Here is a 72,089-nt window from a genome sequence, read left to right as displayed (position 1 = left end):
TCTGCTGCTTCCGCGGCGCGGCCAGACCAGTCTGCTGCATCGACGGTGCGGCGGGACCTCCGTGCTACTTCAGCGGCGCGGCGGGACCTCTGTGCTGCTACTTCCGCGCGGCGGCACATGTCGGCTGCTCTCGCAGCGAGGCGGGACATCTCTCGTGCTTCCGCTTCCATGCTCGCCTCTCCCTGGTGGCAATCTCTCGACGCAGAACTCACGCTGGCCATGGCAGACGCAAGGGAAGGATGATGAATGACTTGTTTGTTTTTGTGGATGAGGAGTTGAGGAGGAATGTGCACTCATCTTGGCATACTAGTATTTATAACCGAGTACTAATACGCTCCTAAGTGGGAAACCGTTTAGGTTGTGATCGGTGTGAACAGGTTTGCAATTCAATATAGCGTGGTACTAATACGCTCCTAAGTGGGAAACCGTTTAGGTTGTGATCGGTGTGAACAGGTTTGCAATTCAATATAGCGTGGAGTAATTTGGAATGTGACGAGACGCAAGCTCAAAATTTATTGACGGTTCTAGTTTCGAAGTGCGGCACTATTCCCGGATGGAGTACTTCTTTTTCTACTCCCTCCTTTCCGGTTTTATAGGGCTTATCTCAAAATTTTAGTTTTTCCATTTTATAAGGCTCAATTTGGTTGTTCCCGAACACATGTTCAGATTCCAAGGTGCATTAAATCATTGCATGGAAGTATTAAGAGAAAATTGACCAATGCATGTACTTTATGCATGCATGCATTGCAATTAATGCATTGATAAACATAATTTTTTGAGAAAAACAAGAGCATTAATTAGGTGCTTTTGCAAACTACAAAAAATATTCCACCACTCACCATCTTGGTTGGTGAGATTTTTGAATTAAGCCCTATAAACCGGAAAGGAGGGAGTACTGTTGTGTACGTGCAATAATTGGCACCGTCGTATACATATCTTACGGTTAATGGGGCGTTCGACAGGAATAGCCGCGTGGCGAGCTCTCACACACACGTCTGTTTTTTCTCGAAAAGGAGGATGATGACCCCCGGCCTCTGCATCTGGGAGTCACACACGCATCTGTAGCTACGAATTGTAGTGTTCTCAACCATCCGATTGGCTCTATCATGGATGTACCTATATACTGAAACATGTCTAGATACATCTATATTTTGATAAATGGAAGGCATGTATTGTGGAACGGAGGGAGTGCTTGTCATCAAAATGGATAAAAAGGGACGTATCTAGAACTAAAATACGTCTACATACATCTCCTTTTATCCATTTTGATGACAAGTAGTACTTCTTACCCAAAGGAAATTTATATCCAACAGACACAAAATATCCGTTCGACTGTTGGAAATTACTGATCTGATGTCGAAGTAATTGCTGCATCGCCACCAAAACCCACCATTTCTTAAGCTAAAGTAGACCAAGGTAATCCCTATATTAGCATATTACTAAGATAAACAGAAGGCACTGTAGAAACATTTAGGACGTGAGCTTGTCAATCTGAATGTGGAGGGACACAAGCTTAACCCCGGCCAGCAGCTTGGGCGGAACTGTCAAGAAGGTCAGCTCCTGCACGTCGACGTCGCCGGGATCCTTGCTGCTTGTCACCTCCATTTCCACCTTGACGGCGTCGGTCGTGCCTTTGGGCTCCCCCGGCGGGCCGTTCGCCCACAGCTTGGCCTCGTAGTGCGGCAGTGGGGACGCCCCCGCTCTGATGCAGACGAGCGACACGATGATAGGCGCGCCGATGTCGAGCACGCCCCCGACCAAGAAAAACGCGCGGCGGTCCTCCTCCGCGAACAGCAAGAGTCGTGGCTCCGACAGTGGCACTTGCAGCTGGAGCACCTTGCCGTACTGGATCCTGTGCACGGGTATGGGATGCGCGGTGCTGATGTGGTGGTAGAGCGCCGGCGGCGGGCCTTCGTAGCCGCAGACGAGCACGGGGCATTTGCAGGGCGTGAGCGGACACACGCTCTGGTGATCGGCGAGCTTGTGGTAAGTGACGTAGAGCCCACAGCCTTCGTGCGGGCACTCCACCCTCACCGACGAAAGGACGGAGTCCACCGCCGTGTTCCGCACGTCGAAGCCACCGCTGCGCTCGCACTTCTGGCACTGCCGCTGGTTCCCGGGGCGCTCGACGCGGCAGTCCGTGCAGGCCAGGTGCCCTCCCTTGCACTGCAGAAATCAATAAACAACACATCAATCAAGAAACCTGCACCTTGCTCAATCAGCTGAACGGATGAGGTGTATTCGAACCTCATACACTGGAGGCGTCAAGGGGCGGAGGCACAAGGGGCAGTGGAGCACGGTGAGGTCCATCGAGACCTTAGAGAGCTCCATCGTCGGGTCTTGTTCGGTCTGCATGATCTCGCCCTCCTCGTGCACAACCATCTCTCGACTTGGGCCGGGGTATTACAAAGCTTTACCGTCACATATTTTATACTACTTCAAGGTGCATTAAATCAACACATGCAAGTATCAAAAGGAGAGTCACGGCATGCATGCATGCGTTGTAATTAATGCATCGGTAAGCACAAATTATTGAAATATATTGAGTGCAGTGCTTTGATGTGTCGCGTCAACTCGTACATCAATGAGAAGTTTGATTATCCTCTCCCTCGCGGACTTAACTGCACCTGCCTTTGGCTGTATGACAGGTTGGCCACACACCTGTCGGGCCCACCTGTCATACACGCAAAGGCAGGAGCGTCCCTCCCTCGCCCATGAGCGTGGTGGCTGGCAAGACTAGGAGAAGCTTTCGCTACATGCTCTCCCTCCCGCACGCGGTGGACATGCAGCAGTTCAATCGGTGTCAGATGGCCAGAAGCGTACTATAGTACTCCTCCAGTGCAGTAGTACTCAATCATTGTTCGACTTCCCAAAGAGGCGAAGAGCCAAGCACAGCCCGGACGCTCGTGTGGCAGTTTCATGTGTAGAGTAGTCTAGGATAGCGTGTACCGTGCCTGTAAGCTTAAAATCGTTGGGGTCGGCTCCATGCTATGTGGCCGTCTCAAAGTTTAAAAAAAAGTCTTCTATCCCTACCTGACACCCTGGTGATTGTAGTTTGCACGCTCATCTGGTCAAGACAGGAATATATATTTTAATTTGTTTTTCTTTTCGAAAAGGGGGGACTCCCCGGCCTCTGCATCAGAACGATGCATACAGCCACATATATTTTAATTTGTGGTGGGTAAATGTTAGAGGTTGCAGCAAATATATTGTACACTGCGGGTCTTTCAGCCAAGTTTAGAGGCAAGCATGTGGGGCCAGTGCTATGATGTGTCGCGTCAACTCGTACAACGAGGAGAAGCTTGATTTTACTACACGCCTTCTCCCTCACCCATGCGCACGGTTGCTCGCAAACGAGGACAGGCTTTTGCTTAGTAGTACTTCTACAACAAGCTATTCGTCCCGCTCGCGGTGGACGGACATGCAGCAATGGATTCAACACTGTAGAAGCAGTGGTAGTAACATCATTGTTCGTCTTCTAGAAGAGGTGAAGAGGCAAGCGCAAACCGAACATTGCAGTTGCGAACATTGGAGCACGCATATAGCCAGGCTCTTGCATGAGACAAAATTGCTATGTGAGCCCACTATTGTACTAGTACGTACAACTACTTGCTAGTATAGCCCTGTAAACCAGAATGGAGTATTTGCCCTTCTAGAGATTTCAACAAGTGACTAGACTACACCGAGACGGAGTACATATGGAGCAAACTAAGTGAATCTGCACCGTAAATAAATACGTACTAGTTCTATCGTTTTCCTCTCCGAGGTGCACAACATTGAGTATACTGACTAGTCTCTTTTTGACACGCATTTACGTTTTTTTACACAGTACAGACTCAAGCGCTCATATACACGCGCATACACTCACCCCTATGAACACACACACGCACGGCACTATCATCTTGAAATTTACGAAGTCACCATAGGCACCTCATCGTCGACGGGTCCATAGGTGCTTGAATGCCAAGGAGGGAGAGGGTAGCGGTTCCCGAGACGTTGAACGGTCAACGATGCATCCTCAATTACATGCAGAGGGAGTTAATTGGAGAAGCAGAATAGAGCCAGCATGATGTGAATGCAACACAGTTTGGACTCTCATATAATAAAAGAGCCCCACCACTCCAATCCATCTACTCCCAAGTCTCCGTGCAACACTGCTCACTCCAATCCAAGACCAAGTGACCAGAAGCCACAAGCACCTATGGAGGCGATGGACGCGAGCGGCAGTCGGCTGTGCCAAATCATCCAAGGTGCCGGCCTGTGGCCCCGCACCGCGCAGCGTTTCCAGACGGTGCTGGCGACCGCAGGCATCGTAGCCCTCACTGACGCCGGCTTCGCCTCTCGCATGGACGACATGATGGTCAACTCCATCCGCAAGTTCACCGCCGTCAAGAAGCGCGCGGACGACCATGCCGTACTGCTCCAGCCCGCGCGCCCAGGCTCCTCATTGCCTGCCACCCTCATCGGCCTCCATGGTGACAAACTCTTTCAAGCCCTGGTGGCCCTGCAGGTGCCGGAGGTCGCGACGAAGAATGTGCACCTCGAGGCCGCGCTAGCCGCGCAGCGCCTCGCCATGCAAGAAGCCGTCGACCTGCACATCCACGTCCACGAGGAAATCGTCTACATAGGCCACTACAAGGCATGCGAGGACAGAAAGATGTTGGCCTTCTTCCAGCGGCTGGAATCTTTGGACGCCATTGTTCAGAAGCACGTCGACCTGGCCACGAAAGCCGCTGCTACTTAGGCGCCGTTCGGTGGGCCGGCGCCCTGAGTCGAGGAGGTGGACGTCGTCGATGGATGCATCTCTTCTTGCCTCCTGTAACCAGCACTGCATCGCCTCGTGGCCTTAATGTTTTATTAGTATAGTACTCCCTCCGTTCCCAAATATAAGTCTTTCTAAAGATTCCAGGAAGTGACTACTACATACGGAGCAAAATGAGTGAATCTACACTCTAAACTATGTCTACATACATCTGTATGTTGTATTCCATTTGAAATAGTATCTAAAAAGGCTTATATTTATGAACGGAGGGAGTATATGGCATGTTTATTCCAGTCGTAATGTTTTCACTGTGAGGTGGGGCCACAGTTGAGGAAACCCACCCCGCCCACCGGGCGTCGGCCGAGTTTAGAATTAGAAGAGAGAAACGAGGGAGGAGAGCTAGCTGTAGCACAGACGCTGTTGTCAGATGGGACTCGCGTTTATAGAATAGGAGTACTGAGCACTTGTGCCTCTTTTTTTTAGGGAAAAATTAGTCGTATGTCTAGTACCACTAGTTGGGTGTGTGCGACCTATAGCTGTCATCACTTTAGGTCTCCTTTTCGAACCGCGGCTACGCTTCACAGTACATATTATTTCACGCATTTATCCTCCTATATGTACTCCTAGGCTAGTTCCACGTGCTCCCATTCGCCGACATGTGGGACATAGAGCATCTGGGTCGTAGTGCATGCACGACTCGGAGCATATGCCGGGGTACTTTACATTTCAGACCTCACGAATTACATGCAAACCCCCCGCAGAAGAATAAATAAATGAATGAATTACTACATGAAACCGGATTATTTTCGTGGAAACCGGAGCACGTTCATTAAATTTTGGACATAACACGTTTATAAAAAATGACCGGACCGAAACCAGTCTAAGGGCCTCTTTGATTTTTCCCGCAAAAAAGGGCATCTTTGATTCGCAGGATACTGAAAACACAGGAATGGGGAAAGTATGATGGCGATGAACTGAGACGAGGAGAACTCTAACTCAGTTAGAGGTTAGAGTTAGATTCTAACCCTGAACTAACTCTAAACCAAAGAGGTGTATGGATGGCAGGGTTAGATTGACAATAAATGCTCTATCTCAATCATTTGAATACTTTGGACCCTATTTCCTGCCGGATTTGGAGGGTGCTTGGATACGTTTTAGTTCCATGACTAAAAGTAGTGGGACTAAAACTTGCTAGCCTCACCCATGCTTGGATCCAAATACTAAAGAGACTAAAATCAAGTTAATGAGCATTTATTATCCTCCAAACCCTCCAATCCAGAACTCGCCTGTGTTAAAGGAGAGGAGTTAAATGAGGAGAGAGAGGACTAATCCACATTTTAGTAGGGGTGCCCCTGACTAAAAATTTTTAGTCTCAAGACTAGTTTTAGCCCCTCTTTAGTCAGGGGTGCTTGGAACTTTAGCCTCTTAAAGAGACTATTTTTAGTCAGACTAAAATAAGTCCCCTGGATCCGAGCACCCTCTTGGTGTGGCCGGCTCTTCTGTGGCCTCCTCCCGCTCACAATTGACATAAACAAACCATCTATACAAATCAACCATGCAAAACATGATAATTTTTACTTTGTCCATACAAATGAGATATCCCACTTAAACATACAAGTCGTCAATCAAGCTTCACAAAATAAAAAAACACTTCATGAAACAAAGAATGAGCTAACTCGTCACGAAAGTCATTCACGATAGGGAGGGAGCCCGGAGCCCCTCACGCACCGAGGGAGGAGGGAGCCATCGTCGCTCTGGAGGAAGGCTCTATAGAGCCCAAGCCCCGGGAACCCCTCCGACGCCGGCCCTTGCGACTTGAGGTCGACACCGGCATGGGTAGCAGGGCCGCTTGCCGCCGACTGGGAACTTAATCTTTGGGCCTCTAGAAATAATGCAAGCCTGTAACTAAAATACCTAGAAAGGTGAACTGAATCTTTGGGCCTCTAGAAATAATGCAAGCCTGAAACTGAAATACCTAGAAAGGTGAACTGAATCTTTGGGCCTCTAGAAATAATGCAAGCCTGAAAGTGAAATACCTAGAAAGGTGAACTGAATCTTTGGGCCTCTATAAATAATGCAAGCCTGGAACTGAAATACCTAGAAAGGTGAACTGAATCTTTGGGCCTCTAGAAATAATGCAAGCCTGAAATTGAAATACCTAGAAAGGTGAACTGAATCTTTGGGCCTCTAGAAATAATGCAAGCCTGAAATTGAAATACCTAGAAAGGTGACCTGAATCTTTGGGCCTCCAGAAAGATTTATTACCTCCTCAAGCAGCATCAAAATCTATACCAAGTTTGATCAAGATCTACTTTTCCAAATCAGAATTAGCACTAGAGCAAGCAAGATCAATGATATGGCCGTGAGACAGAGAAGGAACGAACAAACTCACCCCTCTCGCGACCTCCCTGGTAGATGCGCCGCCGCCGTGCACGACAGAGGGAGAAAACCGACTGGTGAAGGGGGAGCGGGGCGACCTTCGAAGGCCGGAGGGAGAGGGCGGGCGGAGTAGGGTGGCGGAGGCCGGAAGGAGAGCGCGGCCGGAGCAGAGAGAGGGCGAGTGGCCCTATGGGGAACAGAGAGGAGTCGTGCGAGAGGGGGGGAGCGATCTGGTGCGGGCAGGGGAGATTTTTTTAGTTCTCTTTTAGTGGGCCCGAGGATAACTAACCCAATTAGAACCTCTCCACCGGGCTAGTTTTTTTAGCTGGGTTAGAGCAAACAAGCTCAAACTAACCCCTCTTGTTTCGATAATTTGAGGCTATTTCAACCCAAACTAGCTCTAACTCAGGGATCCAAACAAAGAGGAGTGTTACTGTACATGCTACAGTGTGGACCGTAGCACATTGTTTTTTATGGCCATATCACCACATTGTCTTCTACTACTGGTTCACTGGGCTACCGTGGTTCACACCGCTGGTTCACAGGGCTGCCGTGGTTCACACTCCTCTGACCTGAGTAGTACTCTAGTATAGTACTAGTATATACCGCATCATTCTTTGCTCCTTCTTACTACTCCGACATGTGGGAGAGCCAGCATCCGGGTCGACGTGTCATGCACCAGATTAGAGCGCGGAACGGAAGGGGGGCATCACCCCGGTCGGAGCGCGAGTAATTCATGACTATAGTGAGTGGTCATATCACAAGTCTTTCCAGCAGTAACGCGCCGTCAAATCGCACAGCCCCACTCGCTCATCCTCCTCGCCTCTCTGTCAAACCGCCTACCCGAAAACTGCCGCGCGTACTGCCCAGGAAAAGCCCCGCCCTCAACTTTTAACTACGCGAAAATAGTTCGAGCTTGTTCGTTCTATATAAATACAGTACTTACTGTATGTTTATTCACCCGTGGGGTTGTTCAATGAATGGAGGGGCGGGGAGCACAAGTGAACAATACTGTAGTACTACTAGTAGTAAGTAGGAGTCGTACAGTAGTCACCTTAAATAGAGAGTTTCTTTTCTTTAATGCCACGTACACAAATTGAAACGCTTGTTGTGGAGAGAAAAAAGATAATCACTCCACTATATATGGACACAGGGGCCTGAGCGCTTGCTTTACTAGGGTTGCTCTCTTCATTCTCTCATCCTCTCCAGATATAAACAAGACAGCGGTAGCGACATTTTCTCTCTGCTCACCGCTGGTCACAGATCCGGCCGGATCCCTTCGGCCGGTGTGTGTAGAGGACTAAAAGGTGCATCATTCACGCGGTCATCGCCGCCGAGGGAGAAAACCCACAGCTATCGGAGGGGCCCGATCCTCTGCCCGTGCCGTTCTCTCCGACACAGCACCGGCTCGGGAGGTCCTCCGACCCTTCTTCCTCCCTGCCGTATTGTCTGCAGATCCGACCTGCCGCCGCCGACATCCCGGCAACCCTCAGGTATAAGTTCTTTGAAAGCGGCCTTGCTCTACTGCCCCAGCTCCCCACGTGTCTGCATGTGCATCTTTTTCTACTCCCACCAGCTCTTCCAAAGCCACCTAAATTTTTAGTATTATTAGAGGTAAAGCTACTTCATGCATTCGAATCTAGGGCTTTGTTCAAACAACGAAGAAAGGGGGAAAGTTGTAGCATGAATCTAGGACTTGATTCAAAGAGGAAATAATATGGTGAAAGTAGTAGAGACCGGATACCCAACCGGTCTCTTGGTTGAAAAGGGAAATAATGGGAAAACGCAGTACAAACTGGATAAGGAACAGATCTATTATTGGTTGAACAAAGGATAGAAAGTGGCGGCTGGTGGACAAGTCAACAGAGTATGTCCAGGATTAGATTTGCTGCCATCACATAGTAAAAGGTCTCCAGGATTAGATTTGCTGCCCTCACATAGTAAAAGGTCTCAGGATTAGATTTGCTGCCCTCACATAGTAAAAGGTCTCCAGGATTAGATTTGTTGCCCTCACATAGTAAAAGGTCTCCAGGATTAGATTTGCTGCCCTCACATAGTACAAGGTCTCCAGGATTAGGTTTGCTGCCCTCACATAGCATGAACAAACTAGGCATCACCACTTTATGCCTCCTTGTAGGTACATTGTGCTGATGCGTCCACTGTCGCATGTCCTTATACCAACCTTTTGTTGTTGTTAATGTAAGGGCGCATTTAAAATGAAGAGATCACACTGTTACCTTAGGGACATGTCTAACCAGTGTTATTGTTAATCTAATGCTTCCAGTGATAAGATGCAATTAAACTGTGTTACAAATGGCACTCCTACTGTTTTCCCCAGTATGATAAGTGACTTGCTCCTTTACGCTGCTGAGTGTCCTGGTGTCCCCACGGTCCCATGCCCTTAAACCAACTCTTTAGCTGCTGTTGATTTACTGTGTCTGGTAAACAAGCAATGCCACCATTAAAGTAATCCCATATTTGAGGAATCTCATTGTTGATCGTAATGCTTCTGGTAACATGAAGCATTGCTGACGTTTTAAAATTTCTATTGTCCTTGCGTGATTGCCATGAACATAATTAAGATGCTTCTTTTCATTTTGTATATGTTTCGTATATTCTTATTGACCAGCAACTGTTTACTTTCTATCTTTTTGTGCAGATAGGGATATCCATTTCACCTTGTTACTATTGTGACCTTTTGGTGAACTGCACAAAACACTTTTTTGGAATGAGTGTCTTGTGTAGTTCAACTAAAATGTTACATGGGCAACATCTCTCAATTTTGGTGGAACTGCACAAAATGGTGATTGGAGTTTCCAAAATCTCCGTCAAATTCTGCTGGTAATCTCGTGCAACATTTTATTAGCCTTTGCAAGATGAGTCGTAGCTGAATGATGCAATCTTTGCTTCATTTCAGGCGAATTGTAGAAAAAGTGGCATGAATTGAATCATCGATTGGAGCTGCAGGTTGACTTCCACTAGTGCCACTATTATAGTAATCATGCTCTTTATTATCTACGCTATGCAAACAGGAATACTCAACTACAGATGTTGTGACGGTCAAGAGCATTCGCCAAGTTCTTCGATTGTATGACATGGCTAGCCAAGATGTATTTAATCCCGATATTCACTTTATCAAAAGGCTCTAATGGGTTGGTTCTGAATCTTGCAAGCTGGGAATCAGTGAGATGTGTAGGCATCTTTGTTGTACTTATTATTTGAATCTTATTTGTTGGTTCTAAATCTTGCAAGCTGGGAATCAATGAGATGTGTAGGCATCATCTTATTTGTTGGTTCTGAATCTTGCAAGCTGGGAATCAATGAGATGTGTAGGCATCTTTGTTGTACTTATTATTTGGATCTTATTTGTTGGTTCTGAATCTTGCAAGCTAGGAAACACGGCATGATGATGCAGAAGACAACAACCATAACAAACAGTTCAAACTTGGTAGTATTATCTTTGTGAAAGTGCGACAAATGTGCTGATCGTGAGCGTCCTGAGAATAATAATTCTAATTGTTGTGCATGTTGATCCTATGGCACTGATAGAACGAGCGAATGCATTGCTTGTTTTAAGTATAAATTTCTATTAAAGCTAATTAAATTTAAGTAAAGCGACCACTAACTCCTGTTATTACAGTACCAATACAGACCCGCTCGTGAGCCGACGTGTGGCCGAGGGTGCATCTTCTGTCGGGCGTGCAGCGGACGAGGGAGGGGTAGTAACTGTTGTCGCCTGTACACACTCAGCTTACTGTTGAATCCAGTTCCCCAAGAGCTGAAAAACGAACTGCTGCCGCCGCCTACACACTCGTTCACTCGAAGAGACTCCAATGGCGATCCGAGGGGTGAGCCTGCTGGAGATGGACTTCAGCAAGGAGTTCCCCTTTGAGTTCGCCGTTCAGTCCTATGGCTGCACCAAGTTGAATGTGATGTACACCAACGGTACAGACTTGGTGAAGCTCTGCCTCGCCTCAGTCCTATGGCTGCACCAGGTTTTGGAGCATTCGCCCGTTTCATCGGCAGCGCCGACTGCACCTTCGCTACGGTGGATAGAAGGAAGAACGCGACGATTCGGCCATCTGGTGCAACAAGCTTGTCGACATCCAGAAGCAATACAAGATCATCAGCAATGGGCAGGAGAAGGACTTCGTGGTTGACCTCGCTGAGACCATCGTCGACCCCTGATACGCCAACATGAAAGAAGACGACCTGAACACGTGGGAGGTACCTCTGAATCTAGCCTACATAACCTACGCGGCCAAGGACGCATACGCATGCTACGACATGTACAGGCAGATCTTGGACATGAGGGCGTGTCTGCTTCCCGTAACCGACGAGTACAAGGACAGCCGCAGCATCATGATCAAGCGTGCCAGTAAGGTCTAGATGTTGTACTTTATCTGTTTATAAGCACCTTTATCATTTGAGTGTTTCATGCATTAGCCTATGTGTCGTAATTATCTGTTTTGTCCGAAATATTTCTTTTAAGAACCCATTAACCTGATTGCTTTTTTTAGTGGCTATTAGCTTATGTATGTAAACTAGTTCACTTGTCCGTAAAAAAAACTAGTTCACTCGGCTGCCGTGCTTTGAATCTCCTTCCTCCCAACATATTCCCCTCCTCAGGTGGACCCAGCAGGTCTCTGGATTTTCTCCCACTTTCTTTTTCGATGTAAATTGAGTTTTCTCCCAGTATTTTCTCCCACATGGGCAAAGATGCCCCGTCTTCCCCATCTCCGGGTCGTTCCAGTCTGGGTGCGCTCGGCACGGTGTGGTCAACATGGTCAACAACCGAGAGTCATCGGAAGATGACTGTACGTGAGAGGCTGACAGTGGGGACGCACCACGCCCATGGACGCATGCATGCAACGGAACACGGCGAGGTGAACGTGGTCAAGGAACGACTTCCATCGGAAGTATACTGTACGTGGAGAGTCTCAGCTGGGTCCACGGCCGCAGCAAGTAAGTGCCTCCTTATTGCGTGGAAAATAATGATTCCTCCAACTGACCGCAGGGACCCACTGGACGGGCCACCGTATTTTGCGAAAAAAACATTTGCCCCCTGACTGCTGGGACCCACCTGACCGGCCACCGTATTTCCTGAAAAAACGGCCCCCCCGCTGTCAGCTCGGACCCACCGGAAGTGCCTCCTTATTACGCACAAAAAAATGAATACTCCCCCGGCTAGCTGGGACCCACCTTGGTGGGAGGCTGACTTGTGGGCCTACTAAGTTGACGGGGACGAAGTGCTTTGTCAACTTAGTCAATATGAACGACTCTAGCTCCAGTGACCGTACGATGTCCATCCAACGGCCGTAGTGCTTATTCAACCTCTGGTCTTCTTGCTCCAGCCGCCCAAAGCAGCGTCGGTCGTGCCGCATGCTCCTGCCTCCCGTGGCCGGTTGTGCTGTCGCGGAGGCCTCACTGCCCCCTACTATTCCCACCGCTGGCCAGGCCCTGCGGCGACGGCAGCCTCACACCGCAGCCGAACCAGTGAACCCTTGTACTCCTCTCCGCGCGGGCTTCCACTACCGCGTCTTCCCCGGCTCCGCGTCGTCCCCTTCCTAGGCCTCACCGTCGTCCACCGCTGTGGTGCTCTCCGCGCGGCGTGGTCAACATGGTCAAGGAACGACTTCCATCGGAAGAGTACTGTACGTGGAGAGGCTGACAGCTGGGTCCACGGTCACAGCCCAGTTTTTTTTGTGATATGCCAAGTAAATCGCTTGGTCGGGCCTGTTGGGCTGCAAATCTTTCAAGACGAGGAGAGCTTTCATTCGGCTGGCCGAGAAAATGGCCCATCAGTAATGAGAAATGGGCTGTACATTTTTAAAACACATCAAACCGGCAATTAGTTTCAAATATCTTTTTTTTCATTTTGAGATTTTAAACTATATTAATTTTTATGCGTGGAGAATTTGTTGGATTTTATATTGATATACATTTATTTTTAAAATTAGTTAGATTGTGAGTCGAAATTTCGGGATTAAAACCAGTTCGGACCGCACCGAAATATGCAAAATTTCGTATAATTTTTTAACCGTGGCCACAATATGGGGTGTAATGCTAACAAAAAGAATATGGGCTCCAAAAAACCTTAATAATTAGCAAATGGGCTGTAAATTATTAGAAATAATGGCAGATGAGTTGTATGCTGTTTTCCACAGATTTGAGGCTTTCCTAAAAAAAGGTTGACGCACAAGCAGTGACTATTGGATGGCCATCCAACGGCCGTCGTGTTTCTTCGATCTCTGCTCTTCCTGCTCCAGCCGCTCAAACAAGCGCCGGCGGGACTACCTGCTCCCTCCTCCCCGCGGCCGGCTCTGCTGCCGTGCAGGCCTCACCGCTCCACCGTACTCCCATCGCTGGTCTAGCCATCCCTCTACTCACCCACACCTGCTGTTATTCTCCGACGACGGCAGACGAACCAGTAAACCCTCGTACAGTCGTACTCCCCTCCGCGTGGGAAACAACTGCCGAGTCTTCCCTGCCTCCGTGTCCTTCCCTTCCTAGGCCTCACCGTCGTCCACCGCCCTGGTGCTCTCGGCGTGGCCTGGTCAACGTGGTCAACGACCGACATGCATCTGAAGTGGACTGTACGTGGAGAGGCCGACAGCTGGTTCCACGGCCGCACGCAAGGAAATGCCTCCTTATTACGTGCAAAATAATGATTCCTCCACCTGACATCAGGGAACCACCGAAAGGGCCTCTGTATTTCACGAAAAAAACGTTACCGCCGCTGACAGCTCGGACCCACCAGCTATATCTTCGCACGCAAGGAAGTGCCTCCTTATTACGCACAAAAAAATGAATACTCCCCCTGCTAGCTGGGACCCAGCATGGTGGGAGGCTGACTTGTGGGCCTACTAAGTTGACTAGGACGGGGGCCTTTGTCAACTTTAGTCAATATGAACGATTCTAGCTCCAGTGACCGTACGATGTCCATCCAACGGCCGTAGTGCTTCTTCAACCTCTGGTCTTCTTGCTCCAGCTGCCCAAAGCAGCGCCGGTCGTGTCGCATGCTCCTGGCCGGCTGTGCTGCCGCGGAGGCCTCACCGCCCCCTACTATTCCCACCGCTGGCCAGGCCCTGCGGCGATGGCAGCCTCACACCGCAGCCGAACCAGTGAACCCTCGTACTCCTCTCCGCGCGGGCTTCCACTGCCGCGTCTTCCCCGGCTCCGCGTCGTCCCCTTCCTAGGCCTCGCCGTCGTCCACCGCCGTGGTGCTCTCCATGTGGCATGGTCAACGTGGTCAAGGAACGACTTCCATCGGAAGAGTACTGTACGTGGAGAGGCTGACAGCTAGGTCCACGGCCACAGCCCAGTTTTTTTTGTGATTTGCCAAGTAAGTCGCATTGTCAGGCCTGTTGGGCTGCAAATCTTTCAAGACGAGGAGAGCTTTCATTCGGCTGGCCGAGAAAATGGCCCATCAGTAATGAGAAATGGGTTGTACATTTTTAAAACACGTCAAACCGGCAATTAGTTTCAAATATCTTTTTTTCATTTCAAGATTTTAAATTACATTAATTTTTATATGTGGAGAATTTGTTGGATTTTATATTGATATACATTTATTTTTAAAATCAGTTTGAATGTGAGTCGAAATTTCAGGATTAAAAACAGATCGGACCACACTGAAATATGCAAAATTTCGTATAATTTTTTAACCCTGGCCACAATATGGGCTGTAATACTAACAAAAAGAATATGGGCTCCAAAAAAAACCTTAATAATTAGCAAATGGGCTGTAAATTATTAAAAATAATGGCAGATGGGTTGTATGCTGTTTTTCACAGATTTGAAGCTTTCCTAAAAAAGGTTGATGCACAAGCAGTGACTGTTGGATGGCCATCCAACGGCCGTCGTGCTTCTTCAATCTCTGCTCTTCCTGCTCCAGCCGCTCAAACAAGCGCCGGCGGGACTGCCTGCTCCCTCCTCCCCGCGGCCGGCTCTGCTGCCGCGCAGGCCTCACCGCCCCACCGTACTCCCATCGCTGGCCTAGCCATCCCTCTACTCACCTGTTGGGGAATGTAGTAATTTCAAATATTTCTTACGCACACGCAAGATCATGGTGATGCATAGCAACGAGAGGGAGAGTGTTGTCCACGTACCCTCGTAGACCGAAAGCGGAAGCATTAACACAACGCGGTTGATGTAATCGTATGTCTTCACGATCCGACCGATCAAGTACCGAACGCACGCCACCTCTGAGTTCAGCACACGTTCAGCTCGATGACGTCCCTCGAACTCCGATCCAGCCGAGTGTTGAGGGAGAGTTTCATCAGCACGACGGCGTGGTGACAATGATGATGTTGTACCGACGCAGGGCTTCGCCTAAGCACCGCTACGATATTATCGAGGTGTAATATGATGGAGGGGGGCACCGCACACGGCTAAGAGATCAATAGATCAATTGTTGTGTCTATGGGGTGCCCCCCTGCCCCCGTATATAAAGGAGCAAGGGGGGAGGCGGCCGGCCTAGGAGGAGGGCGCGCCAAGGGGGGAGTCCTACTCCCACCGGGAGTAGGACTCCTCCTTTCCTTGTTGGAGTAGGAGAAGGGAAGGGAGAAGGAGAAGGAAGGAAGGGGGCGCGCCCCCTCCCTAGTCCAATTCGGACTAGTCCATGGGGAGGGGTGCAGCCACCCTTTGGAGCCTTTCTCTCCTTTCCCGTATGGCCCATTAAGGCCCAATACGAATTCCCGTAACTCTCCGGTACTCCGAAAAATACCCGAATCACTCGGAACCTTTCCGATGTTCAAATATAGTCGTCCAATATATCGATCTTTACGTCTCGACCATTTCGAGACTCCTCGTCATGTCCCTGATCTCATCCGGGACTCCAAACTCCTTCGGTACATCAAAACACATAAACTCATAATATAACCGTCATCTGACTTTAAGCGTGCGGACCCTACGGGTTCGAGAACTATGTAGACATGACCGAGACACGTCTCCGGTCAATAACCAATAGCGGAACCTGGATGCTCATATTGGCTCCCACATATTCTACGAAGATCTTTATCGGTCAGACCGCATAACAATATACGTTGTTCCCTTTGTCATCGGTATGTTACTTGCCCGAGATTCAATCGTTGGTATCTTAATACCTAGTTCAATCTCGTTACCGGCAAGTCTCTTTACTCGTTCCGTAATACATCATCTCGCAACAAACTCATTAGTTGCAATGCTTGCAAGTCTTAAGTGATGTGCATTACTGAGAGGGCCCAGAGATACCTCTCCGACAATCGGAGTGACAAATCCTAATCTCGAAATACGCCAACCCAACAAGTACCTTCGGAGACACCTGTAGAGCACCTTTATAATCACCCAGTTACGTTGTGACGTTTGGTAGCACACAAAGTGTTCCTCCGGTAAACGGGAGTTGCATAATCTCATAGTCATAGGAACATGTATAAGTCATGAAGAAAGCAATAGCAACATACTAAACGATCGAGTGCTAAGCTAACGGAATGGGTCAAGTCAATCGCATCATTCTCCTAATGATGTGATCTCGTTAATCAAATGACAACTCATGTCTATGGCTAGGAAACATAACCATCTTTGATCAACGAGCTAGTCAAGTAGAGGCATACTAGTGACACTCTATTTGTCTATCTATTCACACATGTATCATGTTTCCGGTTAATACAATTCTAGCATGAATAATAAACATTTATCATGATATAAGGAAATAAATAATAACTTTATTATTGCCTCTAGGGCATATTTCCTTCATCACCCACACCTGCTGTTATTCTCCGGCGACGGCAGACGAACCAGTAAACCCTCGTACAGTCGTACTCCCCTCCGCATGGGAAACAACTGCCGAGTCTTCCCTGCCTCCGTGTCATTCCCTTCCTAGGCCTCGCCGTCGTCCACCTCCCTGGTGCTCTCAACGCGGCCTGTTCAACGTGGTCAACGACCGACATGCATCTGAAGTGGACTGTACGTGGAGAGGCCGACAGCTGGGTCCACGGTCGCACGCAAGGAAATGCCTCCTTATTACGCGCAAAATAATGATTCATCCACCTGACATCAGGGACCCACCGAAAGGGCCTCTGTATTTCGCGAAAAAAACGTTACCACCGCTGACAGCTCGGACCCACCAGCTATATCTTCGCACGCAAGGAAGTGCCTCCTTATTACGCACAAAAAAATGAATACTCCCCCTGCTAGCTGGGACCCACCATGGTGGGAGGCTGACTTGTGGGCCTACTAAGTTGACTGGGACGGGGGCCTTTGTCAACTTTAGTCAATATGAACGATTGTAGCTCCAGTGACCGTACGATGTCCATCCAACGGCCGTAGTGCTTCTTCAACCTCTGGTCTTCTTGCTCCAGCCGCCCAAAGCAGCGCCGGTCGTGCCGCATGCTCCTGCCTCCCGTGGCCGGCTGTGCTGCCGCGGAGGCCTCACCGCCCCCTACTATTCCCATCGCTGGCCAGGCCCTGCGGCGACGGCAGCCTCACACCGCAGCCGAACCAGTGAACCCTCGTACTCCTCTCCGCGCGGGCTTCCACTGCCGCGTCTTCCCCGGCTCCCCGTCGTCCCCTTCCTAGTCCTCGCCGTCGTCCACCGCCCTAGTTCTCTCGGTGCGGCGTGGTCAACGTGGTCAAGGAACGACTTCCATCGGACGTGGACTATACGTGGAGAGCCTGACAGCTGGGTCCACGGCCGCAGCAAGGAAGTGCCTCCTTATTACGCGGAAAATAATGATTCCTCCACCTGACAGCTGGGACCCACTGGACGGGCCACTGTATTTCGCAAAAAAACGTTTCCCCCTGACTGCTGGGACCCACCAGCTACATCTTCGCACGCAAAGAAGTGCGTCCGGGCAAAAAAAACGATTCGCCCCCCTGACTGCTGGGACCCACCAGCTACATCTTCGCAGGCAAGGAAGTGCCTGACAGTCGGGACCCACCTGGTCGAAGCGTACGTAGCATTGTCAAATGTAGCGAACGTGTACGTACATACTGGTCGATGTAGAGGCGTGCACGTGTCGTAGTAGAGGCGTGCACGTAGCATGTACACGTACGTACAGCAGCCAGTGTGCAAGAAAGAAAATACAGCCACGTACGTACATACGGGCAGGGTCTCGAACGCCTACTCGCGCATACGTACAGCCAGGGCTCGTGTACATGGATGGGTCGGAACGGAGAAACAGCGTCGTTGTCGTGTTCATGGGGAGCCAACCGGCTGGGTCGGAACGGAATGCGTCGTCGTGTTCATCGGGAGGGCTTGGACGGAACAGCCGATGGAAACGAGGCCTGGCGTACCGCAGAACGGAGGAAACGGCCTTGTGTTCGACCGGCCACGTTTGAAACGGAATCCTGTTCATCGGGAGGGGTCTAGCGTACCGCAAAACGGAGGAAACGGACCTCCTACGGTCGAAACAGGGGTCCTGTTGATCGGGAGGGGTGTGGCGTACTGCAAAACGGAGAAAACGGACTTGTGTTGGAGCGCTACGGTCGAAACGGGGGTCCTGTTCAACGGGAGGGGTGTGGCGTACCGCAAAACGGGACTCCACGGGACACTGTTCATCTCCACCGTCGACCCCCTCCCGCCTCCACGGGCTACTGTTCATCCACCGTCGACCTCCTCCAGCCTCCACCTGCGACTGTTCATCCACGGGCTCCTGTTCATCCAGCCTCCACCACGCGCTACTCCACCGGCTACTGTTCAACCAGCCCTCTCCACGGGCTCCTGTTCAACCACCCCTCCACGGGCTACTGTTCATCCAGCCCTCCACCGTCTACTGTTCATTCTGTCCTCCACGGGGTGGTCCTGTTCATCCTGCCCTCCACGGGGTCCTGTTCATCCTGCCACAACCGGCTCGATCGATCAGGGTCCTGTTCATCCAGAGGCAACACCACGGGGCCCTGTTCATCCACCCCCACCGGGAACTGTTCATCCAAACCCCCCAGCAACGCTCACTGTTCATCCAGAGGCAGCATCGATCGGCTTCAGTTAGCAGCAGTAGCGAAGGAATCGCTCGATCGGGTTCAGTTAACAGCCATCGATCGATCGCTCGGGTTCAGTAACGCGTAGCCTGCAGTGCAATGACTCGGGTTCAGTTAGAGCCCAACGCCTCGCTCGGGTTCAGTTAGAGCCAACGCGTCGCACACACGCGCGTACGTGTACGAAAGAAACGCGCATCGCTCGGCCCCCGACCTCCCACCGTAACCGGGAACTCCCAGAAATTTTCCTCGCCCTCGCTTCTACCATGGTTTTTTCGTCATGGACGGCCCAAAGAATGTCATGCAGCTGCGTCTCCGGCCCGCCCAGGACGAAAAGCCCATTTTCTGTCATGATTTTTTGTCATAGAAGTAGGAGCCCACCACATCTATGATGATACCGGGTTTTGTCACAATTATCGTCATAGAAGTGTCATATGTATGACAGGAAAAAAATTCGTTCGGCCCAAAATGTCACGGATGTGTCTTTTTTTTGTAGTGTTGCTATGGTCAATGATTTACACGTAATCTTTGGAAAGGGTCCCGGCGGACTAGCTGTTCCGAATGACACTGAGGGATGCGCACCCATGTGGAAGAAAAAATCTATATTTTGGGACCTACCCTACTGGAAAGACCTAGAGGTCCGCTCTTCATTCGACGTGATGCACGTGACGAAGAACCTTTGTGTGAACCTGCTAGGCTTCTTGGGCGTGTATGAGAAGACAAAAGATACACCTGAGGCACGGGAGGACCTGCAACGTTTGCACGAAAAATACGGCATGCCTCCAAAGTAGTATGAAGGTCCTATCAGCTACGCTCTTACCAAAGAAGAGAAGGAAATCTTCTTTGAATGCCTGCTCAGTATGAAGGTCCCGACTGGCTTCTCGTCGAATATAAAGGGAATAATAAATATGCCAGAGAAAAAGTTCCAGAACCTAAAGTCTGAGAAACTGCCACGTGATTATGACGCAACTGCTTCCGGTTGCATTGAGGGGGCTTCTACCGGAAAACGTCCGATTAGCCATTGTGAAGCTATATGCATTCCTCAATGCAATCTCTCAGAAGGTGATCGATCCAGAAATCATACCAAGGCTAAGGAGTGATGTGGCGCAATGTCTTGTCAGTTTCGAGCTGGTGTTCCCACCATCCTTCTTCAATATCATGACGCACGTCCTAGTTCATCTAGTCGACGAGATTGTAATTTTGGGCCCCGTATTTCTACACAATATGTTCCCCTTTGAGAGGTTCATGGGAGTCCTAAAGAAATATGTCTGTAACCACACTAGGCCAGAAGGAAGCATCTCCATGGGCCATCAAACAGAGGACGTCATTGGGTTTTGTGTTTACTTCATTCCTGGCCTTAAGAAGATAGGTCTCCCTAAATCGCGCTATGAGGGGAGATTGACTGGAAAAGGCACGCTTGGAGGGGACTCAATAATATGCAGGGACGGGCATTCTTGGTCTCAAGCACACTAAACAGTTCTACAGAACTCTACCTTGGTCACCCCGTATGTCGATGAACACAAGAACAGTCTGCGCTCCAAACACCCAGAGCAGTGTGACGACTGGATTACATGTGAACACATCAGGACTTTTAGCAGTTGGTTGGAAACACGTCTCAGAGGTGACAACATTGTTTGTGATGAGTTGTACTCATTGTCCAGGGGACCATCTTCGACTGTATTGACTTACAAAGGATACGAGATAAATGGAAATACATTTTACACGATCGCCCAAGATCAAAAGAGCACCAACCAAAACAGCGGTGTCCGCTTTGATGCAGCAACCAAGAGGGGAAAGGACACATATTATGGTTACATAGTGGACATATGGGAACTTGACTACGGACATGATTTTAAGGTCCCTTTGTTTAAGTGCAAATGGGTCAATCTGTCAGGAGGCGGGGTACAGGTAGACCCACAGTACGGAATGACAACAGTGGATCTGAACAACCTTGGGTACACTGACGAACCATTCGTCCTAGCCAATGATGTGGCACAGGTTATCTATGTGAAGGACATGTCTACCAAACCGAGAAAAAGAAAAGATAAGGAAGCGAATACATCATACGATGAGCCAAAGCGCCACATACTTCTTTCAGGAAAAAGGGACATCGTGGGAGTGGAGGGCAAGACAGACATGTCTGAAGATTATGAAAAGTTTCATGAAATTCCTCCCTTCAAAGTCAAGGCTGACCCAAGCATCCTGATAAACGATGAAGATTATCCATGGTTACGGCGCAATAAGCAAAGGACACAAGCGAAGAACAAGTGAAGACTTTCTCTCCACAACTATTATGATGATACCATGCCAACTTTCAACCTTTTCGTAGTTCATTTGAAATGCCTATTGTAACAGACGAGTTTCCGTATGAAACCCTGATATCTCGAAACAGATTGTCCGTTTTGTAGACGAAGTGCATCCAGTTTTTGTCGTAACCCTCTCAACTTTTCAGCACATGCTATGTGGGTGAAATGATGATACCATGCCAACTTTCAACCTTTTCGTAGTTCATTTGAAATGCTTTTCAATTTCAGGGTCTTATAGCTCAAAAAAATCAGTAAATGCATGAAAAATAACAAATGAAGTCAGAAAGGGTTGAAAATTGATGATGTGGCTTTAAATGTTGCATTTTGAACACACAAGAAGTCCGGAGTTGTAATAAGTTATTAAAAATAAAAGAGAGGCACAATGCTCACCTGCACGTTGTTTAGCTTCAGGCCTTGAGGAAATAGTGTAGACTGCATGGAGCTATGTGTAGTTTTCGTCCGAAACCCTGATAGCTCCGTGCAGTCTACACCACTTCCTCAAGGCCTGAAGCTAAGCAACGTGCAGGTGAGCATTGCGCCTCTCCTTCATCGTCTCTGCACTCAGGGCTTATAAACCGCTGCGAGTGCCTCTCGCTTGGCGAGGTGGGACTAAAAAACAGCTGCAGAAAGAATCAACTAAAAAACTCTTTTACCGGTTCATGCCACGAACCGGTACTAAAGGTGCTCATGGGGCCCCAGCCTTAGAACCGGTACCAAATGAAATGCCTTTGTAACAGCCTTAGAACCGGTACTAAAGGAATCAACTAAAAAGCTTTTATAAACCTCTAGTATTATTGAAACTAAAATTATATAGAATTTATGCAACTAAAATTATCAAAGTATTTTCTATTCAAAACATTAAAAGCAAAAAGAATTTTCATAATATAAACACAAAAAGAAACAATAAAATAAAATAAATAAGTATAAACAAAATAAACTTTTATAAATAAGTAGAAACAAAATAAAATAAAATAAATAAGTAGAAACAAAATAAAATAAAATAAAATAAACTTTTATAAAATAAATAAGTAGAAACAAAATAAAATAAAATAAACTATAATAAAATAAAATAAACTATAATAAAATAAAATAAATAAACCTTAATAAAATAAATAAATATAGCAACAGTAAGTATTTTGTTGTAAGTAGAAACAAAATAAAAAATAAAGCAACAAAGAAAACAAAAACACTGGAAAAAATTAAAAAAATGCCACCTACTGGGCAACCACGGCCTGAATACGACTAGAAACCCACACATGGGCCAGGATTCAGGCCCACAGGCAGATACAGTGTGTTTAGGCCCGTAAGCCTGCAATTCAGAGGATTTCGAAAGGGGAGGCACAGCCGCGCTTATAAACTGGTGCGGAAGCCCCTCAGCTAGCGAGGTGGGACTAAACATCCACCGCGGTTGTGCCAGGCACAGGCTATTGGTCCCGGTTGGTGGCTCAAAACGGGACCAATGCCCACCTTTGGTCCCGGTTCGTGGCATCAACCGGGACCAATGCCCACCTTTGGTCCCGGTTGGTGCCACCAACCAGGACCAAAGGTCTCTGCTTCCCGCCCTTTGGGCTACTGAAAAGAGACCTTTGGTCCCGGTTGGTGGCACTAACCGGGACTAAAGGGGGGCATTGGTCCCGGTTGGTGGCACGAACCGGGACCAATGCTCTGTCTATATAATCAACACTTGTGAAAATTTTCGTTCAGTTCTTCGATCCCGCCCCGACAACGCCGCCAGGCTGCCCCTCTGCCTCGCCGTCGCCGTCGTCGCCCCTGCCTCCGACGCCGTCCCGTGCCGCCCCGACGCCGTCCCGCGCCGCCCCGACGCCGTCGCCGCCCCGCTCCACCCCTGCCCCGACGCCGCCGGCCCTGCCTCCTCTTGTCGCCCGTCGCCACGCCCTTACCCCACCGTCGCCGTCGCCGTGCCCTGCTTCCTCGTCACCGTCGCCGTCCCCGTGCCCTGCCTCCTTGTCGCCGCCCCCTGCAGTAAGCTCATTCTCCTCGTCGTCGGGCGCCCTATATGCATATGCATTTTCTAGCTAATTAAGTTTAGATGTGTAGGTGTATTAATTTAGATGTGTAGTTGTATTAATTTAGATGTTTAGTTGTTGTAATTTGTTCATAAAAGAATATGCAAAAGTTAGAAATTTTTTTATGTTCATAGATTTTTTTGGTGATATTATTGTTGAATATGCAAATGTTTGTATGTTCATATGCAAATAATATGTCAATTTTTTTCATAGAATTTTTATGAATTTTTTCTATTGTAATTTTGTTCATAGAATTTTTATTTTGTTCATAGAATTTTTATGATTTTTTTCTGTTGTAATTTTGTTCATAGAATTTTTATGATTTTTTTTGTTCATAGAATTTTCTTTGTCAATTTATGTATATGTTCATATTGTGTATGTATAGGAAAATTGTGTATGATCAAAGTCATTTATGTATATGTTCATATTTAAAAGAAAAAGCAGGAGAGGAAAAAGGAAAGTAAGAAGAGGAAGAAGAAGAAGAAGAAGAAGAAGAAGAAGAAGAAGAAGAAGAAGAAGAAGAAGAGGAGGAGAAATAAATAAGAAGATGAAAAAGAAGAAGAAAAAAAGAGGAGAAGAAGAAAGGAATAGAGGAGAAGAAGAAGATTATTCTATTTCTTCTTCTTCTCCTCTATTCCTTTCTTCTTCTCCTCTTTTTTTCTTCTTTTTTTTCTTCGATCTCCTCCTCTATTCCTTTCTTCTTCTCCTCTTTTTTTCTTCATCTTCCTCTTCTTATTTTTTATTGGGTATGTCATTGTCGATATACCCCCCTCCCCGATAACTTTTAGTAAGTACTACTTAGAAAGTGTTTAATATAATTAGTTAGAAAAATAATATAACTAGTTAAACTAGTTTATTTTTAGTAAGTACTACTTTATTTTATTTATAGTAAGTGCTTAGTAGTTGAACTAGTTGATTTAATAAAACTACTTTATTTTACTATAGAAGTAGTTTATTTTTAGTAAGTACTACTTTATTTTATTTATACTAAGTGCTTAGTAGTTGAACTAGTTGATTTAATAAAACTACTTTATTTTACTATAGAAGTAGTTTATTTTTAGTAAGTACTACTTTATTTTATTTATACTAAGTGCTTAGTAGTTGAACTAGTTGATTTAATAAAACTACTTTATTTTACTATAGAAGTAGTTTATTTTTAGCAAGAAAATTAATAGAACTAGTTTATTTTTTTTAGTTCAAGCAATTATTCCCGCATCTACGTCGACGATGCCTATCCCGCATCCTCGTCGTCGACTCGGCGGAGGAGGCCTGCTTGACCAGAGGGGCCATGTCCGGGACTGGGCTCCGCCGGGCTGGTATTGGGAGGTGCTACCTTCCGGGAGGCGTAGGTTGGTGAGAAGCCAACCCGTCGTTGACCCGATCCTTGTTTGGTGGCGATCGCGTGGGCCAGTGATGGTGCCGAGGCTTCCGGACACCGCGGAGGTGGTACGTCACCGTGTCAGCGAGGAGGACGAGCACGTCCGTCGCTACATGGTTGCGTTGGAGGGCAGGTTCGACAATACCTGTGATGGTTCCTTCTCTTTGGGTGTCCACCGCCCGCGCCGATACCCGTCGGGTGCTACGGTTCTAGCTGTATTAGCGATACTATATGTATGATAGTATTCGAGGTGTATTAGTGATAATATTCGATGATGTACGGACGCAAGAGATGATGTAGTTTTGCTTATAACTGAATGCATGCTAATTTGAATACTACTTTATTTTACGATTTGGTTTTGCTTATTGAATGCTCAAATTGAAAAACTACTCCTACTTTGAATGCTAAAATTGGAGAGCACTGTGCAAGGCGTATGCATTTGATTAGTTGATAGCTTATAGGGTTTTTGTTTTTGCAGAAATCTAGGAGCCCCCTCCATCATCCCGGCCGTCGTCCCCGTCACCGACCCCCCCTCCGACCTCGAGGTGAGACCAGCCAAATCTCCATGTCAACATGAGTCCTATAAGATATTTTGAAATGTTTTTGCTCATATTTTCAACCATTGAAATGTAATGGCCATCAAGTTTGAATGCTCATATGATGTAGATAAAAACATGTATATTTCCATTCCGGCAAATTTCAAGCGCTCGATATGTCCTTTTTTAGAAAGATAATTAAACGATATTTTGGGTTGACTTTAAGTTTGTTGAGTCTCCACCATATATGAGAGGACGAAGAATCCCGACTGTTGTCGTGGGGGTAGCTTCTCCTTCGTTCCCGTGTGCTAGACAATTTGGTGTAATGCACTCGAGAACGAAAGGAGGAGCTACCATCACCGACGGTCGCAAATGTCAGACAGGAATCAGTGAGGGGGAGTCTCCACCATATATATATGAGAGGACAAAGAATCCCGACTATTGTCGTGGTGGTAGCTTCTCCTTCATTCCCGTGTGCTAGACAATTTGGTGTAATGCACTCGGGAATGAAAGGAGGAACTATCATCACCGACGGTCGAATATGTATACCACGTGAGCTGAGAGTTTTCAAGAAAAGACTCGACAGACCGATAGTCAACCCGTGATGAATAATAATGATCTAATTTAGGTTTTTTAGTACATATATTTAATTGTACAAGTTTAATATTTGAATTATGAACATAGGAAATGTCGTACTCGGACGACGAAAGTCTCCCGGGGGAGTGCGACTGGTGCCACGACGACCGAGGTCTGTGCGACAGGCCTCACCTAGACGAAGATCGGCGCTTCAGCATTAAGCTCGAGGAGACCTTCGATGTTGAAACGGTACGCAACGACGACAAGTGTTTTTTTCGTAATTAAGCACGACTTCAACTATTTCAACGTGTAATTTTCATCTTTTACAATTCGACTAGCTTATCCCATGCCATGCAAGACGCTATGTCTTGGAGAGGATGGGTTTTGAAGACCATGAAAGTATGGAAACAAAGAAAATTCACCTAAGGACCCATCATGGTATGGATTTCGACGTAAAATTGTACAATTCTGAGAGCGTAACCCATTTTGGTTGCAAAAAAGGGAAGCACTTTGCAAGATGTATGGTTTTCATGAGGATATGCTTGTCACCATGGATCTTGGTGATCCTGAAATCGAGCAAGACAATATGGACATTTGGGTCCTTGTTGATACGCCTCCAATTCTACCGCTATGTGAGTTTCTCAAACATAGTTATTAACTAATTTATATTGTTTATTTCAAAATAGTCGACAGCTTATTTCCATTGACAGCTTATTTTCATTCTTCAAAGAATGTGCGGAAGATGGTAGACAAAACCCACTACACCGATGGCTCCGAATTAACTTATCAGGAGAAAAATCATCTGATCGCATTTTGTACTGATCTTGAGAATTACAATATCTACAATCAAACTCCTCAACATTATGGTCAATACGTGCCACTAGTGCACGTGTTGAACTACGGTAACTACCATGGAGATACCCTAGTAAGATTTTTTACTATTACGACATCCGTGCATCTTTTGCATACTTCTAAAACTAGTACATCATTCCTAACTATGAAGTTATTACTATGTTTTTCAACAGAGAATCCCGATGGATTGTGTGCCTCATTTGATGTATCAGAATGGTAGCCTTGATGTTTTGAACATATATCTAGGTCATCCTACGAATCTCAACTGTCCATACCGGATTTCTAAAAGAAGTGGAGACATGCTAATCAAAGAATGGAAAAAATGTATGGATAGTCGTAAGGAGGTTCTTGGAAGCAAAAGGAAGCGAAGCGCAAGAATTGGAGACAGGATGATCTCCATTCTCCATAATGGAGAGTCAGGGTCTATATTGTTTTATGCTATTTTACCTTAAAGAGGGTATTTAGGTCCTACCTAATACTGATGATTATGTGCTAAGAACAATTAAGTAGGGTTGGTTCGATGACTATGAGGATGATGATCGTATGACTTGTTATTAATAACGAGTAGAAGTTGTATGATGATGATTAGTAGGACTTGTTATTATGATGATGCATGATGCGAGCATGAAGAGTTATTATATATCAGTGGGTGAAATGAACATGGATTGGATTGAAGTGAGGGCAACATGCATGTGGTGCATGTTGAAAGTAGTACAATCCAAACTTGATCAAGTTAGGATTAGTATTACTTTCGACATGCACCATATGTTGCCTTCACTTTAATCTAAGCCATGTTTAGGCATAGCAGTAGCGTTGGTAAACCAAGCACGGAGATAAGAGAGGACACTTCTCTCTATTAGCTAGCTAACAACCTAAATTAACCCCCAAAACCCCTAAACCACCCCCTTTCAAAAAAACAAAAACCTCAGCTCATGCCTGCTGCTGACGCATGGATGCCTTTTGGTCCCGGTTGGTGCCACCAACCGAGACCAAAGGCCCTCCTACCTGGGCTCGCCGCAGCGGCCACGTGGAGGCCCATCTGTCCCGGTTCGTGTAAGAACCAGGACTAATGGCCTAGGGCTTTAGTAACGACCATTTAGTCCCAGTTCCACAACCGGGACAGATGGGCCTTATGAACCGGGACAAATGGCCCTTTTTCTACTAGTGAGCAGTCCCCACCCACTCTCCCTGACGATCTCTGGCGTGCCACAGATGTCCACATCACCCTCTGGATTTACTCCGTTGTTACCTACTCTACCTATCAGCCTATCTCTTTTCTCCTAGTCAATTAGTACTATATTTTAAGTTGAGGATATTTGAAACCCACATAGATTATGAACCTCAAGTTTGATTTATGATTTATTTGCATATTTGTAATCCTCGCGATGAGACCTTTTAAAGAAGATCAGACACAAAAATATTTTAGTGAAATTTTAAACGAGATCGTGTTTAATAAAGTTTCACCGTGTTTCAAAATTTGATTTTTAAAACTTGTCGAAATATATTCGAGAATGTTCTTGTTTGAAAGTCCTCGTCACGAGAAGCACAAATATGCAGATGCATCTTCTATTGAAATTGTGGTGTATAAGATAAAATGATTTCTAATTTGTAAACATGTGAAAAAACATGTGGGGGTGAAGCAAGACATGAGACGGTGGACAAAGCATAACTTCTGTGCATTCTCTGGTGGATGAAGTATAGTAATAAATGGTTGATGTGACAAGACACAAGAGTAGTAGAATATGAAGGAATAGATGCAATTGAATAAGCAACATGCAATGAAAATAGAGCAGACCAGATCTGCATGCATCCGAATCTCCAAAAAATGGATGGCTTAGCCATGCACGGGATATCCCGTGCATGGTAGAACATCATTTCTCGCAACTTAACAGTCTTAATTCTTAAAGACTAATTTCTTCGAAGACTTGACATGGAAGCTCCTCCTCTGTACATGCATGCGCACTGTTTATCCAGAATTCGAAATGCACTACCTGACCATTCGGATTCCCTGGTTGATAAAGGAAAGACAGATTCACCCTGAACCTGAATCTCAATAATCTCTTCACTAGTGTTAACTGTTAAGGCTTCAGGATGCTTCTCTCGGTGATGGACAGTTATCTACATTTTTACTTTACTTCCTGCTAGCTTTTTTGGTAAAAGCAATTGCCTATAAGAGCTAAGCCTTGGCAAGCAGTTGCTTGATGAGTTAATTGCTACTTTCTGATGGTAACCTTTATTGAACCTTTAGATGTTTATATGGCTGAGAGACACTGGTGGTTGATGATTCCAGACTTTGGCCGAGCAATTGGGAGGCATATTGTTCGAATTTTCTCCCTAATTAGGATTCGATCATACGTCGCCATTGGAAATTCAGAAGTATTATGGATCAAAGAGAGCTACAGTGAGCAAATGTAGTTCCTGCTCGGTTCAGGGATGTTGCCACCCATGTCTGAATTCAAGCAAGCTGCGATTCAGCTCTAACGTTCGTGCTATTTTGTGTTGTGTATAGGACAGCTCTTTTTCGTTTGGTTTGAGTGCACGCTAAAGTTCCTAATGTTTGCTCGTACATGGGCTAAGTAATCTGGGCTAGGTACTTGTACGTTGATGGGTCTTTTATGGGCTTTCATAGAGACCGCGAAAAATAGTTGGCTCCTTTTATGGCCTCGCTCCCACCTAGTCCTTCTCTCTCATCTCTATGTGACCGCTAACCAGCAAACTCCTTATGCAGGTAACCTTATCAACCGTTGCTGCTACTGACGGGCCAACAATAGTTCCAGGTATAGAAAGCTCAACGGTAGATAGAAAAAGATAAGGAAGGGGAATGCAACACGAATCAAGAAGCAAATCAAATTGAATGGTTAAAAATGTTAGTGAATTATAGTGAATGAAATAAGCTAGTACTACCAGCAAACTCCTTGTTTGAATCTCTCGTGACTAGGGCCCGACCCGGTCCCCTTTCTTCTCCGGCAGTGACGATGGCCGGGAGTAGAGGAGGGACGTTTGACTTCATGCCAGACTCGAGAGCACCACCGTCGTATTAGAGCAGCGTGTGGCGGTTAGCGACTGTTGTTCTTCCAATTGCGGTGCTCCATGGGTTGGGGCTTGACCTTGTCGGTGGATATAACACCCTTCCAATTGTGGTGCTCCATGGGTTGGGGCTTGACCTTGTCGGTGGATATAACACCCTTCCAATTGCGGTGCTCCATGGGCTTGGGCTTGAACTTGTCGGTGGATGTAACACCGGCATCACCACTAATTATTTTGCATGCCTCCTTGATCTGGGGGATTGCCTACTCTTTTGGCTCATTCTTGAGTCACCATCTTGCTGATTGGGACAAGCAACGGGACGAGATAAGGTCGGGATCCCGTCGATTGGGTGCTGGTGATCCTTCTTCAATGTTTGTGATGGAGCCTTGGCACCCGCAGAACGTTCGATGGCATTCTTTCATAGCCTTTTCGGCAAATCCTGTGGCCGAAGGGTGGAACTTTTGCATCTTACCAGCTCCCTCTCGGCAAATCTGCCGAAAGGGAGGCAGTGTAGAGACAGTGTGGTGGCCACTTCTATTTTCCCTGGCATACGTAGCTGCTCGAGATACAGTGGTGGCGGTCATATTGTCGGAAGTTGTGTCGTGTGCAGCGACGACAAGGCTTGGACCTCCATCGGAGCTGCAATTTGGACCCAATTGCGTTTTATATTCTGAGATTAGGGCCCTCATGAAAATGTCTGGACTGGTTGTAATTTCCTTTCTTTTTGCGTCCTTGTTTGAGCTTTTGCAATGTGGCTGCTTTGAACTATGAAACCTTCTCGGACCTTCGTGCACCTATCTGTATTAAAGAAATGACATAAATTAATTCATAGTACATGAACGTGTGCAAAGGATACTCAACAAGCGATTATCGACTCATAATAAATGCAGGAAAATCCTCCTCTCTACGTGGGTCGTGAAAGAGATATGAAAATCTCAACAAGGAATTTTGGATTCCTAATAAATGCAGCCATACCCACATTTACATGGAGGGTTGCAAGGTACGTGAAACCCAACCCGGGATTTTCTTTTTATTCACATTAAATGCAGTCAAACCCTTCTCTATATGAAGTGTGCAAGGGATACGCAAATCTGAACAAAGAATTTTTGGTTCATAGTAAATGCAGCCAAACCCACCTCCAACAGTCCAGCTCTCGAGATAAAAGCATACTCACTATTGTGTGCACAAACCAACAGATTAGCCAGCCTTAGTTTGTCTGCATTGCTGCGACGGATTCCATTCATGGAGCTCGCCGTGCACGCTCTCCTCGTCCCTCTAGTGCTTGCGGCACTCCTCCACCCCGTCCTCATCGCCGTCGTAGTTGCCAATGCCACAACAGGCCGCAGCGGTGGCTTCAGCCTGCGCCTGGTCCCAGCCCCGGCTGGAACAGTACCATCCACGTCGACGACGACGGCTTCCTGCACCTAAACGGGCCAATTGGGCTCGACACCAACGTGCTTCGGCCGCACGTGCACCTTTTCCAAGGGAGGTACACCGTTGCCACCGGTGTCGGGATGGGCCATGGCCTCCATACGTACACCCTTGCGATGGAGATGACCAGCAGCCTGACGTGGATGCAGTGTGCGCCGATCCAACACCTGTTTCAGCAGGTGCCGCCGCCCTTCAACCCGGCGACCTCGCCGTCATTCCACCCACTCGCACCCACGAAACACATTTGCTCGCCGCCGGGGCACAACGTGTGTAGGTTCCATGCCACCCCCACCCGCCCCGGTGGCTCGCAGGCGAGTGGGGCGCTAGGCGCAGAGACCCTATCCTTCGCGGCCTCGGGCCACGGCGCCATGTTGGCGGTCATTCCTACCGTCATCATTGGTTGCGCGCACACCACCGCGAGTTTCAAGAGCCATGGGGTGGTCGCTGGCGTCTGTGGCCTGGGTAAGACGTACCCGTCACTCATCTGGTTCCTTCGTCGTGACGGCTTGCATCGCTTCTCCTATTGCCTCTTCGTGCCCGGGTCGGCAAACCAGCACGGCTTCGTCCGGTTCGGTAACGACATCCCGGTGGACACAAGGCACATGAGGAGCACCAGGATGCTCTACCCCGAGGATAGCTCCTACTTCGTCAACCTCGTCGGCATCAGCGTTGCCGGGTCGCGGCTGCGCGGCAACCTGGCGGAGGTGTTCAGGCGTCGACAGCTCGACGACGGCAGGTGGCATAGCGGGTGCGTGATCGACGCCGGGACACCCTGGGGTGTGATGGTCAAGGCTGCGTATGACATCCTGGAGCACACCCTGGCAGAGCACGGTAGGAGGATCGGGGTGACGCGGGTGCCCCGCACCAACTTCGGCCTCTGCTTCCGCGCAACCCGTGCCATCCTCTCACAGTTGCCGATGGTGACGCTGCACTTCGAGCATGAGCAGGACCTCATGCTCTCGCCGAATAAGTTATTCATCACGCAAGAGCAAGACATCTGCCTCACCGTGTCACCGAGCACACACATCACCATCATCGGCGCGATACAGCAACTGGGCACGCGCTTCATCTACGACCTTGTCGTCGACAGGGTCTACTTTGCCCCCGAGAACTGCAATGCCGACACCGGCGGCCAGGGTTGATCTTTCGTTTTTGTAGCGGCCAACCCAATTTGGTTTTGAAAAAAATAAACAATATTGTGAGTGTAATAAGCTGACAAAAAGAGCAAATATCTACAAACTAAAGAATGACTTTGCAGAAGGCTGAAATTCATTTTAATCGACTCCGCTGGCTTGTGGAGGGGAAAAATATCCGGTGCTCCCAACAATGGGATGTTACGCAGCTCCTGGATCACCTTGTGTGTGTGTGGGGGGGGGGGGGGGGTCTGCTCCTGCATCACCTCGTGCGTTATATCTGAGGCAGTGACGAATCTATCGGTGAGGGTTCTATAGGCTCGAGCCTAACGTCCAAAATTACAAAATTATTTTTACTACTAAGCATCGATAGGCCCAGCCCAGCAAAAGTAGACCATCCGGCCCATGTAAGCAAATTAGGCAGCCCGCACGGCCGAATGAGCATACATCATGCAGGCGGTTCCGAGCGCCCCTATGTCTCGCATTAAGCGAGACAGGAGGGCACCCCTCGCTGAAGCGAACCGCCAGTTGAGTCGGCCCACGCGCGGAAACACCACCCCGTTTTCTGTTTTGTTTTGTTTTTTGTTTTTGGCATTCTTTATGCAAGACATAGGAAGGAAATCGGCTCTTTTACATTAAGTAGGCCGCGACCTACAGTACATCATGAACTGAACACAGGGCGGAGTGACTAGCGTCGCTATCTCGTATCTAGGAAACCCGGGTTTGATACCATGCTGCGATTCATTTTCTTCCATGTCCTGTGTTATTTTTACTAGCTATTTTTTTGAGAATCTGCCATTATTACTTCCTACGCGCGCGAATGGTCCGGCCCAACGCGACGTGATAGAGGGAAAACCTTCAGCGAGAGCAAACTACCGTCTAGCTTAAAACCAGAAATAGTCGGGAGCTCCTATACAGCGCTGCAGGCGCCCGTTAACGATCCGGCACCTGCAGCGCTGCTAGCATGGGCCGGCCCACTAGCGTGCTGCCCCAAGTTTTTTTAATTTTTTTACCAAACTAAAAATATGAAATGAAGAAACGTTTAGAGATTTAAAGAAAAAAGTTCATCCATTTTAAAAAATTACGTTCATATATTTAAAAAAGTTCATAAATTTTGAAAAAGTTCATCAATTTGAAAAAAAGTTCATTAAAATTAAAAAAAATCATCCAATTTAGCAAAAATTCATTACATTTGAGAAAAGTTCATAGAAATTGAAAAAAGTTCATGTATTTTTAGAAAAAAATCATGGAACTGAAAAAAATTCATACATTTTCAAGACAACTGTTCATTAAATTTATAAAAAATTCATCAATATTCAAAAAAGTTCATCAATCTCAAAAAAGTTCACAGAATTTTCAAAAAAAAAATTCGTCAACCAGCGCCTAGATGGGCCGGCCCATTTACGGACGCCACAGGCGCCAGTTAACAAAATGCACGTTAACTGGCGCTTGTGGCGCCAAATAGGAAATGCCGAAATAGTCGCCATGGGCGGTTCCTATTTGACGCTTTAGATCATTTTGCAAACGGGCGCATAAAGTGCACACCTTAGCCGCGACCTGGGTCAGCCCATTTTGTGTTTTTCTTATATCCGTTGAAAGTGCAAAAATGGTACGTCGGTGTCATACCGAACTCGAGACATGTACTCTCACAGCGCGCCACGTAACCACTAGGGACATCGCAGACTTATGCATAGTAACTTCTTTTGTTCTTTTATTCTTCCCCTGGTTCGCATTTCTTTTTCTTTTTCTTTTTTCTGTTCCTTCTATTTTTTATTTATTTCTTTTTCTTAAATGCGCAATTTAAATTGATAAACTTTTTCTTCAACGACAAACTTTTTTCAAAAACCCGTGAACTTTCTCTCAAGTTGATGAAAAATTTTCAAAAAATTTTGAGCTCTTTTTAAAAATTTGATGATTTTTTTCAAATTCGATGATTTTTCCCAAAAATGATGAAATTTTCGCAAATTTGATAAAAAAATTAAATTTTGAGAAGTCCACGGTCAACAGGGTTAAATGATGAAATATAGCGGAGCCGAGCGAGCGAGGATCGATCTTGTAGCAACCAATCGAGCGATGCAAGCACCTTGCTAATGGGCCGGCAAATGAGATCGCGCGCGTGAGCGCCGGTACGGCAACTAGACTAGGAGCTCCCCCTCATGCGCGCGAGTTGTGTAGCGACTAGCGAAGCATGGAGGCAGCCGGCACGCTCTCTCCGCGACCTAGTCGCCGGACCAGTTCGGTGGCGGCGTCCGGAGACCGGCATGGTGGCGACACACAACGCAGACCTACCATACTATCCGAGGCTCCGAGATCGCCGCCCATCGAGGGAGCCAGCACGGAGAAAATGGCAGCTCGTCGCCCAGGCCCTTCAGTGCTTGCCAGATCCTTCACCGCCTATCTGTCACCCATCGCCCAGGCAGCCGAGGATCCCCTGCACGCCGCCAGAGTTCTTCTTCTCTCTCCATTTTCTTCTTTCTTGTTTTTTTGTTGTTGCTTGTTTAGTCCTGTGCTGCAGTGTGCTTTTGTGTCGTCAAATGTCAATCATTTATATGGTGTACGCTTTAGCTAGTTTAGTTCTAGTCAATAGCTTTTTTTGCGGGTGAAGTTCTAGTCAGTAGCTACTAGTTGGTTCTGGTTATCACAAACTAATTTGCGTCTTGTTTGATTATTTGTAGAAATGAAGATAAAGAAGACTTTGCACAGTTGGTTTGCAAGCAATTCAAATACGCCCCCCCCCCCCGCCCCCCCCCCCCCCCCCCCCCCTTTGGCTTCCGGAACATTTGCTCCCGGATGAACAGTAACTCAAAAAAAAGTGATAAAATGTTTTCAAAATATTCTGAATTTTTTGTGGATGTTCGTGTTAGTGTCGCAAGCATGCTTGACAATTTTCATGTGAAACGAAGCTATAGTGTTTCGTCGGTAAAAAAACAAATTTAGGGTGACATTTTGGGATAACATTTGGTTTTTCGATTTTTTTTTTGCACAGGCCAAAATGTTTAGCCTTTTTGCCTAAAACTTTGTAGGTAGCATTTGAATGTGACTATGAATACATAAAAAATTTATTGGTTTTTTTTACATTTCAAAATTCACTTTTTGCACGCAGGAGCACGTGCTTCCGGGAGCCAAATTGGATTTCTGACATAATCCCCTCTATACAACAAATGAGAGCATATTTTGCAAAACAGATTCAAATTTTGGTTCAACATTTGATATTTTTCAAAAATACAAAAAAATCTAGTAAATGCTACATGCTTTCAGTAGTAATCTTGTGGAAATTTTAGTATATTTGCACAAAATGATTGGGAGATAACCGATTTTCCTTTGAAAGAACATTTAGTTTTCTCAGCATAATCTTTGATCCCACCCTCCATTTTCCTTTTAGATTCACCACTGATCTGACGGGAAGGGACATGATCAATTCATTGAGTATTTACGTATGTCCCCTTGGAAGATTTGCTTCTTGCCCCATGTAAGCATCAACATCACAAGATCAAACATCGCATCATCCTGGCTTCATTACCCATAGTACATTAACTGGTTCATTACTTAACATGGTAGTCAACACTTAATATAACAGTCTACGAGCTTAGAGCTTAGACCATTACCACTAACATAACCAGGTTTGCAGAATATACAACTAGCATCATCATTTTCAAATTATACAAGCAGCATCACTAGGTTCCCAGACCAACTATGTAGTTCTCAGGCCAAATACTACTTAACATAGCTAACTATTGGATTCATACATTTAAAAAAAACTATTGGATCGATAAAGTTAATTCATCTCATATGGCCTTGATCTTGAGAAGCTTGTCCTTACTCCCATATCCCAACTTTTAGCATGTTAGCAATGGTGAATTCTCTCTTCTTCATCTCCTCCTTAAAGCAAATCTATATCCTGTTTGATATCATCCCTCTCTTTCTTTAGATTCCCATAATGCGTCACGTGTTTGAGAGATCTGAATGCTCCTTACCTCCTTGTAGTTAATATTCTATTGCCGCATGCCCTTGTCAATCTCCATGTTTGCCCTCTAGAGCTCTTCCTTCGTCCACATTTCACTATTCTCATTTCATCTCTTCTATTGGTGCATCTCATGTACGTGCCTCTCTTGCCAATCAAATAGTTTACTCACATCATCAATAGGCTTCTCTTTTGCAGGTTCACTTCCTCATCCTCCTTCTTAAGCTCACTCACCTCTCTCTCATGAGTTTGCTTTTTTCGACAAAGGGTGGATTTTATTAGCTTAAAATGGAGCATCAAGAGGATACAAACACAATGAGCCCACACCCGGCCTCTGCATAACGAAGGTGCAAACAACCAATACCAATACACACACACACTGATACCTAGTAGTCATATAAATTCAAAGCTATGTAGGGGGGGGGGGTCTAAGCGATCAGTTTCACAGTCGGCAAACTATAGCAATGACCATATCTTCACCAACCATCTCATGGCATCACATCGATGATGAAGCTTTTCAACAGTAACGCCTTCAGGAAGGAAGCGACGCTCATGCATCGTCGTCACCGGATCCAACCATCAAAGCCAGAATCTTGGTTTTCACCCTGAAAAATCAGCCTGAGCATATCCAAGCAATGCCTCAAGAAGGTAACAACGTAAAAAAGGTACAACCAACTTGGGTCAGACCTAGGTTTTCACCCCGGAGCTCGAGACCAGGTGCACGCATCACCACCATCGAGGGTGCACATGTGTTGTCGCCACCACTTTCCGCGATCCCTGCATCTACATGTGAAGTATCCTCATTGTTGCACAACCCTCCCTCTACGTCAAGTCTTCATCCATAGTTTGCATCTCACCGCCAAAGTCAACCACCGGGTCTGAAGATGAACTCTCTCCAAAGACCTTTCAGTGACCTCCGTCATCGTGGAACCGCGGGAGGTCATTGTAGTACAATGTGCAACCACCATCACCCGCCCGACCAGGTCTGTATCACCACCGCCAAGTTGTCTAGATCTGAATCAGGGCAACTATACTGGGTCGGCCATGGATGACGCCGAAGCTCCGTCCGCCCGCCATCAGATAATTATAAAAATGTGTGTTGAATAATTAAAATTTGTTTGAAATGTTTACGGAATGTTTCTGTAATTGATTGGAAGATTAATAAAATGATTAAAATGCATATAGATATTTTGAATTATATTCTTATATTATTTATATAAAAATGTAGTACACGTATGAATTTTTTTCAAACTGAATATAAATAAACAATTAAATTTTGCATGAAACGTTGCTGGAAGTGTTTGAAATATGACTGGGATAATTGCTGTTTGAACATTTATGAATATGTACGCAAAAATTTAAAATATCGAAACACGATTATAAAGAATTAAATCAATTGAATAATTCATAGTAAATTTTTAATGGCAAATAAAAAATGGAAGATTGGTGAAAGAGTCTCATTGGTGAAATAAGGGAGACGTGAGAGACCTCCTTGCCCAATGCCCACGGCCCCTTCGTCTCTCCCTCATCCATCTCCACAGCCGCCGTCTCCGCAGCCGCCGTCTTGCCCGGCGCCGCCGTCCCCATCCTCAGCAGCACAGCGCGGGCGGTTGCCGAAGCCCACTCCCTGCCCCTCTCCCTCCCCCGCCTCCGAGCCATCCCCTATCCGAGCAGGCAGCACAGGCAAGAACTCCCCCAAATCCCCAGCCAATCTCGCCCCAACCCCCAAGACCACCGCCCAAAGAATCCTAGAGGCAGTGCCGCCCATGGTCAGCGCCGGCGGCAGGTTCGAGAAGAGCCCCACCGCAGCGCCGTCCGTGGTCAGCGCCGGCGGCAGGTCCGGGGAGGTCCACACCGGCCAGTACAACATCTACCAGCCGCCATCCTCTCTACGCGGCTGGCCCGACGACCACGACACGGAGGCCGCCCTCCGCCACCTCGGCCTCCTCGATTTCGCGCGGCTCCAGCTCCCGGACGGTATCCCCCGACACGACCTCGTCTCCGACCTGGTCGCCTCCTACCACCGGGAGAGCTGCCGCGGCTACGCCTACCTCTGGGGGGTCCGCGTCAGTGTCGACCGCAAGTCCTTCCTCAGCGCGGCAGCCCTCCAAGCCACGGCGGAGCACAAGGTGATCCCTCCACGGCGCAGGACGAGGAGCACAAGGAGCTCGTCCACGGTTACCTGCGCCGCCTTGCAGTTCATGGAAATCTGGATCCTCCCGCAGTTCCAGGGCAGGGACATGTTGCCGTCAAATGTGTCGGCTGCGATGCGGGAGGTGAAGGCGGAGTTGGCGCATAACGTCGACTGGGGTGAGCTGATCTGGGACCTAGTACAGAATGATATTCTCGAATTGCCAAAGAGGGATGATAAAAATTCATACTTTGGGTTGCATCTCCTGAGACTCATTTGGGTAAAGCATCCAGAGGTGTTCGGGTTGAAGGACAGGATGGAAAGACTCGCTCGGGTGCATCTTGACAGAATCTTACCGCAGGTAGTCGACAAAGTGACGGAAAGAATCCGGTTGGAGTTTACGAGACCCAAGAAGATTACGAGATTCTTCCGGGTGCAGCAGCCGCAGGTGGTCAACAACTTGTCCATACCGGTGGAGTCTGAGGATGAAGCTGCAGCAGTTGTTCAAGTTCAACAGCAATCTATGGTGGGGGATGAAGCTGCAGCAGCTGTTCAAGTTCAACAGCAATCCATGATGGGGGGTGAAGCTGTGGCAGTTCTTCAAATTCAGCAGCAATCCATGGTGGTAGAGAGCTCACCGCTGACCATAGTGCTGAATAATGATGCAAGCGTGGGCAAGAGGAACAGCTTGGAGGCTGCCCTGGCAGAGCCTGGGCACGCTGATACGCACAAGCATGGAGTGAAGCATGTGAAGCAGCAGTTTCAGCAGGGCAATCAACAGAAGCAGACATGTAACAGGAACAAGTGTAGTGTACCCAGTGGATCCATAGTGCTGAATGATGATGCAAGCGTGGGCAAGAGGGATAGCATGGAAGCTGCCCTGGTGGAGCGTGGGCAAGCTGAGGCACACAAGCATGGAGTGAGGCATGTGAAGCAGCAGTTTCAGCAGGTCAATCGACAGAAGTGGACACGTAAGAGGAGCAAGCGTAGGGTACCCAGTGGATCAACAATCTCTTCCACAAATAGTTCTCGTGACATTATAGGAATAAAGAGTGAGATTAAACGTGCGCGACTGGAGAACCAACCTCCAAAGGAGTTGCTTGAAGCAGAGATGTTTATCCAGGCAATAAAGGTGCTGAACGAGACACTGTCTGCAGAAACCGTCGTACATATCTTGCAGGACTCTCCACCGTCTGGCTCCCCGCTGATGCGGGGTGGTGCAGTAGTGGAGGTCACTAAATAGGAGAATGGTTCTCATGCTCGAATGTGATCCTGGTGTGATCAGTAACAGGATGTAGATTTGCTCTCGTCTGGTGAGCATTTGGCTTTTGGAGCTCGGCATTTGTGGTCTGTAGCGAGAAGGATTATCTGGCTGTGCTAGCTCTTGGTTGGCTAGTCTCGGAGAACTGGGATCATTGGTTCATCTTCTGGATGTGTTGCCCTAAAACCTGGAGCCAGAGTACTTCATATGAAAAAAATTGATATATGTGTTGGATGGTTGTACTTTTTTGGGAGTACTCAGCATGTGGATGCTCAGGATTTCCAGGTCTGATCCTTATCTTGATTCCTGTTATTTATTAGTACCACTAGTAGAGCATGTCATGTCGGATGATGCTTATGTCTTGAACACTCTGTGATTATTCTGAACTGTGAAGTATCTATGCTATTTTAGTTTTTCTACTGATTGTCCCTGCCGTCCAAATTTACTTTTGTGTTGCATCATGAAGAAGCAAGAATGACAGTGTTTATGATGCGATATTTAATCTTGGTTTGTTAGAAATATGGCATTTCTGTTGTTGAAGAATGGCAGTGTTTATGATACGATATTCAATCTTGGTTTGTTAGAAATATGGCATTTCTGTTGTTGAAGAATGACAGTGTTTATGATACGATATTTAATCTTGGTTTGTTAGAAATATGGCATTTCTGTTGTTGAAGAATGACAGTGTTTATGATGCGATAGTCAATCTTGGTTTGTTAGAAATATGGCATTTTTGTTGTTGAAGAATGACAGTGTTTATGATACGATATTTAATCTTGGTTTGTTAGAAATATGGCATTTCTGTTGTTGAAGAATGACAGTGTTTATGATGCGATAGTCAATCTTGGTCTGTTAGAAATATGGCATTTTTGTTGTTGAAGAATGACAGTGTTTATGATACGATATTCAATCTTGGTTTGTTAGAAATATGGCATTTCTGTTAATCAAGTGGTTAGTTTGGATCTTTTCTTCCATATGATTATATGTCGTTGCTGAGAAGTAATACAGTGGTATAATATTTTCAATTACTGCTAGAAGTTTGTATCATGGTGTGATCAGTATTGTTTGTACTAACATAAAGCATAAAAATATGATAACATTTATCATAAATCTAGCAATAGTATGACCAATGAAAATGACCATGTATTTATGATATAATGATGGTCTAAAGATAACTTTGACTAAACGCCTTCTAGAATGTTGTGTATTTATGAATGGAGATAGTAATTACTTGTCATGATTATCTCCTAATATAATCTTGGACTAGCTGGAGTAGCTCATCATGAATTAGTTTGCAGTCTACAGGAAAATTTAGCAGTCAGTTAATGCCCGTAAACTCCGCCACCATGACTGGCTACAAGCTAGCATTACAAGTGTTCTTCTGCTATATATTTAATGGAAACCAAAAGACATTCATCATCATCCATCTTGCAGGTCCATCTCCATCTCCCCTCCTGGTCCGCGTGCTTCATCGTCGTTCTCGTCGTTGCTTCTGCCGCCGACTATGACTGTAGTATGCCGTTGGGGGCGGTGACTTCGCACTGCAGGGATGAACTCGCATGGGTTATATCTACCGGAGAAGAGCCTTATTGGTTTTGAATGCTGCCAGCAACTTAAATGTGTCAACAAAGCAACATGTTCTTCCCTGCTTCACATTGCTCTATTTTCATATACATGAAGATGCAATTTGTCACTCAGATTGTGACCCTGGTGGGACCTTGTAATAGGATATCTACTGGAGTAGTAGATTTGTTCTTGTCTGGTTAGAGTTTAGCTTTTGGAGCTCGGCCTTTGTTGGTCTGCAGTTCTTTGTCTCGGGTGTCAGAAAATTTGGATGCTTGGTTCGTCTTTTGGATGCTTTGCCATAAAATCTGGAGCCAGAGTACATCATATGAACAAAAAAAAGATTTATATGTTGGATGTTCTGTAGTTTCTTGGGAGCATGTGGGTGCTCGTGATTTCCAGGTCTGATCCAAAAGCCAAAGGCCAAGCATGTCATTTAGAATGGTACTTATGATTGTCTTGCACATCCTATGAATATTCTGAACTATGAAGTATGTATGCTATTATAGCTTTTCTATTGAACATCCAATAGAAATCCAAAGCTGTTCCCGCTCAACAGTTCTGAAATTCAAGATTCAAACTCAAGTTCAGGTGTACAGATGGTTCACGGCTTCACGCCATGTTTCAAATACCGCACTCAACTATTTTCTGAACGCGGTCTGGTTTGCAATCTGAATGCAATCAAGGAAACCTCAGCGATATTTAGTTGACAGTGTTACCATGTTTGGTCAGCCAACCAAAGACGCATATCAATTCATCTGCAAAAGCTAAGATGCGGCAGTACCTCCGTAAACATAAAATATTCGAGAAGATCTGAAGATCAATTGGAAAACAGATGGTAGTTCATCGTTCTCAGGAAAAATCGCTACAACATGACGACAGCACGGCTCACAAAGTACGGTGACAATCAGTACAACTTGTAATGGTGAAATAACAGCTTCAGTGTGACCACAAGAATAATTATCTAAGTGTGAAGTTGCTAGTGCATACAAAATACTAGGATTCAGAGTATGCAAAGTCAGTACAAAAGCACAAAAGTACAGAATGAAGGTGAAAAGAAAGCAAACCCAACAAAAATGAATGCAAAGAAATTGGGTCATTTGTTCCTACTTTTTGTTAACAACTTTCAAAATGCACTGAAAAACAGTACAACCCAGTGGCTTTTGATTTAGATTATTGGAAGTCACAAAGGAAGAAGAAAAGGCAGATTTTCTCCAGACTGAAATCATATTTGATTCTGATAATAGTGCAATTATCCTTTTGGCTTTTGGCTACACATCGTAAAATAGTTGTCTAATTTACTGTCACTTTAGAAATCCATTTCAATGTACATCATACCACCATACATCAGTTTCAGAAAATAAGGAGGATTACTAAAATATAGATTTGTCAAAGAACCGAAGCTTGTAAAAGTCATATGCTTCACCCAAAAGAATCGAAGTCCCATGGCAATAGTCGAAGGCTTCACTCAAACAATCAAAGCTTGTTCCTAGTGCAGGGACAATCACATCATCTCCTGGATTTTCCGCAAAACCATGAATTGCCTTCTCCAGTGCACTAGTGCGATTAGGACAAGGTGACCTTCCTGGTGCGGCAGCACCGATCCCCACTGTGCACGCAAGACCAGATATGCCATCAGCTACAGATATAAATATATGACAGCAGCAGCAGCCCATTTTTAGTTAACCCGCTTCATGAACTAAGCTTTCAAAAATAAAAATACTGCCGCATTCCAGCTAACATTTCAAGTCTTTTATCAGTGACCATGAACTGCAAACCTCATTATATTGTATTATATCAGAGTAGTAGTTTCAATGCAGCACACAACAGAATAGAAATCCCAATTTCTGGACAGCCTGCCACATTCTTTGTCAAATTTGTACTTCAGCCCACACTAGCTCCATTACTCATATCAGCAACCACTGTCGATATAATTATGGATGTTAATTCATAGACAGCCTTAAGTTGCTAAAGCTTCTTAAACTGTGACCATGTATTTAGGATACTGAATATGTAATCCAAATTTTAACCTGGTCATATTTTTTTAAGTACAGTGCAAAATTTTCCAACTGCATTATGTATGCCATCCACTGTCTAATGACACTCTCAACCTGAGTTCACCAAGGTTCATATGTTTGCCACAGTTCATAAATTGTACATATCCACATCTTAATTCTTACATACATAAGTGCTAAGCTAGTCCCAGGGTAATCAAAATTCCAAGATGTGCTAAGCTAGTCCCAGGGTAATCAAATTCTGCTGGTCCACATGTAATGGCAATTGCATTTCATGTTTCTTCAGACTGCACAGCTGAATAAATTCATACCTTCGAGTCCATGCTGGGGCTTTTGGGTCGATCTAACAAATCGAGTAATCGACTGCTCAGATGCTTGCAGTAAACCATCGATTTCAGTATCGACCACGCCATCAGCCGCACAGATCTGGCCTTCCGCACTCACTGCCGCCATGGGCGGCAGCGGATCTGCAACGGTTGCGACCACTGGCAGTGTAGTGGCTCCATGAGTACATTGCCATCGTTAACGTCCTCCAGCATGGTGGTTCTGCTTAGAAAAATTGAAATTGAAGACAGAACTCAGCCAAAAGCTATACCTAATCCGAGGCCAATAGAATACAAGCGCTGCAGAATCATACCTTTTAATCAATTGCATCAGAAATTCCATCTTCTGCGCTAGCCTTTGTTTCCTTCGAATAGAAGCTCCGCCGCCCATCTAGCCCCACTCGATAATAGGAAAAACCAGGAGCCGGAGGTAGGAGAGAACTCTGCCCAGCAACCCATCCCTCCATTTATTCGGCTACTGAGGCCCTAAACCTGATCCACGGATCAGGACGGGAATGACGGCATGAGCCACGACCCTGTTTTGAATCGTTAAAGGAGGTGCTCCTCCGCCACAAACCTGGCCCACCATACAAGATACCCGTCGGCCGTATTTCTGCATTTCCCCCTTTTCCAGTGAACAACAGCCTGACGCAGAAAGTAAATGCACCGCATCCCAATGCTATGACGAACCGCCCAGATAAAGAGCACATGTGTGCTCGAGTTCAGAAACACCACTTCCTTGCTATCATAGCTTTTCTACTGATCATCCCTGCTATCCAAATTTACTGTAAAGATGAGAGATCCCTGCTGTCCAAATTTACTGTAAAGATGAGAGATCCCTGCTGTCCAAATTTATTTTAAAGATGAGAGATTCAATCTTGGGCATGATCTTTGTGTGAATAATTTTGTTAAAGACATGTTATTTCTTGTTTTAAAATCCAGATGCTTTGCGTCTAAAAATCCAGGATGGACGAGGTATGAAACAAACTGGCGTATGGTACAATGTAACTTGGGTTGAAAGTGTAGAATCAGCAGGAACTTGAGTTGAAAGTGTACAATCAGCAGGAATTAATCATCAAATTAGCCGGACTGTTTTGCTAGTTGTCAATCAAATTAAAACTAGGAAATTCCCAGTGAACCAAGCAGATGCAATTGAAGATTCCATGGTCCAGATCCCACTGAAGAAGCACCAACCAGAAGAACATTCACTTCTAAAAAATCAATTCCACAAGAAAGGTAGGCAAACTATTTGTTCAAGTTCCCAGTTCAGAACCTTCAACTCTGCATTGTTTTAATCCATAGCAACAATTCCTAACCTCTCTCCGCATATCGAGTCATCAACATTATCCAACTACAAAGTCAGGAGGCCAGGTTAAGTGTCAACAGAGAGCGAGCAAATTAGGCGTGATCTTTCTTTATCAACAAATTTCAAAGTCTGCGTATACCAAAAACTAATTTTGGATAATGTTTTTTGACATAAGGTACATAAATTAACAAACCAAATGCAATCATCGAGAACAGTATGTAGAATGGTAGTCTGATAAATCCAAGCGTGACCCCAAAGCAATTCAAGTATATATGGAGATAATCAGAGCTCATGTAGATGCAACCTTTACTTCTATAAGGTGATACATTTGCAAGCTAAAGGCCAAAATTTGATTATCTACTATACAAACTTTGGGTATGAAAGTAGGACCCTCGTTTGAGCAAAAGGATCTTCCATCATTTACTTCTAGCCTTTTGTATATACTGGGAGCTAAAAACGAGATCAGATTCCATCAAAACCGCATGCAAGTTAGCAGACACCATAAACCACGTAATCTTCAGGAAAAAGTCAAGAGATTCAGATGTGCACACTACTAACTCCAGGCTGCACCAAAGAGGATGAAGCCACTGAATGCCAAATCAAACTGAAAGCTGCCACAAAGACCAAATCATCAAGTAATATGCATCAGAATCACTAGTCAGAAGTCAAAACCATCGGGGAAGTAGACACAGTCGAGGCTGATGACTTCACCAAGTCCCTGCACCGACTTGACGTTGTACTATACTTTCCAACTCTACAATCTTGCACTAACACCTCCAACACTGCAAATGCACAACCAACCCAAATAAAAGATACTTCAACAATTCTTCAGAAAAAGTCGGGCAAAATTACGAAATCTATGTAGAGAGTACTAAGATTTTGACGTTGTAGGAAACTCTTCCATCCAGAAGCCCTGAACTCTGCGGATCAATTTGAATACTCAGACTAACAACTCAGGAAACTGGTTTTCTAACCGACAAAATAGAAAAAAATACGAAATTAGATCTCCAGGCAGATTTTCATGTAGCATGACATGCTCTTATCTTATATGCTCGTGTCGTATATGCCCTCAAACTTGATAATATGGTAAAACTGTTCACTTAGGAGACTTGATTGCACACTCTAATTTGCTAAAGTTTATATGCTTGGAAGAGAAAAACTGTATAACAAATGGACATAAAACCAAAGTATCAATGAGTGTGCCTCATCCTTCCCACCAGGAAGCTCTATTTATGAGCATCATATAGACTATTTCCACCTGGCAGCAAGGCATACTAATAGGCACATAAAAAGTTAACCTGTACATGATGTTTATCTCTTATAATATCTATCTTTGCAAAGGGAAAAAATGCAGAACAACCAAATAAAAGCTTAGTATTATTATCTAAAATAGTAGTACATCATAAATCACCTATCATATCATTTGTTTTCCACCAAATCTTATTTCCATTGTCTAGCATAACAAATCATCAATCCTCTGATCATGAAACATGCCCAACCAAAATATAAAAAGCAGAAAGGTAATATATTCTGGGTGCATGATGGAAGGGCAACATGAGCTAAATTTTATTGTCTCATTTTAAAGTGTAAAGCATGGATTGCACAATTGCACACGGAAATTAAGGAGACATATGTCCAGAGCAGGGTCCGCACGGACCTTCAGATCAGCACCACCGAGCATCAAATAGAGGCAGAAAGAAATCCATTGTATGTCAAAACATTCAGTTGGTAGTTTGCTACTACACCATGATTCATCACACACGTACTACCACACATCAAATGTCTGCGGTACAATTAAGATAGTTAAACTGGCAGATCAGGTGGAAAGCATGGTGCAAATTTGAATTTTTGGAACAATCATTTGGTTGTATAGTTTACTTGTAGTAGTTCATAGATTATAATATGTCAATTTTGAGGTAAGGTGACCACATGGCAAGCAAGATGTCATGGAGCAAATTTGAGGTAAGGTGACCACATGGCAAGCAAGATGTCATGGAGCAAATTTCAGTGGACAACCGACGAAGTAGAGTGCTAATTGGGTGCGTACTCGATCGAGCATCCAGAGCTTCGCCTAGTTTCTTTCCCTGTCAGACATCACTTCCCTTCTCCTTGGAGGCTGAAGGACCCCTTTGAAGGAAGTGTCGAATGTTAAGCTGCATGGCATTTTGGCAAGGCCAACAACATTAACTTTGGTTCATTAACAGTACCTTAAACTGATCTACAAATGTGGTACATAGAATGAGTAAGGAGTGAGCTCGCCAGGTTATGTGGCATGAGTGTGGTGAGATGAGATGATAATGATCTCCAGGGAAAAAAGTGATGCCAAAAAAAATCAATTCATTGGAGCTAAATTTGAGAGAAAGATGAAATACTTGAGTAAAAAACTAAGCACAAAATCTTCCCCTCAATCTGCTTGGATTTTGTCAAAGACATAACAGGCATAGATAAAACAAAAATCCACAGAAATAAAGCTGAGAATTTACGGGGATCAAATCAAGAGGAGGGAGGGAGGGAGGGAGAGGTGTGGGTACCTGCGAGGCTGCAACAAGGCATACGTTCCATGTGAGCAGCTGCAGCGGCTGCCTACGCTGCTCGCTGCGCTTACAGAAGTTAAAGTAGCAGCATTTTGTGGCGGCGCAACTTGACATTTGAACTCGAATTACAATAGAACATAGCAGGTCTACGAAAATGAACAAATGTACCTATGGGCAAGAGAAACAGAGCAAGAGACAACGAGAACATAACACTAACAGAACATATCACAAATGAACAAATGTACCACTTGGGCTAGAGGATGTGCTTCAGAAGGAACTTCACGCGCCGCCATGATGACCTGGCCGCCGCTAATGAGTCCATCACTACTCTTAGCCCCGCCTTGACCACCGCCAAGGCCGTGAGTGCAGCTGCCACCCCCGCCGCCTCCGCTAGTCAGTCCAATCCAGGCTGGTCCCCCCAACCCCTCGACCACCCGAATCGCCGACTCATTCCAGGTTCACCTTTCCCGACAAGGAGCCACCCGCCCCTTCGTCGCTGGAGCCTTCCATGTCGGCTAGGTTCGCGTACGACCCAGCGAGGGGCAACACCCGCTCGCGCAAGACGAGGTGCCTCATCGAGGATATGTTCTTACCTATGGGATTTGGCGCTGGTGCTCATGGTGGCGGGTACGAGGTCGTCTCTAATCCTGGTAAAAATTGTTGAGGGCATCAAGGACGACTTCCCGGAGCTTTCGAACAAACGGCTTTCAGGTCTCTCTCATGCAGCTAGGATCTTTCTTCGCTAGCTTCACGCACTACCGGTGGTTCGACATGGTTCGTGGGGTGGACGCAGTACACTACCGCGGCACGCTGCTCCTAGTGTGGCGGTCGAACAAGATAACCTTCGCCACATCGGTTCAATGCTGCTACAGCGTTGGGTTGTCCATCCAACGCATCCCCTGCGGGAGTTCTCGCCTCAAACCGCCCAAGAACTGTTGCCCGAATGCCTAATCTACCATATGGCCATTGAATCCTTCGACAGGCTCGACCTCTCGTACTTTGTTGTCAGGGCATGGGTGGACGACCCCAACGAGGTGCCGATGAAGATGCTAAAGTGCAGCCTTGTGCTTTCTGCCCCGACCCGCTCATGCATGTCTCCCTCTCGCCAGGTTTCGGCCTTGACGGTGGCAAGGGGGAGGTGTGCCTCCTATGCTACCCCCTCCTACTACTATTGCATCTAAACTAGCACAAAGACATAATAAACGCGAGATAAGCTGCTCCAAAAAGGCACATACCATTGAAATTGCCATCTATTCTAATTAATCCAAATCATCTCCTGTGATTTGTACTCGTAACATTCTGGCGGTGGGGTGGGGGGGGGTGCAAAACATCGTCTACCACTATGTCGTATCCATATGGGCACATACAAGCTACTAAGCTTAGGTCAAAATATCACAAATCCAAGTGCCAAGTTATCTCCAACCTAGAATCCAAGTAGCAATAGTCCAAGATGAATCCCAATAGATCCAACCGGATACCGTAGTCATGTCTAATCCTACTTGATAACCTATATAAATCCGATATATCCTCAGGCTTGGATCATTACTACACCCTGTAAAGTTTTCCAGCTTCAATCGTTCGAAAGGAAGGAATCTAGCAACAAATCGCTAACTACGAATCCAAACCAAGCCTAGTATCGTAGTTATCTAAGGTCCGGTACAATTATGAGGAGGGTTAGCAAAATCATCAAAGTCTACCATCTCCGATCCATTTCCAAGATGATCCCAATAGTCCACCGATACCGTAGTCATGCTAATCCTACTATACCTATATAAATCCGATATATCTCAGGTTGATCATACTACACCCTAAAGTTTTCCAGCTTCAATCTTCAAAGGAAGGAATCTAGCACAAATCGTAACTACGATCCAACCAAGCCTAGTATCGTAGTTATCTAAGTCCGGTACATATGAGGAGGGTTAGCAAAATCATCAAAGTCTACCATCTCCGATCCATTTGTATCATCTCCATGCTCATATCCATATGGGGCACATGCAAGCTATCACACTTGCTCAGTTCTCTTACCCTCGTGCTCAGGCTCAGAATGGTGCCGCTCTGAGCGCAAGCATCGGCACCTTCATGAGGCGGATAGTGCGTTGATGATCGTAGCCACCTATCTCATCAACATTCATACTTCCTCTGCTCTACACAGTTATATTCCTCTCGTGCGTCTTTGTGGCATTCTCGTAACTACTAAACACTTCGTTTGTTTGGTTGCTTCTGCTACGTTCTTCACGCACCAAATTGTCTGATCAATATGTTGAGTGTGTCTTTTTAGGTTATAGTGATGAGCACAAGGGTTGTCGGTGTTCGGATCTGGTGAGTCGTCGGATGCGCATTTCTCGAGATCAGCTGCTCCAATAAGGAACATACCAACAAAATTGCCATCTATTCTAATTAATCCAAACCATCCTTCCATGATGATCATGTACTCATAACATTCTCACGGAGGGCCATCAAAACTATCAAAGTCTGCCAATTCCAATCCCTTTTGTATCATCTCGATGCTCGAATCCACATGGGGCACATACAAGCTACTAATCTTAGGTAAAAAAAATCACAAATCCAAGTGCCCAATTTATCTCCAACCTAGAAACCAAGTAGTTATATCATCTAACCAAACACCATTTCTATTACTCAAAGATCTTTGTTTCCTTACAAGTAATTCAATCCAAGATGATCCAATGGTCCACCAATTCCACAATCATGCTAATTGTACTACACCTATATAAATTCAATATATCTCACGTTGATCGTACTACACCCAAAAGTTCTCCAGGTTCAATCTTCAAAGGTGGGAATCTAGAACAAATCATAATCATGACCCAACCAAGCTTAGTATCACGGTTTGGAAATCCAATATAAAGCAAGCTTGCACTTGATGACTATAGATAAAAAAAATTAGAAGTTATCATCCACGAGATTTTTTTCAAGATCACAATCACCCAAGGTTTATTAAAGATCTATTTATCCAAGAATATAATATCACTTCATAAGTCATACTCTCCAACTACTATTGCATCCAACACATAATAAAAGCAAGATCAGTTGCCCCAAAAAGGCACATACCACTGAAATTGCCATCTATTCTAATTAATTCAAATTATCCTCCCATGATGATCTTGTACTCATAACATTCTTGGGGAGGGTTAGCAAAATCATCAAAGGGTACCAACTCCGATCCATTTGTATCATCTCCATACTCATATCCATATCGAGCATATACAAGCTACCAAGCTTAGGTCAAAATATCACAAATCCAAGTGCCCAAGTTATCTCCAACATAGAATTCAAGTAGTAATATCCAAGATGATCCAAAAGTCCACCAATACTGCACCCATGCCAATCATACTATACATATATAAATCGGATATATCTCAGGTTGATCATACTACACCCTAAAGTTCTCCAGCTTCAATCTTCAAAGGAATCTAGCACCAAATCATAACTATGATCCAACCAAGCCTAGTATCATAGTTATCTAAGTCCAATACACATGAGGGCTAGCAAAATCATCAAAGTCTACCAACTCCGATCCATTTGTATCATCTCCATGCTCATATCCATATGGGGCACATACAAGCTACTAAGCTCAGGTAAAAATATCACAAATCCAAGTGCCCAAGTTACCTCCAACCTAGAATCCAAGTAGTGCTTCAATCTTCAAAGGAATCTAGCACAAAATCATAACTATGATCCAACCAAACCTAGTATCATAGTTATGTAATTCCAATACACATGAGGGCTAGCAAAATCATCAAAGTCTACCAACTCCGATCCATTTGTATCATCTCCATGCTCTTATCCATATGGGGCACATACAAGCTACTAAGCTTAGGTAAAAATATCACAAATCCAAGTGCCCAAGTTACCTCCAACCTAGAATCCAAGTAGTGATATCCAAGATGATCCAATAGTCCACCAATACCACACTCATGCCAATCATATATACCTATATAAATCTAATATATCTCAAGTTGATCATACTACACCCTAAAGTTCTCCAGCTTCAATCTTCAAAGGAATCTAGCAAAAATTATAATTATAATCCAACCAAACCTAGTATCATAGTTATCTAAGTCCAATAAATATGGGGAGGGCTAGCAAAATCATCAAAGACTACCAACTCCGATCCATTTGTATCATCTCCATGCTCATATCCATATATGGGGCACATACAAGCTACTAAGCTTAGGTCAAAATATCACAAATCCAAGTGCCCAAGTTACCTCCAACCTAGAATCCAAGTAGTGCTTCATATCAAAGGAATCTAGCACAAAACATAACTATAATCCAACCAAGCCTAGTATCATAGTTATCTGAAGTCACAAAACCATACTATGATCCAACAGCCTAGTATCATAGTTATCCTAAGTCCAATTACCCATGAGGGCTAGCAAAAATCATCAAAGTAATACCAATTCGATCCATTTGTATCATTCCATGCGCATATCCAAGGGGCACATACAGCTACTAAGCTTAGGTAAATATCACAAATCCATGCCCAGTAGTGATATCCAAGATGAATCCAATAGTTCACCAATACACGCTACATGCAATAATATATACCCTATATAATCTGATATATCTCAGTTCATCAATACTACACCTAAAGTTCTCAGTTCATCTTCAAAGGAATCTAGCAAAAATCATATTATCAATCCAACCAAGCCTAGTACCATAGTTATCTAAGTCCAATACATATGGGGAGGGCTAGCAAAATCATCAAAGTCTACCAACTCCGATCCATTTGTATCATCTCCATGCTCATATCCATATATGGGGCACATACAAGCTACTAAGCTTAGGTCAAATATCACAAATCCAAGTGCCCAAGTTACCTCCAACCTAGAATCCAAGTAGTAATATCCAAGATGATCCAATGGGGCATATACAAGCTACTAAGCTTAGGTCAAAATATCACAAATCCAAGTGCCCAAGTTACCTTCAACCTAGAATCCAAGTAGTAATGTCCAGGATGATCTAATAGTCCACCAATACCGCACTCATGTCGACCATACTATACATATCTAAATCCGATATATCTTAGGTTGATCATACTACACCCGAAAGTTCTCCAGCTTCAATCTTCAAAGGAAGTAATCTTCCCCGCTTCCCCTGTCGTCATACCTTCGCCACTCGGCTCTGGATCTAAAGGCTAACTAACGGCAGCAGCAGTACGCTCCCGACAACATTTTCACCCCTACCCACACCTCCCGTGTACTCTCCACTGCCTGCATGTACGGCTAGGTATCATTTCCCTGGCTGCGAGTTACTCGTGTGCTGCCTTGTTCCTACATCATCTGCTCCCATGCAAGTTGTCGCCATAGCTGCAAGCTTGGGCACCGCCCCCGAACTTACCCAAGGACGCCAAGCGCCCAAGTGCACGTCGCTACCTGTCACCAAGGCTAGGGACTTCCAGCAAGGGAACGTGCGATGCGGAACCAAGTCCGTGACACATAACCCTCAAACAAGGTGAGGACGCCAAGTCGAATCGGTGGGAAACGAAGAGTGCATGAGAGGTATGAAGAAGCGATGCAAACGCTATCAAGAGCGGCACGCCCTGCCATCCTCTGCCTTTTCACTTGAACTTGCAAAGAGGAACCCTGAGCTGAGTTACTCGTCCCAATTTTGCCCTCACAGTCTTAAGACCCCTGTCACTTCATTTCCCCCGGCGCCAAGGGTCCGTCACCAACGCAAGGTTGCCTGCACTCAATAACCTCTTGCAAGGTGGCTTCGTACCAGAATCCCCTAAATTAACATTTTTTTCCGTTGGCACTGCATGTACATATATTTCCATTCGCATGGTCAAAATCATATTTCTTCTTATACATTGGGTTGAGTCATGCCTAGTTTTCCCTCCACGACCATGATGATCTTGTACATAACATTTTTGGGGAGAGTTAGCAAAATCATCGAAGTCTACCAACTCCGATCCATTTGTATCATCTCCATGGCTCATATTCATATGGGGCACATACAAGCTACTAAGCTTAGGTCAAAATATCACAAATCCAAGTGCCCAACTTATCTTAAACCTAGAATCCAAGTAGCAACATCCAAGATGATCCAATAGTCCACCAACACCACACTCATTTCAATGATACTATACCTATATAAATCCGATATATCTCACGTTGATAACGCTACACCCTAAAGTTCTCCAGCTTCAATCTTCAAATGAAGGAATCCAGCACAAATCATAACTATGATCCAACTAAGCCTAGTATCATAGTTATTTAAGTCCAATACATATGAGGAGGGCTAGCAAAATCATCAAAGTCTACCAACTCCGATCCATTTATCATCTACATGCCCATATCCATAAGCTTAGGTCAAAATATCACAAATCCTAGTGCCCAAGTTACCTCCAACCTAGAATCCAAGTAGTAATATCCAAGATGATCCAATAGTCCACCAATACCACACTCATGCCAATCATACTATACCTATATAAATACGATATATCTCAGGTTGATCATACTACACCCTAAAGTTCTCCAGCTTCAATCTTCAAAGGAATCTAGCACAAATCATAACTATGATCCAACCAAGCCTAGTAACAAACCCACATGCAGATACCAGATTTTCCCACAACCATCCACCGTCATGACTGACGCACATATGTATGTACGGTGGCAAATGATGCCTTTCTCCTCCCAGTGCCATCTTCTCGCCTTCCCTAATCGCCATCCCCTCGACACTTGTCTCCAAGTACAACAAACGACGGCAACAACAGTCCGCTCCCAACAATGTTTTCTTACCTTCCGCCACACCTCACGTGTACTCTCTGCTCCCTACCAGTCCAGCTGGGCATCCTTCGCCTGACTTTGGGCTGCTATGTGTGACGCGTCAATCCCACATCTCGTGTTACCTGTTGCGCGTCGCCATAGCCGCACAGGCAGTCGACACCGCAATGGCCCTCTAAATTCTCATGTACATGTTCTTACTACTAATGATACTTAACAGGTAGCTCATTTCAGGAGGTTAGATTTTTAATTTGGTTGTAGGGTCATTCTCGACTTCGACTCTTGTTCCGATTTAGGATCGGCACACGGGTTCTCTACTTGGTGTTGGCCCTCAGCGCTATGACTCACACGCCCTCTGGAGTGTGCCAGGCTTTGCCTTCCCTCCGCTACCACCGCCGCCAATCTCTTCGACTCACTTACCTCGTCTACCCACTCGTTCTGGCATGATCGTTGCAGTCGCATGTGTGGTTCTTGACTCTCATCCTTAGTTCGACGTGGTCTCCTTGGATCTGTCTTTGGTAATGTGTCTTTAGACAGTCAAGATTGTTAGTTGGGTAAACACGTCCTTTCGATCTTGTTCACTCTGATGTTTGGGATCCAGTTGCCTTTGCCTTGAAAGGAGGCCATCGCCACTATATTATCTTTATAATGATTTCTCTCGACACAAGTCGATATATTTTATGCCTTCTTGTAGTGAGGTCTATCTGTAAGAAGTTTGCCGCCTTGGTTCATACTCAGTTTTCCACTCATATCCATGCCTTTCTTGTATATCCCTCAATTGCTGCACGAATTCCTTGTTGAGAAAAGCACACTTGCTCAGTTCTCGTCTTGTGCTCGTGGTCAGAATGGTGTTGCTAAGGCAAGCATCGCCAGCTTCATGAGGCGGCTAGTGCGTTGATGATCGTAGCCACCTATCTCATCAATAATCATCCCTTGTTTGCTCTACATGGTGACATTCTGAGCGTCTTTGTGGGTATTCCCCTGACAGCTCCCTTCATCCGGAATTGCTTGTCGCACAAATGGATAAAAAATGATGTATCTAGAACTAAAATATGTCTAGATGCATCCATTTCTCTGACAAGTATTCTCGGACGGATGGAGTACTAAACACTTTGTTTGGTTGTGTTTGCTACTTTCTTCACGCACCAAACTGTCTAATCAATCTGTTGAATGTCTTCTTAGGTTACAGTGATGAGCACAAGGGCTATCAGTGTTGGGATCTTGTCAGTAATCGGATGCGCATTTCTCGAGATGTGACTTCTCATTGAGTCTCATCCTTTTTATGCACGTCCATCCTCTGCTTCGCCCCCCCCCCAATTGAGGATACTTCCCTCAATTTTCCCGATACACTTATCACTCATTTATTGCCCTCGCCCACCTATCCCAGCGTGTCCTCCCGTACTACTGTTATAGACCCCACACGTCGTCACATGTGGCTTCCCCACCTCGTTCATTACTTGAGGCTACCTCACCTAGCTCGTCCATGAGGCTTCCCCGATGATTCCCCTTCATCATCTTCACTACACTTGTGGTCCGCGTGTTATGGATCCTTCTGACGAGCCATTCCCTCTACTACAATGTCCTCTCCTGTTGGCAATGCATCGCCTCCAGCTCAGCCTACTTATGGCTTTCGAGCTCTCGCTTCCGCCTATTGACCACTATGGTTATTCTGGCGCCGCTTTTCTCGAGACGACTTCTTATCATGACGCATTTGTTCATCCCGAATGGCGGCATGCGATTGTAGAGGAGATTGTTGCTCTTGTGCGCATCGACACGTGGGATGTCATTTCTCTTCCTCCCCGTGCTCGTCCAATCGCTTGTAAGTGTGTCTATAATGTTAATACACTGATGGTTCTCTTGAGTGTTACAAAGCTCATCTAGTGGCGCAAGGCTTTCCTCGGGAACATGGCAAGACTACAATGAGCATTTGCTCCCGTGGCCTTCGCACACTTCTCATTGTGGCTTATGTTCACCACTGGTCTGTCTCTCGGCTTAATGTTGAGTTGCATGAGGTCTACATGTAGCCACCACCTGGGTATTCTCTTCTTGATGACATGGTTTGTCGTCTTCGTCACTTTTTTATGGCATTAACCAAACCTCTCATGCCTGGTTTGAACGTTTCGTCTCGATGGTGACTACGGCTAGTTTTCGGCGAGTGCTCATGATCCTACACTTGTCCACCTTTCAACTCGTGGTCGAACTCTTCTTCTATATGTCGATAACACTGGCAATGGCTCTAAGTACATTTGCCTTTGTGAAGGCTCGTCATAGTGGATTTCTTATGTCTAATCTTGGTCCTCTTCGCTACTTCCTAGGGATTGAAGTTTCTTCTACCTCTAATGGCTTCCTTATCAAGTTCGTCATCACCTGCGGCTTCCCCGCCTTGTTCATTACCTGAGGCTACCTCACTTGGCTTGTCCCCTTGGGCTTCCCCAGTAATTCTCCCTCATCCTCTTCTCTACTACACTGGTCATCCGCGTTTTGTGGATTCTTCTGATGAGCCATCTCCCTCGACTGTCTTTCTCTGCCCTCCACTATATGCTCTGTCGCATTGTCGTCGCGGCTAGGATGGTGGCAAACTTAGTGACGGCGATGCCTCTCAGGCGTCATCGCTAGAGCCTCTCAAGTTGCATGAACGGACGGTGGGGACACTGCCGCCATGGCTGTTGGCATTCCCTCTCTCAGATCATGAAGTGTTTGGGAATGAGACTAAGAGAAATACAGGAAAGGAGACAATTACTAGCGTATTAGGGGAATGAGGCCCAAATAGAACTGTTGAGATGCCCATTACCAAAATGGTTGGTGTATTCTTATCCAAAGTGGGCCACGCTTTTGATGCAAACAAGACCGTGTGGGATATCATCGATCCATGCAGTGATTTTCATGACGGTTATCATCTCTGGATACTCAATACAACAATAGTTGCCTGATTTTGGCATCAAGCATGCTCGCCGAAGATGTAGCCGATGTACGGGGACGAACATATTAACTGTTTTAGCAAGCATGTGGTGGCAGTAATGTGGATGCTCCACATAGTTGCAGCTTGCCGGGTTTGACCACACGCCAAAGATGCGGCTAGCCTTCACCCTACATCGGTTTACAATGGTACGCCCCCTCTTACTACATCATATGGAAAATTGTAGTATTGAGTTGATTTCTCTTGCCCAAGCAATTGCAGTTTGTATTGAAATTACGCTTCTCTAGCCCGACACAAATAGTTCAGTTTCAGAGTTAATGTGCAAAAGATATAATCACCATAAATATTGAAAAAATCTGAATATTCTAAAATATTGCTATCATTAATTCAAAATAAAGATATAACTACTGGTGGTCGTTATGTTTCTTCTTCGCAGTTTACCCTTCTATTGTTTATCCAAAAGATATAACCACAAATAGAAAAATCTGAATATTCTTCTTTTTCCTCACAACGTTGAGCAATAATAACCACCATAAGAGTATGCTAATAAGGCATATTCCCTTACTGATAATCCAAGAGTTAATGTTTCTTTTCTTAACTGACAAGAACAGAAAACCAAATTTAGGATGTCTCTGATTTTGTCGGCTTCTATAAAGACAGTATAGTGCAACACGATTACACGTCTTCTACTATGCACTCACCTATACTTATGGTTCTCTTTCCCTTGAAATTTATTTCTACTGTTATGAGACCATAGTGCATCTGAAACTATTTATCAAGCTTCAGTCAACCCATAGGCTTTGAGGTAAGTTTACAATGCTATTTGTTTGTTCTCAGGCATATAATCCTAGTTTTTGGAGAAACACGCACAATCCAAATCAGAGCCGTCATATGCTAGATTGTGTCGTGCAAATAAAGGGAGCTATATCGAGGGGGGTTATCTAGATGGGATTATAGTTCACTAAGAAATCCGAGAGTATTTGCCTCTAGAAATGAACATTGGCCCCAGAACATCAGAATTGTGTGTGTCTTTCAACAAAGTTAGAACTCAATTTTTTTCTAATATCATATAAAAGAATGGTGGAGCTTCTTAAGCCGGGAGCTAAGCAATCAAGGAATAGTATATCTGGTAGGTAGGAAGATAAGTTGTTGCTTTGGTAGTGGAAAAAATACTAACAGAAACCATGACTATGTTAATCAGGCAACCATGTTAAGTAAACAAAACCCCTCTTTTATCTAGTAGGCAGGAAGATAGCTTGTTGAATATTACTGCAAGAGAACTGGGAAATAATGCAAAAAACAAACTGATAATATTGTACTAAGTAACTTACAAAAACGGTCAAGCATTTCCATACCTGATGATTTCATGAACCTTTTATATCACATTGTATTCAGGAGCGTAGCTTTCAGACCAAACACCTTATAAGCGCAGTTTCAGATGACAAAAATTGTGTCGTAATTCAGGTGCACTGATTTTTAATATTGGAGCTGAGACCTGTCACGAGCAGAGTTAAGGCATAATCTATTCCATTAAAAAAATAACATATTTCCTGTTTTGCCCAGTACAATTTCATTATCACAGTTGAGACCTATCTTGAACAGAGTTAAGGCATAATCTATTCCATTAATCAAATGTTTTCCTGTTCTGCTCAGTACAATTTCATTATCACAGCTGAGACCTGTATTGAGCAGAGTCAAGGCATAATCTATTCCATTAATCAAATGACCTTTCTCCTATTCTGCTCAATACAATTTCATGATCCATATACTAGCAACTTTTATCAACACAAAATTTCTGGAGATTAGAGCAATTATGCAAGAAGGAAAGCAATGGAAATATTAATGATTTGAAAAATAAACAAAGCAGGGTCAAAAGAGACGTCACACTTACATAGCGCTTGCTTCTGCAGCTAACATCTTCTGTCACAATCATCATAGCACCAGAATGCACTTGATCATAGTGCGGTCCATGTCAACTTGAGATCCTCGATAGTTGATATACAAATGCTCAAAGATTGCCCCTTTAAACCCAAACCAAGGTACATATCCCCAATCCATGTGGCTGCACATAACAAGTGGAATTTAGAAGGATATCGCTGGAACACATAGCCATAGGCAGGCAGGGAATGGCTGACTGAACATGTGACTTGTCCGGTCATCCCAGCGCATTCCATGCTACTGAGCTGTGCAGTTTACCCAGAAAATTAACCAACCACACACAATCAGGCAACAGATCGGTAGAAGAACAGCTGCCGCATAAACCGTGAACCACACAGTTGCTGCATTGCCATTTAGTTACCAAATGGCGGAGCAGAGTAGATCTATAGCAGCAACAGTATGGATTCTGAAATTCTCTAGCCACTTCACTGAATCCACGGCTGCTCATCTTATTAACCTTTACTACCATATGAATCCGCTTGTCCTAACATCGCAATGTAATGTATGGGATTGTTCATGGCAGAATGTGTATTGGTTCAGTACCTTTCTTGCGGATGCAGGATCGCGGGAGCATGTCGTGGCAGGGCTCCTCCCACCGCTGCCTGCCAGCATCCATGGATTCTCAGATCAGAAACAAATGACAATACAATCCAAAGGTTCCTGACAGAGGGTTGAAGGGCACGCACAGTAGTTGAGGGTCGCGCACGAGCGGCCGAGGAGACGTAGCCGCGGAGGGGAGGAGGATCTGCGGCCTCGGGGCACTCTGCCGGAGCGCCATAAGGGAGGGGGGACTCCGTGCCGTCGCGCGCCCAGCCGTCCACGGCGCCGTCGTCCTGGGCCTGGTGCGAGGGGACGGGCGGCGCCGTCCTGCTCCATCCCCGCGAGCTGAGGCGAGCAAGAACTGGGCGAGGCGGCGGAGATGCTCCATCTCCGTGGCGTCTAGGGTTCGCGTGGTCACTCTCCCCTCGGTGGACTGGCCGGCGGCCGGTTTGGATGGAAGCCGAACCTGACATCAATTGACCCCTGAATCATACAGGAACCACGGAACGAGGCGAGCGAGGAAGATGGGTCTACGCGTGCGTGAGTGCGGGGAGGGACGGCGGACGAAGAATTCGGGAAACACTCATCAATCGGCCGACGGCGGATGCGAGACGGGGATGGGAGGAGACGGCGGCGGCGGATTGTGTTGGAGACGGAGGAGACGGACGACTGCTTCGTGTGGGAGACGGACGATTGCGTGGGCTACTGGGCTGGGTTTTCCTTTCCTGTGAAGAACAACTTTGGTAAGTTGAGGCCACGCACCAACGGTCAGAAAAAAAAATACTGCAGCGCCTTACTGTAGCTTCTGCCTTCTCAAAAAAAATACGGTAGCTTGTGATTCCAAAATTTGTGAACGAAATTTGAAAAAATAGGGAACCTTATTCTTTTGAAACTTTTGAACCATTTTTGGAATTCCGAACATTTATTGGAAAACCTGAACAAAAAAACAAACATTTTTTGAAATATAAAAAATTTATTAAAAAGTGTGAAGAATTTTCGAAATTCCAAACAAATTTTGACAAACATGCGGAATTTCTAAAACCGTGCACAAAAATTTGAAATGCTGATCTTTTTTAAAAATTGAATATTTATTGAAATGTTTGAGCATGTTTCGAATTTGTGAACACTTTTGAAAAATATGAACAAATATTTGAAATTGTGAACATTGTGTTTTAAAACACGAACAATTTTTTTGAATTTTGAATTGTTTTCAATACGCAAACAACTTTTGAATTTATGAAACAACAAAAAGGAAGAAAAAGAAACATAAAACACAAAAACTTAAAAATGAAAATGAAAACCCAAAAAGGAAAACGAAAAAACAAGTAAATAGAACAAAAAAGGAATAAAAAACCAGTCAAGAACTAGGACCATCTAGAACGTTCCTAAAACTGGAACAAAACGCCTCTGTGTGCCGCTATAAATTAGGGACTTGCCCATTGCACGCTCTATCATGAACCTCCTATGCGATGCCCCGACTATTTGACGCAAAATGCATCAAATAGTGAATTCCTAGGAGGCGGATGACGTAAAAAAACATTATACAGACAAACAAATTGGAGAAACAAACCTTCTTTCATATCTCTACTACAATTTATATCTATACCATTGTTATATAATTTTCTCTCCCTTTTATTAGCAAGTGACGATGGTTACATCGTTCAACGAGGAAGAAACTTCGATGGGGCATCATTCATCCACATGCAAGAAGGAGCTCTCATGGGCATCCTAACTAGCTCATGAGCTACGCCATTATAAAAAACATATGAGGAAACTTGCAAGCAAGATTGTAGTAGTCATCAAAAATCACCGGTGCTATCCCCATTGATCAACCTTCATTCTTCATAGTTTCCACGACTTTTAAGTTGTCTGAGTTGATCAACAACTTGTTGCATCCCACTTTTGGCCACAAATAAACCCCAACGCAATGCCATAGCTTCAGTAGATAGTAATCTGTACACATGTCGATCTTTCAGTTAGCAGCAATTAGTAAATTACCAGATGAATCACGAAGGACACAGGTCTGGATCGATGCACCTTTTATGTGGTCTTGATCAAAAGCTGCATCCACATTAACTTTTGACAAAACTAGCTGGTGGCTTAAGTAATCCATCTTTCTTTATCATTGCCTTTGGAGCTAATGAGGAGACAACATTCGTTGTTAAAGCTTTGATGTTTGATACTATTTAATTAGAATTCTGTATTTGCTCAGCACGGACAATTTTCCTACTTTCCCATAAAAAATACCAATAGGAGATGGCTATTATTTCATGTATATTATTTTGGCTGAGAAGACCAAGCTCTTGTATCGGAGTCTGAATCAGAAAATCCATTACAGCTTCACCCGCCATATCGACGCTGCACGCCCTCTTGATCTATAATCTCATCCAACCATAAAAGATGTCATACCTCGGCTGCTTTGTTGCATGTAAATAGTAGGTGAGTTACATCCTCTGCACCTGTGTTGCACATGGGCATTGTCTAGAAACCATAATGTGTCGATTTGGAAGATTGAGTCGCTAGGGAAGCGTCCTCCTTAAGGTTCTACATAAAAAAATCACCTTAGTTGGGAATTGTAGTTTCCATATTTTCTCCCAAACTCCATTCAGACACACAGACTCAATTCTCTTTGTACTCCTCAATTTCTAGCCACGTTGGTGACCCCAATTCACGTGATATGCTGAACGGACTTAGAACAATCCATCCCACAAAATCATCCATGTCATGAGCAGGCAAAGGAATAGACAAAACACGCTAAACATCTAGTTGTCAAAAAGTTAAAGTTACCAACTCCCCATCCCACTACCTCATAACCGGATCAATAAGGTCATTAACCTAAGCATAATTCATAGTGGCATCATAGCCATAAGCATAGCAAGCATCATCTTCATCAAAAAAAGGGATATTTCAAACTAATCCAATGGATCATAGCATTCATCCGCCGGTAAGTACCAAGGAAAATTAAAGAATGTATGAGTTAAAGAGTTACTCTAGTTAGAAGGTGGGCATGGGTGATCAATCCGCTCTTCCTCCTTATGTCCTTCACGCCCCTCTTCATCTTTTTCATCTAATGAGCTCACGGTTTCAGCAATTTCTTCTTCTATAGATTCCTGCAAAATATTAGTCTTTTCCAGGGCAACAGACATTCTCTCAATAAAATAATTAATACGAGCATTGTATCCATAGTTTTCATAGTAATATTTAAGTATGGCAAGATTTTCAAATTTGTAAAGTGCATCATCATATTTTCAAGCAAACAAACAATTTCATAAGCACCCTTAGAAGCAACAAATTCTTCTATTTGTTTCACGTCAAAGTAATCATATACAACATTAGCGTAAGAATCCAAGGTTTTATTATCATTAAAATCATATTGAAAGTGAAGATGGTTAATCCTCATTCTAGAGCAACAAGTAAAATCATACATAGAGCACAAATTCCAAGTATACCAATGTAACATTTTTATTTGATTCCAAGCATACCAATTGGCCATTCTAAAGCAACAAGTAAAAGGGAGCTTTCTGTACACCCTCCTGGGCCGGCCCATGTGGGGCGCAAGGTTCCCTCCTATTTTTTTTCTTTGAGATTTCGGAAACAATTCCAAATTTCAAAAAGTTCACGGATTCAAAAAAAATTATCGAATTTGGAAAAAGTTCTAGAATTAAAAAAATGTTTGGGATTTCAAAAGAATAAACAATTTTTTATTTTGATGAACAATTTTCATGGACATTTTTTGGTAAACTTTTTTTAACTTGATGAACAAACTTTGTATTAGACGATTTTTGTTGAAAAAAATGGATGAACAAATTTCATATTTATGAACATTTTTGAAAAAATATGAACAAATTTCGAATTTGATGAATAGTTTTTTAATTTTCTGCACAAAAATATAAGTTTAGTGAACATTTTTTGAATCCCAATGAAAATAAATAAATTCAATAAACAATTTTTGAATTGATGAACATTTTTTGAATTCGATGAACAAAAAATGTTTATGAATTTGGAAAGAAAATTCGTAAACAAAAGTGAAAAAGTAAAGAAGGAAAAATAAAATAATAAGAAAACAGAAAAATAATAAGAAAGGGAAGGGAAAATTAAAAAAGAAAAGAACAAAAGAACGAAAAGAAGGAAAAACCAAAAGAAAAAGGCGTGAAATGGGTTGGCCCATCCGACTCCCAGCGCACGAGGATGCACATGGGTGCTCGACAGCGCCCTACGAGCCGAATAGGAATCCCGTGTAGACGGGTCGTCCTATATGACACATTCTGTATCGTATAGCACCAGCACACACAGGCGGGCAGCGAACTGGGATGGCCCATTGGCAGGCAAGCCAACTAATGCCATGCTGCATCGGTCCACTGCAGCTCGTAAAAATACTGTAGCGCCTAAATGTAGTTCGCGATTCAGAAGTTGTGAAGGAAAATTCAAAAAAGAGTGAACATTAGTTTTTGAAATTTTAACAATTTTTTAAATTTCCAACATTTTTTGGAAAATGTGAACAACAAATGCAAATTACGAACATTTTTTGAATTCACGCACATTTATTTAAAATTCTGATATTTTTTCGAAATTTCAAACAAATTTGTAGAATTTCTGAAAGCATGAACAAAATTTTGTAGTTCACATAATTTTTTCAAATATTTGAACATTTATTTATTTTTTTAACAAGTTTCAAAATTTCAATCTTATTTTGAAAAACATGAAAAAAAAATTGAATCCAAACATTTTATTAAAACATGAAAAAAATTGAATTCCAAACATTTCTTTTATAACACAAACAAAATTTCGGAAATCCATTTTTTTTAAACATGAACGATTTTTAAAATTATGAAAAAACAAAAAGGAAGAAAACAAAACCAAAACCAGTAGAAAACCAACAACAAAAACCAACCAGGAACTGGGAACTATTGCGTTCAATGGTGCGATCCTCATGTGCGGTGCCCCGACTATTTGACGTAGTATGCATCAAATAGGGAATTCTGAGGAAGCGGGCGACGTACAAAAAAATTGATACACAATTTTTTTTTGGAGAAACAAACCTTCTTTCTTTTCTCTATATATATTATTATTTAAATCTATACTTTTTTATATAACTTTCTTCTTCCTTTATTAGCAAGTGCAAGGGCAGAGCGATTTGATGGGGGGGGGGGAGGGAAATGTTGATCGTACTCCAACAAATATAAATAAAATATTATCATGTTTAAAATATAGTATCAATATCAACATTATTAAAATATATGTGTCGCAAATGAAAAGAAAATTGTGTTCACATCTTCTACAACCACGAGGCCTATCTAACTAGTCAATAATCTCATCAAATGCAAGGGCGCTCGAAAGCTGGAAGGGAGGTGTTGATCAAATCAGTGCTTCAAGCGACTCCTATGTTCTCCATGAGCTATTTCAAATTCGCCAAAGAAATAACATGCCGGAATTTGACATCTATTTCATCAAAAAATTGGTGGGGAGCGGAGCGGAGAATGGGAAACGCAAAGGTTCACTGGATTGGTAGGGACAAAATGTGCATGAGCAAGAGAATGCGAGGCATGGGGTTTCGAGACTTCGAAGTTTTCAACCAAGCATTTTGCTCTCCAAACAGGCTTGGTGGATTCTATCTAACGCGACGTCTCTTTGTGCTAGAGTGTTGAAAGAACGGTATTTTCAAGAGACGGGATTTCTGGACGCCACATGCCCAAAGAACACATCATACACTTGGCGTAGCATCATGTTTGGGCGAGAACTGTTGAAGGTCGGCCTTGTTTGGTGCATAGGGGACGGGTCTACTATCGATGTGTGGGCAAATGGCTGGATCCCGAGAGCTAGATCAACGAAACCACCGGGAGCGCTGGACCGCACCAACATTTCCAAGGTCTGGTCGATTTGCTAGGAAGAGACTGGGACTTGCCTACCTTGGAAAGAACAATGCTTCCATGTGATATCGAGGACATTCTGAAGGTGCCAATCAGTGGCGTAGGGCGAGAAGATTATCCTGCATGGATGAGCCATGCTACGAGACCCGGGATCGGAGAGATCAGCCATGGAGACGTCTGGCAATAGGGGCAGCAGATCATCTGGTTGTAGCATGCGTCACCACCGGTCATAGGAGGCTCGATGGAAAAAGCTTGACGAAGTGGCGAGGGGTGGAGTGGAGTTGTTGAGTAGAACAACATGGAATGGGAAGTATGTACGCATCGATCAATTAACTCACGGTCATACCAATACCATTTTGGGCTTGGGCTGACCAACGTGTTTGGAATTGGGGATAAGGAACTCTCCTGGCCATCCTAGCTAACTCATGTGCTACATCATTAGCTACTCTACTATAATGATCAAAAATAGTAGGAGGAAACTCGCAAGCAAGATTGTAGCAGTCATCAAAAATCGCTACCGTTTTCCCCATTGATCGGCCACCATTCTTCATAGTTTCCACAACTTCTAAGTTGTCCGAGTTGATCAACAACTTGTTACATCACACTGTTTGGGCTAGAGATAAACCCCAACGGAATTCATAGCTTCAGCAGATAGTACATCCATGAAGACGTCGATCTTCGAGTTAGCTACAGCTAGGAAATTACTAGATGAATCACAACAGACTAGTCTAGATGCACCTTTTATGAGGTCTTGATCAAAATTTGCATCCAAATTAAGTTTGACAAAACCAGCTAGTAGTTTCAGCCACCCATCTTTCTTCGTCGTTGCCTTTGGATCCAATGGGGGGGGATTCGTTGTTAAAGCTTTGATGGTTGATACTATTTGATTAGAATTATGTGTTTGCTCACTATGGGCAATTTTCCTTCTTTCCTACCAAAGGTACCAAGAGGAGATGGCTATTATTTCATGTATATTATTCTGACTGAGAAAACTAAGGTCTTGTACAGGAGTTTGAATAAAAAAGTCTAGTACAGCTTCACCTGCCCTGTCGACGTCGCATGCCCTCTTCATAATATCGTCCAAAAAGGCGCCATAACTCGGCCACTTCGTTGCACTTAAACATGAGGTGAGTTACAAAGTTGGACAACTGGCTCTCAATTCATTTCGTGAACTAGTCGTTATGTACTTTGGACACATCCCCCACTTCATCGTGTCGTGAGCACACGTAGCGGGTGTCTGCCAGAGCCATGTTGTAGACCAAGACGAGGTCCCGCTCACAAGTACAAGGTTGTATGTAAGTCCTCACACCTATGCCTATTTCAATATTATTGTTTACATCTAAAAGGTTGTTTAAAAGGTCCGGACCCTAGACAATTTTACGAGAACAATATCTTGTTTGAATCTTTGTCATAAGCACATCCTCCCGTGGGTTCAATGCCCAAGATCACTCCTTGGGGAAAAGGTAAGATGACTATTTGCAATTCGAAACCGGATCACAAATGGTCATCAACCATGTTTTTGTGTGACATTGTCGGGAAGGGCTGTCACTAGTCATTGGAGTAGAGTTTTTGTTTCAGTTATTTTTCTGTTTTTCTTTCTAGTTCTTGTTTCAATCAAAAACCCAAAAAATAGCATGGCTAAGAAACTCGGAGAGTTTGCAACTCCCGGTGAAAAATTTATGAGTGCACCAATCGCATTACCCAATGTTGCTACGAAACAATTTGAAATTAAGCCCTATTTTGCTACTGTGGTTCAACAAAACCAATTTTGAGGCTCTACATTCAAAGATGTCGGTATGCATTTGCATACTTTTACTGAACTGTGCGACATGCCACATATTAAAGATTATGAACCTGACACTTTGAAGTTGCTCTATTTTCTTATTATTTAAAAGAAAAAGGAAATAATTACTTCTAGCTTTGCCTATAGGAATTATAATAACTTCGTGCAATTTATATTGAAACATGTTTATGTCTAAGTTTTGCCCATACAAACATAATGCAACTACGATCGCAGATTGCAGGTTTTAAGTAGGAAGATCACAAGGCACTAGCACCAGCATGGGACCGCATGAAGGAGGCCATAAGAAACTTCCCGAACCATGGGGGTGAAAAAAGTGACTTATTATTCATATATTTTATAATGCCCTTAACCCCATGTCAAAATCCATAAATCCATGTTAGAGACAGCTGTAGGAGGAATCATCATGGGACGACCAATTGAATAAGCTAAGAAACTACTTTATGACTTGCAAGAAAACCAGAACAAAGGTGAACTCCATCTCTGAGGAGATGAACGATGAGCTGACTGCCATGATCGATGAATTGATCGACACTATCCAAGGTAAATAATACGTAAAGATTTGACTATATCCTAGCTCACACTGTTTCGGACGAAACCCTGATCCGTGGGCCCCACGCCGTCTTGCCATTTGTCCGGCTTTGAAAGGGGTGGACCATGAGGATTTTCTCTTTGTTTGTGTTAGGGTAGGTCACATCAATATTGAAAACCAAAATTGAGCTCAAGCTATGTAGTACCTATATCCAACTTACACCACCCTTATACACATGCAAGTGAGGGAGCCTTTCCACAATTTGGATGCATGTTAACAGTGGGATTTATCATATTATTGAAAGCAAGTATCTTTACCTAATACTAAAAGATGGAGTCTTTCATAGTTCTCCATACGTCAAACATTTATATCCGTTGATTTTACGTTAAACCACAAAGATTAACGGCTGAGATTTAAAAGGAGAAAGTTTTTTTAAAGGAGGAATCTTTCATAGGTCTCCATATACGCCTATTAAAACTGTTATCTATACGTCTCGGTTTATCGTCAACCCAGTCGTCCGCTGAGTTTCAATCGATCTGGTCGCTCCGATCCGTCGGTAGCTTCGCAGGGTCCGGCCACGTTGTTCTTAAAAGGCCACATCCACTTGGGCCTTGGCCTATGTGCAGCTCAGGGGCTGGGCTCTAGATATTCTGCTCCTGTTATTAGAGCATCTCCAACAGCCGCCTAACGCGCGGCATGCTAAAACCAGTTTGCAGCGCACCGATCGCCTGATTTGGCGCGGCGGGCAGCGCTGGCTCCAGCAGCCGCAGTAAAATGCACAGCGCGCGCGTAGCTCCAGCAGAGCGCAAAAATGCAGCGCACGCGAGCAGCCAGCGCATGCCATATGTTGCATTTTGGACACAAAATTGAATTTCAAACATCAAAACAAAGACATGGCATAAATTTAAATCACACAAACAAGTTGATGACATAAAAGTTCATGCCCACAAGTTCAAATTCATGCCCACAACATCATCCAACCAAGTTAATGACATAAAAGTTCACACCAACGAAAGGCACATCAACAATCAAGCCTCATCCTCGTCTTCATCCTCATCTTCCTCCGATTCATCCGACTCCTCCGAAGACGATTCTTATTCCTCCTCTTCATTGCCGCGCGCCGCATCATCATGTGAAGTATGGAAGGTGTTGGCAAGATCTTCAACGGCATCTTCATGCGAAGGTGTGTGAGGCACACCGGAAGACATTCCGGCCATGGCGCCCGGAGGTGCACCCATGCCTCCCATGAGAGACGCAAAACTCATGCCTCCCATGTCGGCCATGCCGCCCGGAGGTGCCCCGAAGCCACCCATGCCTCCCATGGTCTCCATGGTAGCTCCAAAGCCACCCATGGTAGCACCGAAGCCACCGATGCCTCCCATGCCGCCAAGGCCACCGCCACCCATGCCGCCAAGGCCACCACCAACCATGGCGCGAATCATGGCTCTTTTTTGGATCAAGACTTCTTCACGGGCAAGATTGACATACTCCTTTTGCGCCTCATTGAGGATAGATGTGTCCAAGAAGAACAAGTGCTTCTCCCAATCCAACAATCTAGATCGCTCTTCCATGCCCACCTTCCTCTCCTCCAATGCCACCTTCCTCTCCTCGGCCGCCACCCTCCTCTCCTCGGCCGCCAACCTCCTCTCCTCGGCCGTGGCATCTTGGTTCCTTGCCATCTTCCTCACCTCGTTGGCTTATTTTCTTGCCTTCACAATAGCTTCCATAGCATTTTTTAGCTCATCGTCTCCTTTCCTCTTCTTCTTTTATTTTGCGTCTTTCTTGGTCCCATCCGGTTGTTTTGGCTTCGAGTATGAAAACGAGTTTGGTGTGGGGCTTCTCTTGCCGTCATCACTTGATGCCTCCTCCTCATCATCATCCAATTCAATTGTTCGCTTGCGTTTGTTTCTCAAATCCAAATCATCCATATCATCACGCTTCTTCCATTTCCCATCATCCTTCAATGCTTCATAGCAATGAGGCAAGGTAAATGGCCTTCCTTTCTTGATCTTCCCCTTCTTGCTCTTCTTCTCCTCTCCTTTGAACAAGTTTTGTGCAATATTCAACTACATAAAAACAAAACAAGTTAGCACTACAAACACCAACAACCAGCATGATGAACATGGATGAAATGGCACTTACCCTATCTTCATCATTAGTGTCACTTGGGTTCAACTTGTCAACCGCCTTTTATGCGGCCGCCCACTTTTGACAATCCTTGTTGATTGTCGACCACCGGGAGCGAAGAGATTGAGCGGAGAGGTCAATTCCATTCTCGTTGCATAGATCAAAGTGTTCCTTTATCCGGTTCCAATAAGCATCTCTACTTTGATCACCTCAAACAGATGGATCCCTCAACACTTGCAACCAAGTATTGCATAGCAAGACGTCCTCTTCGTTGGTGTAGTTTGAAGGAAATATGCCCTAGAGGCGATAATAAAGTTGTTATTTATATTTCCTTATATCATGATAAATGTTTATTATTCATGCTAGAATTGTATTAACCAGAAACTTAGTACATGTGTGAATACATAGACAAAACAGAGTGTCCCTAGTATGCCTCTACTTGACTAGCTCGTTAATCAAAGATGGTTAAGTTTCCTAACCATAGACATGTGTTGTCATTTGATGAATGGGATCACATCATTAGAGAATGATGTGATGGACAAGACCTATCCGTTAGCTTAGCATAATGATCATTTAGTTTTACTGCTATTGCTTTCTTCATGACTTATACATGTTCCTCTGACTATGAGATTATGCAACTCCCGAATACCGGAGGAACACCTTGTGTGCTATCAAACATCACTACGTAACTGGGTGATTATAAAGATGCTCTGCAGGTGTCTCCGAAGGTGTTTGTTGAGTTGGTGTAGATCAAGATTAGGATTTGTCACTCCGTGTATCGGAGAGGTATCTCTGGCCCTCTCGGTAATGCACATCACTATAAGCCTTGCAAGCAATGTGAATAATGAGTTAGTTACGGGATGATGCACTACGGAACGAGTAAAGAGACTTGCCGGTAACAAGATTGAACTAGGTATGAAGATACCGACGACCGAACCTCGGGCAAGTAACATACTGATGACAAAGGGAGCAACGTATGTTGTTATGCGGTTTGACCGATAAAGATCTTCGTAGAATATGTAGGACCCAATATGACCATCCAGGTTCCTCTATTGGTTATTGACCAGAGATGTGTCTCGGTTATGTCTACATAGTTCTCGAAACCGTAGGGTCTGCACGCTTAACGTTCGATGACGATTTGTATTATGAGTTATGTGATTTGATGATCAAAGTTTGTTCGGAGTCCCGGATGAGATCACGGACATGACGACGAGTCTCGAAATGGTCGAGAGGTAAATATTCATATATCGGAAGGTTGCATTTGGATATCGGAATGGTTCGGAGACGTTCGGGCATTTTTTCGGAGTACCGGGAGGTTACCGGAACCCCCCGTGAAGTTAATGGGCCTTAGTGGGCTTTAGTGGAGAGAGGGAAGAAGGGCCATGAGGTGGCGCGTGATACGTCTCCAACGTATCTATAATTTTTGATTGCTCCATGCTATATTATATTCTGTTTTGGACATTATTGGGCTTTATTATACACTTTTATATTATTTTTGGGACTAACCAATTAACCGGAGGCCCAACCCAGAATTGCTGTTTTTTTTTGCCTATTTCAGAGTTTCGCAGAAAAAGAATATCAAACGGAGTCCAAACGGAATGAAACCTTAGGGAACGTGATTTTCGGAACGAACGTGATCCATAGGACTTGGACCCTACGTCAAGACATCAACCAGGAGGGCACGAGGTAGGGGGCGCGCCTACCCCCCTGGGCGCGCCCTCCACCCTCGTGCCCCCCTGTTGCTCCACCGGCGTACTCCTTCCTCATATATATACCTACATACCTCAAACTACCAGATACGGAGCCAAAAACCTAATTCCACCGCCGCAACCTTCTGTACCTGTGAGATCCCATCTTGGGGCCTGTTCCGGAGCTCCGCTGGAGGGGGCATCAATCACGGAGGGCTTCTACATCAACACCATAGCCTCTCCGATGATGTGTGAGTAGTTTACCTCAGACCTTCGGGTCCATAGTTATTAGCTAGATGGCTTCTTCTCTCTTTTTGGATCTCAATACAATGTTCTTCCCCTCTCTCGTGGAGATCTATTCGATGTAATCTTCTTTTGCGGTGTGTTTGTTGAGACTAATGAATTGTGGGTTTATGGTCAAGTTTATCTATGAACAATAGAATCTTCTCTGAATTCTTTCATGTATGATTGGTT

The 72,089-nt window shown here is 44.8% G+C and overlaps 2 protein-coding genes and 1 long non-coding RNA gene across 17 annotated transcripts; 2 read left to right on the top strand and 1 right to left on the bottom strand.

The window, feature by feature from the left end:
• The first annotated feature begins 29,861 nt into the window (after window positions 1–29,861).
• LOC123166863 (aspartic proteinase nepenthesin-1-like) lies at window positions 29,862–32,371 on the top strand. The gene is made up of 3 exons (XM_044584673.1): window positions 29,862–30,377; window positions 30,689–30,798; window positions 31,078–32,371. Exons 1-3 carry the CDS (start codon window positions 29,862–29,864, stop codon window positions 32,369–32,371), a joined length of 1,920 nt encoding a protein of 639 aa, XP_044440608.1.
• A 5,434-nt stretch (window positions 32,372–37,805) lies between these two features.
• On the top strand, window positions 37,806–41,686 carry LOC123166684 (uncharacterized). Its single transcript, XM_044584481.1, has 2 exons — window positions 37,806–40,000; window positions 41,150–41,686. The coding sequence occupies exon 1, from the start codon at window positions 37,823–37,825 to the stop codon at window positions 39,695–39,697; it is 1,875 nt and encodes a 624-aa protein (XP_044440416.1). The 5' UTR covers window positions 37,806–37,822; the 3' UTR covers window positions 39,698–40,000; window positions 41,150–41,686.
• Window positions 41,687–42,506: 820 nt separating this feature from the next.
• On the bottom strand, window positions 42,507–60,297 carry LOC123166682 (uncharacterized). 15 transcript variants are annotated; one of them, XR_006483660.1, is made up of 9 exons: window positions 59,747–60,297; window positions 59,604–59,662; window positions 59,014–59,184; window positions 58,478–58,617; window positions 45,795–47,075; window positions 45,634–45,704; window positions 43,931–45,533; window positions 43,605–43,839; window positions 42,507–42,887 (listed from the first exon to the last, which is right to left on the bottom strand). It is a non-coding gene; the product is annotated as an uncharacterized lncRNA (long non-coding RNA). The 15 variants fall into 15 exon arrangements; XR_006483661.1 differs by having other exon boundaries at window positions 45,807–47,075; XR_006483658.1 differs by having other exon boundaries at window positions 43,931–45,704; window positions 45,795–45,842; window positions 46,580–47,075.
• Window positions 60,298–72,089: the final 11,792 nt, after the last annotated feature.

This window comes from Triticum aestivum, chromosome 7D, assembly GCF_018294505.1.
Source record: "Triticum aestivum cultivar Chinese Spring chromosome 7D, IWGSC CS RefSeq v2.1, whole genome shotgun sequence".
NCBI classification, from domain to species: Eukaryota; Viridiplantae; Streptophyta; class Magnoliopsida; order Poales; family Poaceae; genus Triticum; species Triticum aestivum.
Note: the sequence above shows the minus strand (reverse complement) of the source record. Positions and strands in the feature narration are given on the sequence as shown.

Excerpts from the sequence above, each read along its gene's own strand:
- LOC123166863 (XM_044584673.1), top strand. The coding sequence starts at position 29,862 with ATGGGTTGGGGCTTGACCTTGTCGGTGGATATAACACCCTTCCAATTG. Across the intron at positions 30,378-30,688 it reads CTCGAGATACAGTGGTGGCG|GAAAATCCTCCTCTCTACGT; the intron begins GTCATATTGTCG and ends TAATAAATGCAG. Across the intron at positions 30,799-31,077 it reads TTTACATGGAGGGTTGCAAG|TGCTTGCGGCACTCCTCCAC; the intron begins GTACGTGAAACC and ends TCGTCCCTCTAG.
- LOC123166684 (XM_044584481.1), top strand. The coding sequence starts at position 37,823 with ATGCCCACGGCCCCTTCGTCTCTCCCTCATCCATCTCCACAGCCGCCG.